Source organism: Nelumbo nucifera, chromosome 2 (assembly GCF_055504915.1).
Source record: "Nelumbo nucifera cultivar China Antique chromosome 2, China Antique-T2T, whole genome shotgun sequence".
NCBI lineage: Eukaryota > Viridiplantae > Streptophyta > Magnoliopsida > Proteales > Nelumbonaceae > Nelumbo > Nelumbo nucifera.
The window spans coordinates 47,014,275-47,076,707 of NC_142650.1; the positions used below are offsets into that span (position 1 = coordinate 47,014,275).

The 62,433-nt window shown below is 39.1% G+C and overlaps 2 protein-coding genes and 1 pseudogene across 3 annotated transcripts; 1 reads left to right on the plus strand and 2 right to left on the minus strand.

The window, feature by feature from the left end:
* The first annotated feature begins 4,270 nt into the window (after positions 1-4,270).
* On the plus strand, positions 4,271-5,994 carry LOC104602537 (uncharacterized). Its single transcript, XM_010266264.3, has 5 exons — positions 4,271-4,728; positions 4,818-4,894; positions 5,004-5,040; positions 5,160-5,271; positions 5,371-5,994. The coding sequence occupies exons 1-5, from the start codon at positions 4,416-4,418 to the stop codon at positions 5,975-5,977; spliced, it is 1,146 nt and encodes a 381-aa protein (XP_010264566.1). The 5' UTR covers positions 4,271-4,415; the 3' UTR covers positions 5,978-5,994.
* A 9,214-nt stretch (positions 5,995-15,208) lies between these two features.
* On the minus strand, positions 15,209-30,748 carry LOC104602536 (uncharacterized; annotated as a pseudogene). Its single transcript, XR_016082446.1, has 5 exons — positions 30,734-30,748; positions 22,467-22,523; positions 22,086-22,202; positions 16,040-16,530; positions 15,209-15,643 (listed from the first exon to the last, which is right to left on the minus strand). The product of XR_016082446.1 is annotated as an uncharacterized LOC104602536 (transcript).
* A 3,806-nt stretch (positions 30,749-34,554) lies between these two features.
* LOC104602535 (inactive receptor-like serine/threonine-protein kinase At2g40270) lies at positions 34,555-41,320 on the minus strand. The gene is made up of 9 exons (XM_010266263.3): positions 41,023-41,320; positions 40,803-40,941; positions 38,281-38,352; positions 38,015-38,158; positions 37,786-37,923; positions 36,912-37,321; positions 36,238-36,428; positions 36,015-36,147; positions 34,555-35,334 (listed from the first exon to the last, which is right to left on the minus strand). The coding sequence occupies exons 1-9, from the start codon at positions 41,129-41,131 to the stop codon at positions 34,736-34,738; spliced, it is 1,935 nt and encodes a 644-aa protein (XP_010264565.1). The 5' UTR covers positions 41,132-41,320; the 3' UTR covers positions 34,555-34,735.
* Between the last annotated feature and the right edge of the window lie 21,113 nt (positions 41,321-62,433).

The following is a 62,433-nucleotide window of genomic DNA, read 5'->3' on the forward strand; positions in this document are numbered from 1 at the left end:
TTTTTTCATTGGTTTTTAGAATTGCTACATCAGCAAAAAGATAAAACATAAATATGTTTCTGAACTTTTTTTTATTAAATAAGTTATTTTTTTTTTCAAAAAACATTATATATTTTTGAGTTCAACAAAATATTAGTTTTTAAAATAAAAATAAATTTTTTAGTATAAAAATTATATGATTTATGGAACATGAGATTGAATAATCAGATGAAAACAAATGCTTGAAACCAGGTTTAAGAATATGTTTTTTGTTTCAATTTTGAAAACAATATATATATACACATAATCAAAAGCATGTTATTTGTGTTTTTTTATTTTAAAAAACAATTTATTTTTAAACAAGATGATTTTGATTTATTTTTGAAATCAGCAACGAAAAACCATTTACATGATAGAACACCCCTAAATAAATTCACGAAATTTATTATATGCTTTTATTACGGTCATAGTGGTTTTATATGCTAGAAGTTCACATCTCCGCCCCACAAGGGGCCACCCCACAACGCCCTACAGCACATCTGCACTATGTATTGGGAATATCTCCCGATGATAATACCAGTCCCAATAATATCATCATCGGGAGATGTGGGCGGCCCATTGTGGGGCGGAGATGTGGCCTTGAACAACACGAAATGTGGAGTCCTTTACACCTGCATGTCTGTCATGTGCCTAAACCATTATAATAATGTCTATAAGTTGCATCCGGTTCAACCATTGGCTGAGCCTGAGCCCAAAAAGGGAAGAAAAATGGGCCTAAGGGTATCCTTTTTAGAATTAATTAATAGGACCGTACGTACTATGACCTGGACGATCGAGGGTCGACCAGCTTCTTAATTGAATTGTGTCTCACCATCTCCCACGACAATTTTAAGAAAAACCTGGAGGGCCAAGGCCCAAGGGGGAGGGGGGTCCATTTCTGTAGCCACCCGGTCCCACTGTCTAATCCCAGTCAGTCCATCAGCTGATGAGTCCGGTTACTTCATTGTATTATTGGCGTACGTACACTTCCATAAATTATTAAAACAGAAATATATATATATATATTAGCATCGCCTTCACCGATGAGCTTAAGGGGTCAAAATTAATGACCAGCCGTGGCATGTATGAATCATGTAGGAGATGGCATGCCATGGGCATATATATATATATATTGATTGTGAGATCATGGTAGATTCACATTAATAGTTTCACGTATTCTGATTTGATGCAACAAAAGAAAACTTACCCAAAAACAATGGGGATTACTGTTGTTGGGAGTTTGACATTACAGGTTGGGGTCTGCTCGGCAGAGTTGGATCAGAAAACCTGGGCTTTTAATTATATTCTTTACATGCAAGACCAGCTCATCATTATAAAAGAGTCTACCTTTATCCACTTAGGACAATTTATTACTAAATTTGGTATTGTTATTAATGTTATTCTCTCCTTTATTACTCTCAACTAAATCATACATAAAACCTAAATTCCTTGCAACTGTTTTTTGATCGCCCAGCGGATCAGAAATAAACTTTACTTTTCTTTAAGGCTGTGTTTAATTTGAAGGAAAAAGGTAAAGAAACATTGTATAAATTTTCTTACCCTTCTTTTCCTTCAAACCAAGCATAGCCTAAGGGATTTATTTATAGCAAAATCAATGACGCACCGGCTGCAGCGTACAGCAAATTAAATTTGGATTTATAAAACATTAAAAGTATATTTTGTAAAACTTGAATCAATGAAAACGTAATGGATTTAAATTTGGATTCAACATAAATATATATATATATATATATATAATCAATATTATTGAATATACCATAATGAAGCTCTTAATAAGAAGCTTAGATTATCAGATTTCTGTTCTTCCAACGATGGTTTTATCGGATTTGATCTTTGTTTCAACCCTCGTCTCATTTTCAATTTCAACAGAAAAATAATACCTCGCTGTGTAGCTGAATAGACTAATGGAAAAAACCCAAATCATGGGCCTAGATGTCGCACTACCAGTGGGATATATTGTCAGTTAGATCCAGAGAGACGGATGGTTTGTAATATCTTTATATTTGGAGAATGGGCCAAGTAGTGGACCGGTTCCAGCCCATCCTCATAAAACCATTAAGTTAGTTGACTTTGGAAGAACAAACCACCTGTATCAAACTTCAATAGGGTGGTTGGTTGGGTTGGGGCCAGCTCCCTACTGATTAAAGTTATAAAATGGCAGTATTGATTTGGGATCAATGAAGATTTTAGATTAGATTACAAAATTAAAAGTACTAATTGTCGGGCCTGGAAAAAGCTATGCATTGTTGGACTTGAGGCAAGGCCAAAAGCCAAAACCTGCCAAACTTGACTGACAATATTGTCTTGGGTAACAAACAACTAAAATTAAGGATGGTACTGTGAATACTGATGGCTCCCAACTCTCAATTCTGGATAGTGTGTAAAACCCGTCAATTGAAAAGGATCAAACGGGTCTAAGCATTCGGCTAGCACGGTAAAATAAAAATACATGCTTACCGTCTTGTCTTGTTCAAGCAAGAAAATACCACACAAAACGACAAAATAATATATTCGTCCCTTTCCATACATGGACCCTACCAAACATCTACCCCATTGCTCCTTAATTGACTTATATTTAACGGATCTTTTTCTTTTACAACAAAAAATTAATATAAAATAGCTCCAACGAAACCTTTCACTAAGCATATGTTTGGTACAGTCGCGTTGTGTTTTCGGTTGATTATTAATAGATATTTTTATAATTTAAAATGTTTTAAAAACTGAATTAATTAATACAAATTATTATTTCTAATCAACATCAAATTTGATATTTTTTTCTTTATACATACATTTTTCTAGTTGAATTTACAATACATACTTCTCACAAACTTGTATTTAATAACACAAAACACAATAACAATGCAACACCACTATACCAAACACCCCTTAAGTTTACATTTTTATGTTAATTAGTATTTTATTTCTTTCTATTTATTTATTCCTTAAATTAATTAAATATGATTAATCATTAACATTAATTACGAGCTACTAAAATTCGACAGAAATTAGTTATTATTATTTATTTTTATTGACAAGAAAAAGAAAGCTGCATGATTGGACCCATAATTTATGTGTAAGTATTAAAGAGTTTGTATGTCAAAGCACCAAGAAAAAGAGTTAAAGATATAGAAAATTTTGGTTTTGATAATTGTTAAATTGCAAGTTCAACAATTCAGGCCTAACTCTAAAGTAATTAGGTTAGAGACTTGGATGGCAAATTGACATATTGATTGACATCAGTATCTACTGACTTCCAAAGCAGTACTGATCTAAGTTAATAGAGTGGTGACCCACTAAAAAAGTTGATAAGAAGCCTTCAATTGATGCCATATAATTGTCTTCTGATGATCGAGGTTCATGCATGGGCCAAAAGGCATGGGAGCATGGAAGCCGTTGATCTTCCAACGCGTGGCCCACCTATTGGAGTTGAGGCGGCCTTTCTCAGGACGCCTATCGGCTGGGGGGTTGTAAGTGACTTCAGATCTGTGCCCCACAGTCTCTCACAGCACATTTTCGTTGTGTATTGGGAATATCTCCCGATGATGATATCATCGAGACTGATACTATCATCAGAAGATGTTTTTAATGCACGGCCGGATGTGTTGTGGGACACCCCCTTGTGGGGTACAGATGTGAACTCATTCTAAGTATTGATCATAGAGGGGTTCCGGATGTAATAGGCATGTTAGATAAGCACAATGAGTGAACATGTAATAGTTGTGTGATGCATATCCCAATTAATGTGTTTTTTATTCAAACATTTTTGTTCTGTTAGACAGAAATTATTTATTATTTTATTATCTTTGTCAAAATAATTAAAAATAAAAATAATGAAAAATGAAAACTTAAACATGTGGAGAGTTAGGATTCATTTATATTTTTCTTTTTAATTATTTTGACAAAGATAATAAAATAATGGATATTTTTTCTCTAACGGAATAAAAACATTTGGATAAAAGGCACATTAACGGAACATATATCACACACCTATTATGTGTTCACTCATTTTGCTTACCTAACGTGCCAATTACATTTGCATCCGTCACAAGGAGGGTCAAATCCGTGATTCTCGATAGGAAGGGAGTGGTCTTTTTCTGAGTTTTGGGTCCTTTTGGAGGCAGCAAGCATCAATCCATCAGCGACTCGAACCCTCCACACACATGCACCAGGCGTTCTCTATATATTTAATTAATTAATAATTTTCTCTATCTATATTTCATTTCAATTAATCCCCAACTTGTAGCTGGCGCCGATCGAGGTCGGTCGTTTTATGTCCAATTTCGAAAGATTGAAGATTCAATTGTTCCCATCTACTGTTGAGTGTATCCATTGTAGTATGCTGCTTGAAGAAAGAAGAAGAGAGGATACAGAATAGGATGATGAATTCGGTCATCCTTTCAGAAGGTAAGAGAGAAGAAAGAGAGATGAAGGAAAGTGGTGACACCGAAGGTTCTGAGACTAATAAATATCCTTCTGACAAGAACGAGGACGAGGAGGTAAATTGTGAGAGCAAGCCTAAAAATGGAGGGAGCTCCAGCAACAGTACAGTAGAGCAGAATGATCAGAGGAGCTCGGCAACTGCTGGGTCCGTCAGACAGTATAACCGTTCGAAGTTGCCCAGACTCCGTTGGACACCAGATCTCCACCTTTGTTTTGTTCACGCCGTTGAAAGACTTGGGGGACAAGATCGTGAGTGTTCATCTTTACATCCCTCCTGTACAAACCCTCATAATAAGCTACTCCTAAGCTAATTAACGGGCTTTCATCATTTGGTGCAGGAGCTACTCCTAAGCTACTTCTCAACCTGATGAACATCAAAGGCCTTACCATTGCTCATGTCAAAAGCCATCTACAAGTAATTTGATCAGTAAACCTCATAAAACACCGAACACAATGTACTCATTTAACTGATTTAGTTCATCAATCAAATAACCATATATCTCCTTTTCTTTTCCATTAATTAGATGTACAGGAGCAAAAAGATTGATGAAGCCGGTCAAGGTAAGAAATTTCTTCAATGGATCTCTCTCTCTCTCTCTGACTAGGGTTTTTGGTTTGGTTTCCAATGCATCTCCTCTCAAAAGGTTTCGTAGCCTATGTAAATGATTGTTATTTTACAGTGATACCCGAGCATAGGCACTTTGTGGAAGTTGGGGATCGCCACATGTACAACCTTACTCAACTCCCCATGTTGCAGAGGTTTAATCAAAGAACTAGTTCCTGCAGTTTCAGGTTTGGAATTTGACACCCTGAACACACTTCTGTTCATGTTGGTATAAATTTTGTGACGAGCTTAGCCTCATAGAACATACTTCATCTTAATTATCAAAGATATGAAGAGACTTCTTGGAGAGGAAATGGAAATTGGATATCTTGCGCCCCTTACATGGTGGAAGCTACAACCAGATCTGGATATCACGGTTCGCTGTCCCGAAGCAACTTCAGCCTCAACAGCGGCAAGCTGACTCCCACTCCTGATTTCAATTTGGACATTTCTCCATTTGAACATGCCACTAAGATAACCCATGAATCCCGGGCGCGGTTGTCCCCGTTTCACCATCCTAAATCCTGGCAAACCCCAATCAATCCAAATCCAACTGAGACCAACCCCACAACACAATTATGGGACAACGGACGGGAGCAAATGGGTTGTCTGAACAATAGCATTATTCCAGAGGCGAGCTGGAATATCACTGTTGAAGAGAAAAACACAGAAAAAAGGAAGGCTTCAGATTGTAACCTCGACTTGAATCTCTCTCTAGAGCTAACACCGAGACGTGATAAATGCACAAGAAATTCAGAGGATGTCGAAGTTGGTAGTAGTTTCTCTCTTTCTTTGTTCTCATCTTCATCCTCAAAGCAGTTTAGCAGGTTAAAAGGAGGAGATGATAGTAGGAAGCTTGCAAGAAGCGCAAGTACTCTTGATCTGACTATATGAATGGTGTTCATTCTCAGTGAGATGTTGAGGTACTTGTCAATGAGAAATGGTAGATCGTTATCGATCCTGTACCAATATTATACCAGGTAATTGACACCACTTATTCCCCTTTGTTTGTTTCTTATCGTTTTGCTATGCTTTATCTAGATATATCAAACCCAATTTGTGAAAAAAGCTGCAGAGATTAAGTTTAAAAAAAAAGGCCTTGATGGAACTAGAGTACTTTCGTTATCGATCTTTAGTCTAGAAGCAGATTGACAAAGGCTATTTTTAAGGGCTAATTATATTTAGGTTATATATGAAAAAAGAAAAAGAAAAAAAAAATGAGCCTGCTAGTCACACTAGACATTCATAAACAAACTTAGTGTTGATCATATATAAACTTCTTGTATACACAGATTGGTTACAAACTTTTGGCAATCAAATCTGAAAAAGAATATATATCTTAGACTAGACATTCATGAGAAACCATGTCCAAGAGAAACCATATCTTAGACTAATATCTTCCTTTCCCTTTGGATCTAGGAATTCATATTGCTAGACCTCCCAAGACTAATATGATGGACTTTGTACATTGATCAGTAAAGATTTATGTTCTCTATATAGTACATGGTCAAAATTCTCCTAAGGCAATAGCAAATTGCACCAGAAACTCTTACATTCAACCTAGCAAACATCTCGTTACACTTTCACATCCATTGGAGCTTCAAATTTTGATTCCAAAGGTTTTTAAATTTCTTTTTTTGGATTTGGAGGGGGAGGGGATTGGAATAAGAGGTGCTTATTATTTGATCATAAGCTTTCGGGGGTTGTTATGGAAGAAGCACACAAACCCTCCACTATATCAACAATGAAGTACAAGCATAAACAGTCTCTCGCAAGCCCTAACACCCTTCCTTTACACCCAAACCCTCTCTCTCAATCTATTTTCTTATGCTGAACCCTAAAAACAAGTACAATGTATATATGAGACCCAAATAAAACAAAATGCTTCAGGTGACTAGGGGTGCCAATGATATTTAAAAATCCGATTTCGAATTCGAGATTTGACATAATCAAATCGAATTCGAATATCTAGTCGGTCGAATTCAGATATCCTATTCATACCGAATAGCTAATCATATTCAAATTTGGATACGATCTGATTCAATTCGATAAATATCTAAATTCAACTGATTATTATAATATATAAAATAATTAAATGTCTAATATAATTTATATATAATAATTAAATTATATGAATAATTTATATATTTATATATTTTATATAAATAAAATATTTATTTTGTATATTTATTAATTACCTAAAATAATTAATTAATCAAATTCGAATCGAATCAAATATTTGAATATTTAGAATACATGAAAAGAAAACAATGTATATGAAATACAATATATCTATGCTATTACGGGGTAATTAAATATAGTGTCCAGTATTGTATCTAGATCGGGATCAATTACTTAGGCTGTGTTTGGAAATGATGCAAATAAGTGCGAATGTAAATATGAACAATGTAAAGCAGTCCATATAAATTGCAAAGTTATGTTACTTTCGTACTTACAAATTTACCTTCTTACCAAACAGACTTTTAGGTATAATGGATGCAAACACAAATTCCAATAAAGCATGTCTTTTTTTATCAAAAGCCGACTTGAATGCAAATTTACTTCTTTTTTATTGATGTACTTTTACATCTTATTATCTATATAAATATGCATTGAAAAATATATTTTCTGTCATTTATCAATGCATAAATGTAATATTATCAAACACAGACAAAAATAAACCAAGGTGCAAATTTACTCTAAACCAAGATTTATACTCCATTTGCATCGTTTCCAAATGTAACCTTAGAAAAAAATAGCATGAACAAAGATGTTGACTGCCTTATGTTTAGGTATTTAATCCGTATTGATTTCTCTTTATTTTATCTAGGGGGGAAGGGGGTGTTAGTTTAAATTAGGTACATCAGAACCCGCTATTGACTGGGTCTCATCTAAGGTATTATCTAGCCGGCAAAAAAGTCAGCATGATAATTAAGATGAATAGAATAATTTATTGGTTAATGGTTATATATCCTGGCAAGTTTTCAAAACTTACCATATATGCCCCAAAATAGTACTAAAATATCCTTATATTCTGTGGTCTAAATTTGAACTCAGAGACACTCTCGTTAAAGATCGAAATTCTGAATGAAGATCATTAGAGACAGAATTCGATCAATAGAAATATCTTTCCTATATGTCAATCACGAGCATAAAATATAAATAAATACGAACAAATTTGCTGGTTAGAAAGATAACGACCAACTTAGAAGCTATGGATGTGGGTCCTAGTACGTAACAAATTAAATACCACTATACATATATCTAATTGACAAGACGAGGAAGAAGAGAGGCTGTAAAGATGTTGGCAAGGATCTGATAAGTGGTTTGAGTTGGATGAACGGCGTCTCAAAAACGAATTTGGAGGGATCAGGGCACATAGGCGTAGCAATTAGCAAAGTTATGGTCGTGGTGAAGTCATCCATCCCGGTACCGGCCGATGCAAAGCTAACGCCAGTAAGCAAGTGTTGATTGGTCGTCACCCGTGGATCTAAGTAGCTAGGCCGGCAGGAGTTCCTTGATGCCCAAGGAAGAGACGTACGGTGAAATCGGTCACGAGCTTCCCTTTAGTGAACCTATGTGACCAGGGGAGTCGCGCTCATAGGCAGGATGATCACCTCGGAAGAGTGTACTGAGGTGGTTGTTATTGCCGGGGTTCAGGGTTGAGACTCCGGATCTCCTGCCTAAGTCTACTCATAACACATTTTTCCGTGAATTGAAAACATCTTCATACGAGGATGAGATGCTCTTCATTATGTAAGTAGACGTAAGCAAAATTTGTATGTACAGGAGATTCAAACTCGAGGATTGAATGGCCAAAAGCAAAAACGGCCGATAACGCAGAACCTCATTGCGAGAGAGAGAAAGAAGATAGAAATTGTCTTAATGAAAGCCATGGTTTGGTCATTGGTGAATGGTAACCGTCGTCGTTGCAAACTCGTTACTACGCTGTTGTTTGGGGCTTGTGGTTAGTGTGGTGACGCACCGCACGCTTATATAAATTCTTTTTCCAGACTGCGGCAAGCGGCATTGTCATTACTAGCTAGTTCATGTCGGACTGAAACAAGGGCATGTTAAAGTTTCCTAGTCCCGAGGATTCCAATTTTAATCAACATACACTCAACTATGAAAGACGCTGTATGCTGAAAACAAGGGCCGTTGTTTTCAGCGATGTGCAGTTTGCCTCCCAATGAGAAATCTTTTCCATTCATTATGCTAAAATACGCTCACAGATTTGCGCTACAAACAACGAGTGCTTTGGCAGATTATTACACCTGCAGGATGCTGGATTAAACACGAGTACTCCGTAATTAGCCGGAGACAAAATCCATACACAGGGAGCTAGCTAGCGGTTTGGGCAAGCTATGAGGACTGAACTAGCCGATTGTCCAGTCCGCTGTGTATGATTTTGTTTTCAACCCATCCTGTTTCTTTAAGTGCCGATGATCATTCGAGATATTGGGGTTTCACTGCACTGTAGGGGTGTCAATTGGATTGGATTTAGTCCAATCTGATACAATCCAATGCGAGTCTATTATAAATGGATCAGGTCTAATTCAATTGAATGAATGTTTTGGACCAATTTAGACCGACCCAATTCAATGTCTGGACCATCCAATCTATTTAAATTCATTTTGATTTAGATTGGTTTCAATTCAAACCTAATCCATTGACAGATATATTCTTATCTTATATCAATAAACCAGATATTATTTTAATCTAACCCAATCTAATAAATATTTTAGACGGGATTAGTCCAATCCAAAATGTCTTATTAATCCATCTAAATTGTTTTTGAACTGGGCGGAGTCCAATCCAAAACCGATCCATCCTGCACTGCATTTGATAGGGTACATTACAAAACAGCATTTATGACGGTAAAATCATAAATACTGAGATGAGAAAGTCATACACTAAAGCCATGACAATGCAGCTAAGCAGCCAAACCCCAACACCCGGTAACTAGAGGATGAGTGGGAATAGCCAAGGCATAAATTCATTAATTCAATCCAATTAGATATAAGTGTGGGATTAACGCATTGGGATATATAGAGCAAGTCCCTTAATTAAATTCAAAGAAACAAAATTTTGACGAGTGGGTCAATATGGGTCAAAGGAATGGGGTCAGGGTGAAGGCTGGAAGCATTAGGAAAAATTATGATTGAGCTATCAATGGAAAACAATACTCGGAAGTGGCACATTCTAGCTCCCAAGCAGGACCGTTCCAATATTTCTTTCATGGCGTTTAATTTGGAGAGGAGTGAACCAGAGTTAGCGGTGAGATGAGGCAAAGACGGACCTCTGCACAAGTTTAGCGATGATAGTGGTGAAGTGGAATGGAAAATGGAGGTTGGAGGAGAGGGAAAAGGACGGATCTCTGCACAAGTTCCTCCAAGTCGTATGAAGAAAACGATGAGCATCTCTAATTAAATTAAATTTGAAACCTTATGGATTTATAAAATAAGAGCAGTTTTTTTAAATATTTAAAAGTTTGGCTGATCATATGAATGGGTTAGGGTGGGTTGTGAGTGACCCATCAACATCCTTAAACATGCGAGGCAAATGGGTTAGTGGGTCAATATGAATGAATTGATATATACTCAACCACAACCCACGACCAAATAGGGGTGTCAACAGACCGGTTTTAGGTTGGACTCTGTCTAAATCAAAGCAATTTGGATGGATTGCATGGACCAAAAGATATATTGAATTAGATCAATCCAAGTTTGATGGTCCAAAGTATTTATTGGATTGGATTGGACCTGATCTATCCATAATGGATTTATAATGGGATGGGTAGGGTTGAACAGATATCTGGTCCATTGATAGAAGATAAGAATTCTAAGTGCAAATAGACCAATTTGGGTTGAAACCAATCTAAATTAAAACCAATTTGAATAGATTGGATAGTCTGGACATTAAATTGAACTGGTCCAAAATGGTCCAAAGTATTGATCAAATTGGATTGAACCTGGTCCATCTATAATAGACTTATGTTGTATGGGATCGGATTGGACCAAACCTGGTTCAATTGACACCCATACACCCAACCCACCCATTTGTCACCCCTAACTAAATTATTGGATTATATATAATAAAGATCCATAGACTAACCACCAGATGTTCTACTCTATTGATTCTCTGTTGCTCCGGTGGCTACAATGTATTTGTCATGGGAAATTATTTAGGCTGCATTTGTTTGCGGAGTAAAACCTTATTGATGTAAAAGTCCATGGATGGAGTTTCACATTGAATGGTACAAGATCGCTGAACCATTGAGTTTTGAAAAATGTCGATGTAAAACTCTACTATAAGTGAGGTTTTACATTGATTTATGATGTAAAACTCCACTCCATTCAAACCCTAACAAATCTGAACCAAGAGTGGAATTTTACATCAATCTTGATTTACACTACAAACAAACACCAACAAAAGCGAACTGGTAGTGGACTTTTACATCGACGAGGTTTTACACCGCAAACAAACACAATTGTTCGTTTCTTTTTATCTCTTACCTCTTAAAGATGTAGCCATACAACCTTTTGTTTTCCAATGGTACCTCTAAAAAGACAAACAAAAATTCTCATATATGGGATTAAAATGGATATTTGATCATTTTCAAAATTCAGAACAACATTCTCTGCATTCAGAGTTCAGAGGAAAGAAAAATTCACCAATACCAATATACCTCTTAATGTAATTATCAGATTTCAAAGCAAACAAATAGGCCCTTAATCGGAAAAGGAATTTACATGTGCCGTTGTGATTTCCTTTTGGGTACATGTGGGCATATTAGTCAATGGTCATGCGAGCACCTTGTCTTTTCCTTGCAAGCCTTCTTTCTTCATCTTTCTCCCCCTCTTCTCAACTACTCTAAACCTGAGACGGGATTCCCTCTAAGAAATCTCTGCACATTGTGAACGTATAGGAATCTATACTGCATATTGGAAACATTTTTTCATGAATTTAACATAAATGTATGAGAGATATTTCCAATGTGAGGTTCGATATTATGTGAGCAAAATTTTTGCTTGTAGGAGATTTCCACTCTCTAAACCCTACCCATTCTCTCTCTCTCTCTCTCAACACCCAACCATCTCCCTATCATTGGGCACCTCTATTTTTAATGTATGAATCAGGAGTGGCAAAGGTCTCTGTAATGCAATGTAAAACAACACTGCTATACATAGGCATTCTTCTAGTAAGGATAGAAGGGTTGTTTTTAATTTTTAACCTTCAGTTTACTTCGGATGGAGGGCTGGCCATAATCATTGTCAAAAGGAAAAAATAACCACATAGGAGGACGTAACCCTCCTCCTTGCCCCTAGACCCAAGCATACTCACCAATTCAACCCAACTCAATACAAAGTCTTTCACAAGAACAGAAAAAACAATTAAAATTACAAGCAAAATCCATCAACCAGTTCGAAGAACAGGATCAAGTCTTAAATAGTCTTCGCGAAGTTGTTTAAGCGCACTTGAATACTTGATATGCTCTGCAAATAAGTGAACACTACTTGAAACCTCCATCAATGATTAAGTAAACTGAACACCAAGAGTGTCATTTAGCAGGACCTCTGCTCAAACCCAGATTATCACAACATTTTCCACCCATATTCAATTTGTAAAAGGAAATTACTGGGAAAGCGCTAAACAAAAGACATAGTTTGCGATTCCTCAACACATGTTATTCAAAAGACCATACCTCCATCTAATAAGCAACGATTCCTCAGTCCCAATCACGGACATAGTGCAAATTTGCCGTTGCTTTTGAATGGGGGATACGGGAAGGTAGGGATATTATCACAGGAGATATCGTATTTGATGAACAATAAAAAAAAATTTAAGTTTTTTATAGATAAATTGGCAAGTTAGAAATCTTCCTAAAACGGAATCTACATAAAACAAAGTAGAGATGCAGAAATAACCTAATCAAGGGTGAACACGAGCAACACCCAAGACCAACTTTGAATCTAAACATTTTAGCCTATCCATGAAACTGGCAAAGCTTCAAACTTCTTATACTGCAATCGTTATGCCCAAACCAATTAGAGAGAAACAGAAAGTTGAGGGAAAGTACTTAAAAAATTTTATGAAATTCCTTAAGAACATTCCCTCAACTTTCTGTTTGAATCTCTTATTTTGTGTTTCAATCTCATATTTTATGCTTCTTCACAGTAAACAAAATTAAGTGCGGCAAATAAGGATTAGTGTTATTAATGATGTAATGGCTAAAAATACAAAAAATAAAGAAAATAAATGTCTTAATCCAAGACAAACTAATAATGTCAAATAGTTCAGCAGTTCAACGTATCAGGTCACTAGATCATTAAGGTGGTGTTTTTCCATTGCGTTTTCTCAAAAAATGGCAAGTAAATTGTGAAATGTTTTCCTCCAAAACGGCAATAATTTTTATTTTGATTCCATTGCTGCCACCTAAGTTGTTTTCTCAAAAAGAAAAAAAACAGCAATGGTTATTTGTTTGATAGTGTTTCTTGACGGTGCTTTTTGCGATACAAATGATTATCCAGTGTAATCTAAAACAACTACACTCCCATATTTTAGATATCATCTAACGGTTCAAATACTTAATATGCATCAACGGTTCAAATTGCAAAAAAAAAAAAAAAACAAAACAAAAACTGTAGAAAATTGCTGAAATTTTGCAAAAATTAGCAAAATATTTATATAAATTGTAGAAACATTGCAGGAAATGCATGAAAGTATCAGGAAAAATGCAGGAAAATGGAGGAAATTGCTGAATTTGTTGAAATTACAAAAAAAATGCAGAATATGCATGAAAATTACAGAATTTTCATGTAAATTGCAGGACATTGAAGAGAAAGTGTCAAAAATTGCAGAAATTGTAGAAAAAATGCAAAAAACATAGATAGCTTTTTTGGGGGGTGGGGGTAGCCTTTAGATAGTGGGTTATTAACTACAAATCAAACCTAATTTAATCATTTACCAAAAATGTCTAATTTAATCTCTAAATGAAATAAAAAAGAAAAAAGAAAACCAACCTAAATGGGCTGCAAAAAATGTAGGCATAGTTGCCCCATATTTAGTATGGGTTGGTCATTGACTAATTATCAGTAAAAAAATGTTGATTTGCTGGGACTGATTATTGGTGAATGGAATATATCCAGGACTCATTCATCAGTAGGGTACCATGGAGCAAAGTATCAAGCCCCTAGGAATATTTGTGTCACATGGCCATAGAGCCAAGATATGATGAAGTTATTGTATAAATGTATATTGTGGAAAAGCTGTTTATGGTTAGGTGATTTGATTGGAAATCTCAATTTACTGCACTGTTGTTTGGAGGTCAGCTTACTTTTTTCTGTAGAAATTGTTTATTGTTTGTTCGTTGGTTAGTTAGGATCCTCGATTTCTACTGTCCTGTTTCACTGTTTATTCCCCTCCTGAATCCGAGATATGGAAAAACATTACGGCATGTTTCTCACCGGGGCTGATGGGTGACCATAAAGAAGCTGATGCAATAGCAGAACTTTCGAAAGCCATAGCTTTTACTTTAAGACAGACCTGCAGTACTTCATCTTCGAGCAGCATTCCATGACTCAATAGGTAACTCTGCATCCACTCTTCGGGACTGTGAGGCAGCTCTCTGCCTGGATCCCAGGTCCCAACCACAGACACCTTGACTTGTATAATAGAGCACGATGGTGAACAGAAATAAGTTCAGATTTATGTTGCTCAGGAAAAATGGTATCTCTATTGGCATCCAATCGCTCCCAAAGTTTTTATTGCCACAGGCGAAGGCAAAATTCATAACCTCACACACTTAGTCATGGGATTTCGAAGTTCCAACTTTTGCTTGAGAAAGCATTTGAGTGCTAACCGGTGACAGCAATGAGAAGAGAGGAATACAATGAGAGAGTACGGTAGTATGTATATAGATTATAGACGTATACCTGGGCTTTGAAATTATTGGTTAGTACCAAGTAGTGCAGAGTATTGCTGGCTTGCTGCTGCCCGTTGGACCACTCTGGTGCAGATGGTGCTGTAAACGAAAAGGCCAAGGAAGGAAAAGAGATTTTGTACATGATAAAAAACGGCAAACTGGTGATGAAGTCTGTGGAAAGATCTGGATACACATTAAAATATTAAGAAAACCCTTGTAAATCCGATATACAAATTAATTATACTTAAGGTTGAGAATACAAATACATAAGAACATATGTAACTTCTGTGTTTTGTCTCTGCCTCTTAGAAATGCATCTTTCTGGGAACTTAAAATTTCCCATGTCTCAAGAAAAAATTGCTGTCAGCTAGTGGAAATCCCAATAATGCGATCACAATATGGTATACAATCCCAAGTTGGGTGAATAAGTGATTAAATAACAAATATATACTGGAGAATAAGAAGCTAAACTTATCAAGAATAACATATTCGATGTGCCAATTCAAGAAAGAATGATTTGCACCAAGCACGGAATCTTAAAAGTCCAGCTTGTAGAATGGAGAAGAAAGATTAAATTGTACTCCCGTCTTCCCGCAGTCATGTTCAAATTGTTTCAGTATGTAACAGTAGTTTATCTGAAAAGAAAATCAGGTGTGTCAGAACATTTGAAGGGGGGTGAGTGATTAACAGAAATATATTTTTAAAAAATTGGAAGAAATCCATCTTCCTGCTTATCATAAGGTGGTACACATCCAGGGAATATCATCTTCATGATCCAAAGATGCCGATCGGTCAAAATTGATCCAATCTCCTTTTTCCTTTCTTCTTTCTTTTTTTGGGAAAACCCAGAATATAACAAATTCCCAAGAGTGGTTCAAGCCCAAGATATTGTAGGCGAAAGGAAGGCCATGAATGACATGAGCCCATACTTCAATAGCAGCACATGTGCAGTATATGTACACGAGGACAGTTCCCGACTTCAGCTGTGCTAAATTGGATATAAGGATCTAAATGTAGATTACAATATATACCTCCATGCGGAACAGCTTGGTGGGGACAACACCACCAACTCCTACAGTGCTACAGAAAGACTCTCCAAAACTTTGAAATGAGAAATCTCGAAATGCATTTTCTGTTAATTTAGTGAGATTTCCAGCACACATGAATAGGTGTCCATGGATTCCAGCTTCTCTGAACATCCACAGTGGAAGATTGAAAGATAGGTCAGCAAAGGCAGTAACAGCAAGATCTTGGGGATGAACCTGAACTTTCATTGTCAGATTCGTCAACAATCAGCTTTTTTGGTTCAGTCCAGTCCTCTACACTTGAACCCCGACAATGTTGTTGGCCCCCCTAAGGCGCAGATAGGAGAAGAATGACCACCTAAGAAGAATCTCTCAGGTATAGGGGAAGGCATGTTCATGAATCCGCATCCCCATGGGAAAATAACACTCGCAGAGATTCCAAAGTTAAGCGCTACATTGTAAAAGCCCAATGGGAAAGCATAATGAAGGTCAAACTCCTATCAGATATGAAAGGAAAGCAAGTTCATCAAGTAATACTATATGTTGGAAAGAAAAGGTATGCCTAAAAGTCACGGATCATAGAAAAGGGTAAATTCATCAATACCAATATTAAATTTCAAAACATTTATGTTGTCAGCTCATTTAGCCTAAAGGAACAAATTAGCGATAGAAACATATGTAAAATAAAACCTTAAGAGAAGTTCCCAAGAAATGGTACATTGTAAATGGACAAGGTAAGCCAAAAGACAACTAATCCAGTACAATAAACACTTAAGCATCCAAAATAACTCATTAAGAGCAACCTAAAAGCATTCTTTTTTTTTTTTTTTGGTAATAAACCTAAAAGCCATTCATGTGATCCAAGAAGCATCTCATTCTTCATCTAATCTTTATTTTTATTAGCGGAGTTGCTAACCAATTTTCTTCCAGGGTTGTTAAGCATTCGATCTAACAGTTTCCATGCATCTCCATTGCCCATGATTATACATCCAGAAAAGCCATCACAAAGTCAGATTCCCTTCAGAAGATCATCAGCAGCAGCAGCATCCAAGCCTTATCCCAACTAAGGCTTGGATGATGATGATGATCTACTAAAGGGAATCTGACTTTGATGATGATGATCTTCTGAAGGGAATCTGACTTTGTTATGGCTTTTCTGCATCTTATTCTTCCATTAATAAGATATAGACCTGAATTCTTAAGGCAATATCTTCTTCAATGCCTCCCTCGTTGGCAGACAAACTTAGGTATTGAAATAGATGCTAAAGGATATCCATCATCCACCAATACTTCTGATCATGCCTTTTTTTCAATGAAAACATTTTTATGGAATCATACACATTTACATCTCCTCTTTTTTATGTATCCTTTTAGCACCAAAACCTCCCTCTTTCTCATGGAAATATGACAAGTGTAGGTTGTTGATCATCTTTCAAGTTGGCAATTAACCTGTCTCTCCCCCTCTACCACCCCCGTGTCTATCAACTTTCTTGTTTCTAAATACCAACTATATCATCTCTCCTAATAAAGCAGGATGGGAAAAATGGAGAGGTGCATCCAGAGTTCTATGTGATAGGAAAATATCACTTAGATTAAAAGGAAAGTTCTATAAAATAGTTGCAAGGCCAGCTATGCTATATGGAGCAGAGTGTTAGGCAATCAAGAAACAACATGTCCAAAAAATGAGTATGGAAGAAATGTGTATGCTGGGATGGATGAGTTGAAAAACTAGAAAGCATAGGATCAGTAGGAACTTAGGAGTAGCTCCAATAGGTTATAAAATGAGGTAAGTGTGCAGTGTTCTCAATTATGTGTAGCAAATTAGCAATGACTTGGCCAAAGTCACATGTTTCATTAGATGACCACTCCATCAGAGCAGTTCAATCTGGTTTCTAATTTAGACTGTCAATTGCTAAATTGGTTGGCAGTGTGCAGTGTTCTGGTCAACCAGTCTGACAATCTTAATAGATCTAGATTTTTGAGAATTGTCTAATATGGAACTAAATACTCATAAAATCAGTTATCTTTGGGCCTTTTCTTGAAATTGAAGAAAATGGCGTAGTCAAACCCACAGCCCCAAAGGTTTAGGCTGAAAAGTTGGCCTTCCAGATTGAACCACAAAGAAATATGCTCTAGGAGACCCAATTTTAACCAAGTTTAGGACTGCTATAGGATTCTCACAAGAACCTAACACATATTTTTCCTTTAACTGAAGATATGACCATAGAATATAATGGAGGAATTGGAGATCTACGATCAAGTCCACTTAGGTGGAATGGCACAGATCTTGATGATTTTCTAACAAGGAAAAAGAATTGTGTATATTTGAGATAGGCACTGCAATCTATCATCCCCTCTTTAATGAAGTCTATAAATTACCTGTTCAAATTATTATAAAAGAAAAAGAAAATGAAGGTTTACAAATCCTGTGCAGCTTTCTTCCCTTTTTTGAGTGAGGCTATTATATTTATTTATGAAACTTCACCATACCTACCTTGGATTTATCAGATTCCAAATCCAATGGGTTAGGGTTAGAAAAATGATCCGATTCCAATTCATTTTCCCTTGTTTTATTTCTTTTTCTGATTAGTAAATTGAAAACTTTATTGATGAGATATAAATCAGAAATAACATACAACAATATATTATACATAATCCACAGCATATATTGTTGAAGCTAGCCCAATGCTACTCCACCATAATCCCCTGATAGGACAAGAAATTACATATTAATCTAAAGGATATCCATCCCACTTCACATTTTCTCTATTTGCTCCACAGGCCAATGAATCCACAATGTAGCTGCCGGACTTTGGGATCCATAAGACCTCAACCTGCAAACAAATAGCGAGGAACCTAACCTCCCTTACTTGGTGTCTGAGACTCCACGGTCCCATTCTTCACACATCCACCATCCGATAATAGTTCTGGAATCCTTTTTGCTAATCAAGTTACAGAGACCAGGTACAATTGCAATTCTCATACCATGAAGGGCAGAAAATAGCTCTGCTTTTATAGAGTTTCCTGCAGCTGGTGGATCTGAGAATGGAAAGACAATATTGCTTCTGTGCTCCCAAAAAACACCCCAAATTTTCCCATGCTTTCTTTCTTCTTATTTATTCTTTTAGAAAAAACCATGAGTTAAGGATTTCACATCAAGCTCAAACTAAATACAGATGAAATTAGAAAACTCTCAAGATTGTATGCAGCACTAAGACTGCAAAACTTTTGTTCTCTATCATACAGCAACTTTTTGACTATGAATCCTATCATTATAAAAGTGCATTTTTTTCAAAGCTCTCCACTGACAACCATAAGTGATGTTTTCTTAAAAGTAATCAATTCAAAGTTTTGGTAATTAAAAGAAATGCCTGAAATACTCTTAAGAACTTGAAATACAAAGACACTTCATATCCTGCAGTGACTATTAGTCTATTAAGATGTATTTAGAAATGAAACTTCTCTTCCTATTTAGTTCAATGAAACTGCAGAAGACTTGTGGTAAATCTCTAACAAGAAGAATAGTAATGAAAAGGAATTGAAGCAAACAATAATGGTTGTTTAGACGAATTCATTCTAATATTAAAATTCCAATAAACAATTTACCAAAAAATGATGGGGGAAATTTTAAGCATGTATATGAGATGGTAACAAATATTGAAGTTTTAAGAAATATAAAATAACTTTCTAACCCAAAGTTATATGATCTAAATAAACTATTATAACAAGACAATGCTAAAATTTAGCAAACACAAATAAACTAGGGTGATTTTAAAATTCAGAAAATTTACTATGATGAGCAAACAAAATTTTATGTGAAATATTTATGGCAAATTACCAATATAGCACTATGATAGAAAAGAAAATGATCAAATTATTCTCCAGGAATCAGTTAAGCAATAAAAAATTTGCAGTTTTTAAGTAATATGATAAGCATATGGTTACATCTTTACATAAGTCTGTGGAAATCTAGATTGCATGCACTCATTGATGTTCTGATTATCATCCCATCTAAATTATCCCTTTAAAGTTTATCTGACTACAAAATCTGAAGAAGAAGATTCTTCTATAAGATGATACTCTTAATAATATGCACAATCACCAACTTAACTGAACTTTCAATTAGCCTGATCAACAATTTAAAACTTGTAGAAACTAAAGTTCTACTGAATCCCACTTCACTAAATGAATTTTACCAAACAACATCAAGAACTGCCCCCATCAGACCCAAGAAACAGTTCAGGACTACAGATAATTAGATGTAGATCACTTTGATCCATCAAATAAACAGATGCATTCAAAGTGTTAATATCAGTTACCAGAGGCAAGCATTTACAGTGTACACTACAGTTGTGCACATTTACAAGGCCTATCTGAAAAACAAAGGTTGTCCTTGTTAAGCTATTGGGTCTTGGCCTTAGTCCTTCTATTTATAGTTTGCTTTTTATATTTATGGACCCAAGTTATTATGGGCCTTAATTGTTGTTTGAAGTACCTTTAGTGCAGCTGCCCTATTATGGGCATCATTGTAATTATTCCCTAATTATGATTAGAATTAATAAAGGAAGTTTAGAGGGGGCTGATAGAAGGTTCAATTATCTCCCAAAACCCTATTCTCTTCCTTTATCTCTTATCTATTGATCTGAACTCGTCTTTCCAACTTTCTTTTTGCTTTTTCTTTGATTGAACACTAGTTTATTGCTGTTCTGATTTCCATCTATCCTTAAAAAAAAAAAAAGAGAGAGATAAAGAACAGATTTTACAACAGAAGCCTGCCATGCATAGTATCAAGTATGGAAGAAAAGTTCCAGTAATGAAGAACTAGACAGTAGTTATTTGCGCATACCCTAATTTTGATTAGCAGGGATCTGTCCTACTTAAGTAAGGGCACCAAAAAAGAATAACAGTAAAAAAAAACATACTACCAAAGTAGAAACCAAGGCATATCCTCTCGTTGGCCTCAATGGCCAATCCCTCATTTCAAGTTTAAAAGTGTATTTCAGGGATGAGAGTAGACTATGTCGAAGGTGATTCCTTAAGGTATGCCATGTAAGATTGTAAACCAGGTCATGATGCCTAGAAGAAATTAAACCAACAGATAAGCCCAATGATGGATCTTTGTAAAAGGAGGACTTCAACCAATCCTGGGAAAGTAGAGATATGCAAGCCACAAGAGGGATTATTAATCCTTTGAATCTGGGCAAGGACAAGCCAGAACTTAACTTCTGATGTTTGGTCCCACCCATATGCCCAGGAACCATCCCAAATGTCCCCATACCCAAACAAGTTTTTCAATTTGAGTGATCCTTCAAGTGACCAAGACCTAGCCTACAAAAGCATGTTTGCAACTTCAAAAACCATATGAAGATAATTTGATAATATATTTATAACCATTTTAAGTATAAAATCCAAAGAATGTAATAGAAAGAGAAATCTACAAGAAAATTCGCCATGTTCTTAAACATAAAAAAATTGAATGGTCCATTTCTACCCATATGAATTAATGTATGTTTTAATAAATTTGTATAATATGGTTATCTATGCATTCACAAATATGTACATCTGCATACATATCCACATGTTTGCTCATGTATGCTGAAATGCATATCTATATCTTGTATATGACTGCAAGGCGAGATTTCGCTGTAGCATTTTAATCGAATATAAGTATTAGTATGTAAACTAGATGTTCACATCTAGAATTAAACAACAATGACTCTATATCAGATTCTCAGTTATTCAAACATGCACACTTGGGCAATTAGCAGAGAATGACTATGCACATTTCACGTAGGTTTACACATCTCCCAAGAACTACAGAAATAGAGGAGCACAAAATGTACATTACCTGCTTTCCTTGGTTTAACAAGTGAAAGAAAAATATGTCCCTTAGAAGAAGAAAATATTGTGAAGGAAGATCAATCAACATCAGTGGCCCAATGATTTACAGACTGAGATATAATTCAAATCAAGCAAACAGTAGAGTCCATTCAAAAGTTTGCAAGATTGTTTTCTACTATGTTCATATGAGATCTCTGTGTAAGAAAAAAACCTGCAGAAAGCAAATCTCCTCTTCTTTTCTTGGTATTTGGCAAAAGGCAGTTTTCCCTTTTTTGTTGGGGGACGTGTGGCACCATGATAAGCTTTTCTTCCTTCTATAAGATGCAACCTAACTAGCATTTTCATCATGCAAGACAAAATTCAGTGAACAAACAACGGTTACAACATCATAATCCCCCGCCCAAACATACAACAATCTAATTTCCATAGCGATCGGCCACACATTCATAGAAAACTGGACAACCGACTCCAAGTTGTAACAGCAAATTCTTGCGACACCAAAGACGAAAACCCCAGCACGAAGCAACAGTTTAGCCCCCCAAAAAAATGAAAATTCAGAAATGGGGGAATAAGAAAACAATAATAGCAGTACCTCAGGCTTGGAAAAGATTCCGATATATCCAATGAGGGGATTTTTGGCCTCCACGACCTCGACAATGATATTAGCAGTATGGGGTAGCTCGGGGGTTCCAAGTCAAGAGAAATGGTGACGGAATCGAATATTTCAAGCCTCTGAAGGCCTGTATTGACAATGCCAGCAGCTTGGAGGAGCTCTTGCATGGAGGTTGCATTCTTGAGTACCTCAACTTCAGCTTCGATAAGAAAATCCTTGGCCTTGGCATTGCCCTTGATCACGACGTCATGAACTCGAAGGGTCACTCGTTCTCTTGACAAGCGATGGAGCAGCTTGTTTAATTTCTTTCTTTCTGAATGTAACCTTCATTCAGTGCTTGATTCTTCTTCCTCCTCTTCTTCGAATACGCTTCATGCGCATCGAAAAAAATTAAGCATAAATACATTATAAATAGTTTAATAAATCATAAAAATACATCAATATAAAACCGTATATATATATATATGAAATTAATATATTTTAATATTTTTAAAAAAATATATATATATACTATAGTGAATTATAACTTTATTAAAAATCATATACTTAACTATATATTATAAATTATAATTATTAAGTTTTAATATTTTATGGGATGGAAAAACCCATATCTCCTATTCAACCATAAAATATGCATTGGCACAACTACTATATGAAAATATAATTAATAATTATTTATTATTTTAAAAATTATAAAAAATAAATAAACATTTATAATATATTCAAAAATAGTTATTAAAGAAGAAATTTCAATTGCTTTGTGGATATGATAGATCATCCATAGAATTATAATATATTCAACCATTGTGATCAAATAATAAAATATAATTATTTATTTATTTTTTAATTCTAAAAACATAAAAATAAAAATAAATAATTATTAAAGAAGAAGTTTCAATAGTTCTGTGGATATGATAGATCATCCATGGAATTATAATATATTCAATTGTTGTGATCAAATGATAAAATATAATTAATTATTATTTAATTTTTAATTCTAAAAATATAAAAAATCAAAAAAAATATTAAGGAAGAAATTTCAATTGCTCTATTCATATGATAGATAAATCCATAGATCTAAAACATATTGAGTCTTTATAGGGACAGAAAAAATTATATTTTTCAAATTTTTTGTTAATTTATATTTTTCCCAAATATCTTTATGAAATTTTCATAAATCTACTGATAACACAAAAAAAGGGAAAATTCACCTATTGTTAATAGATGTTAATCAGTCGTTAAGTAACACTTTAAAAAAAGACACAAATGTCATTCGAGTGTCATCTAATTTTCTTTATCAACTATCCAAACATTGACAAAAAAGATTAATAGTCTCAAATCCTTGCCTCTTCCATTCAAGAAAGTTGGGGTTACCAAAATACCCACTCAAGTGTAACCCCAACTTTCTTGAATGAAAAAAGCAAGGATTTGGGATTATTAATTTTTTTTGTCAATGTTTAGATGATTGATAAAGAAAATTAAATGACACTAGAAGGGCATTTGTGTCCTTTTCAAATGTCACCTAATGGCATATTAACTGCTACAGTTACTGGATTGTCACGCTTTGAAAGTTTAGGTACTGAATTGTCGCATTTTAAAGTTCGGGGACCAAAGTGGTATTAGACACAAAGTACAAGGTACTAATCGGGAATTTTCGATCCTTGCTATTAATGGGGTTGTATTATTGTTTTTGAAAATAGGTTTGTTAATGGGGTTTCCAATCCTTGTCGTTCACCATTACAGTTTGCCAGCATTTCAGTCCAACACCAGAGTGGCCATTTGAATAGACGAACATGGCAAGTAAATTTTGAAAATAAAGAAACCTAATATCGTGTTTTCTTTTTGCAAAAAAAAAAATAGTATCTTTTTGCAATCACATTCTCTCCCAGTTGACTGTAATCTTACCTGACACGCTTTGTTGACATGTTAGCATTTGAATGGAATCGAAGGGTGTTAGGATTAGAGTCTTGGGCCCACGTGCAATTTAGCCCCATTGCCTACTTGCAGTTTGGTTGGTTAACTAGGTTGTTACACCGCAACCGACCATTTTTGTAATTATAAATAGGGAAAATTCCCAACCAGTACCCTGTACTTTGGCTCGAATGACAATTTGGTCACCGATCATTAAAATGCGACAATCCAGTATCCAAACTTTCAAAATTTGACAATCCAGTACTTGTAGTTAACCAGTCCGTTAATCGATTGTTAAGTGACATTTGAAAAGTCAAAAATACCCTTCGAATGTCATCTAATTCTCTTTATCAATCATCCAAACGTTGACAAAAAACTGAACAATCCCAAATCCTAGCCTCTTCTATTAAAAAAAGTTGGTGACTATTTAGAAGAATTTAGAATTTGGGATTGTTCATTTTATTGTCAATGTTTAGATGGTTGATAAAGAGAATTAGATGACATTCTTAGGGCACTTTTGACTTTTCAAATGTCACTTAACAATTGATTAACGAACTGATTAACTACAAGTACTGGATTATCACATTTTGAAAGTTCAAATACTGGATTGTCAGAAAGTTCATGTACTGAATTGTTGCATTTTAAAATTTGAGGACCAAATTATCACTCGAACCAAAATACAAGGTTATTGATCAAGAAGTTTCCCTATTTATAATTATAAAGATGGTCGATTGCAGTGTAACAACCCACCTAACCGACCAGACTGCAAGTGGGTCACGGGGCTAAACTGCACGTGGGCCCAAGACTTTAATCCTGACGGGTTCGCATCCTCTGTCCAGGAGTATCCACGACACCACTTCATTCCAAACTCAAAACTAACGGAGTCAAGGACTTAACGACAATCGGAACTCATAACTTATCAAATTTTGTTAACCCGCTCAAATCTCAAAAAGTACATCTCCTTCCTCTTCCGCCCCCCCCCCAACCACGGTACATTTGTAGCCGGCTTTCAAGTCTGAATTGCCGTTCCATCTCAAGCCCCCACTCTCTCTGTTCCTCCTTTTCCTTCCCCCCCCTCTCTCTCCAGAAACTTTGCTTCTTTATTCTTCCCTCTCGTCTCTCATCCCTGACATTTCAAACATGCTTTAGTCGTAGGGCTGCTTCCTTGGAGTTGAGTCGTAATTGAACAAAGCAGTTTGAGGTCCCACGAGCTTTTTCTAGAAGTTTATTCTCAGAACAAATGAATTGTCTACTCTGACCAAAGTCTTTGGCGGTGGTTCTGTTTTTTGGTTTTCTTATGTCCCTCACTCGGCCTTATACCCTGCGCAAGCTCTCTCCTACAATGAACCACCTAATCTAGAGCACAACTAAGTCCTGTTGGCGATGCGTGTGAAAACAAATTACAAAACAAGTGGTATTTGATGAGGGCGGATTTGACCCTCCAATGATATTGTAACACATGACATTTCGGAATAACTAGGTGATACCCGGAACTACTTTGGCAATAACTTGCCTTAGCCAAGTTGATGGTGTCTCACCTGGTGGCCTGGCTCTAGCGTGAATTGGCAGCCTGGCACAAGCATGAGCTGGCAGCTTGGCCTTGGCGCGACTTGACATTGGCGCAAACTAGCAGCCTGGCACAGGGACGAGCTGGCAGCCTGGCACTGGCACGACCTGGTAGCCTGGTCCTGACGTGACCTGGCGGCTTGGCCCTGGCATGACCTGGCGGCCTGGCCCTGGCGCGACCTGGCAGCCTTGCCCTGGCGCGACCTGGCGGACTGGCCCAGGTGCTAACCTGGCGACATGCGAGACGTGCTCGACGACAAATTCGGCATGCATATCCGAACACTCCCACGATCCTTGGAAGTTGGCCCACGTGCCGAACAATCCGGAGGGTGGTCAACATGCATGGCGGTTGCCTTAGGGAATCTCGGACCACTTAGACGACTTCTCGGAAATTTCGGATATGGTGCATGAAACCCACGCCAAACAATGCCTATATAAAGGCACCAACCCCAATGACATGAGGGGGGCAAGTAAGCAAATTCTAACTCTCATACTTTGTGATTTTTAGCTCGCAGTCTACTATGATAGTACTGACTTAAGCATCGGAGCGACCTCGCCGGGTAAGCCACCCCAGGTCCTCTGACATTTGGTTCCTTGCAGGTCTGTAAAGAGCAACGAAGCTCATCAATCCAGTTCACCACTTGGTCAGCCCGACACTTCACAGGCAGCTCGCCACCTGGTCAGCTCGGCATTATAGTCAGCTTGCCACCTAACCTGCCCAGTTCGACTCAGCTCGGCAGCTAAAGCTCTCCACTTCGGCCTGAGTCATCGACCACTTAGAAGCAGACCAAATGACGAGGTACTTAGCCAAAAAATCGATGCATCAATAAAAATCAATTCATCAGTATCTACCCCAAAATCAGTCATGAATGGCAGCCTTTCTCTGTAGAAAAACGACATGGCAGGATGTAGGAAACCAGCAAAATTGATCCAGTTGAGTGGGAATCAAGTTCACTTATCAGAGTAAAGGGATGAATTCGAAACAGTCAATTACTCGGCAAGTTCTAACCAGTTTTCTTCCAAGTTTTTTCACTGGAGTCAACAACATCTTAACTATCTTTAATTAACTCGTTTTAAGCAATAATTAGGAGTTGACACTTGATGACAAGCAATTTATCTATGCGGTTGGTGAATGTCTGGGCATGACACGGCCAGTCAAGTAGCCGATGAGGCTCATCAGTCATCACAAGGAAAATAAAATACCCATTTGGAAAATTTTATTTATCCAAACAGGTGGTGGAAGACTGAAACCCAGAAGGAGAAGCCACTCAGTCACGACCATCTTCAGTGAGCTAGTGCATAACACCTGCTTTGTTTGTCACTTAGAGAAAGTAGCAGAGATCACCAAAGTGTCAAGTTCGACTGTGACTTTTACTTTGCACAATTGATTGTGACCAGGAAAAATGAAAAGAAAAAAGAGAATGGGAAAAGGAGAGCAGGCCGGCCTCTCAGGGTTTCCGTTTTCAAGTGGGAAATGTAGGCAATCCCTTAAAAAAATTCAAAGATGAAGAGTTGTTCTGATCTCTTCCGATGGTTGTAGCTGGGAAGAAGAAAGAAGCTTGAGAGAGAGGGTCAAGCAGTTGAAAAAAGCCTCCATCGACCAGTTGGTAGTAGTGGTCTCTAGTGGCGGAACCAGAGGAGAGAGAGAGAGAGGTTTGAGATGGAATGAATATGTTTGGAGAACCTGGGCGGGCAAGGCAAGATATTAGAAGTTTAGAACAACTAAACAAACGAGATTTATTTATTTATTTATTTATTTTTGTTGACGCTAAAGCCTGACTCCGTGAGTCCAGATTTAGTGGACCCTTAGGTTTACGGGAAGGGTGAACCCACCAATTAGAAATGAACATGTCAGCAACACTTAGTTAACAGGAGTTTGCATGTTAACCGAAGGAATCCGGTTGAACTGGACACAAAAAGGACAAAGACCCCTTTTTGTTTGCCTTTCGTTGAAGTCTACCGTTATAATATTTTTTAATCCCCATATTACCCTTATAATAATTATTTGAACAATTGGAAGAAAACACTGTTCATCTTTACTGATGGCACCCTCCTCCTTGACATAAGTGACAATCCGATGTCAACCCATATTACCCTTGTAATAATTACTGGTCGAACTAGAGAAAAAGAAAAAACATAACACAATAGAAATACAGGTAGAAGTTAGCCAAATCCCATATAATCTCACATACATCCCTCCCGAGATGAGAGAACATCATCTAAGAATACATCTAGAAGCATACTCACTCATTGCCATTGCCGCACCATAACCCCACCGATGATATCGTTACCTCTACCGTTGTTGTTGCCAAATCTAGGTATCTCGGAACCACTACCAGGACCGAAGAAATCGTCCATCCCATTGTTGTTGCTTCCACTGTTGGTAAATTGGATCATTGTAATTTTGGAGGAAAAGCTCTGAAGCGTGTCTAAAAATACTGTCTTTAGAACGTTATTTGCCCCCACTTAGTTTTATTGAGTTTGAGGTTGGGTTACAAGCAAATCCGTTCACAGGATACAACAGAGCCTTGGGCGAGAATATGCAACCAACAAAGTTGAAGAAACCTTCTGTGAGACAGACTCAGAGAGAGAGAGAGAGAGAAAGTAGATTTTGAAAATGTGTGTTTTTGAAGTATGATTCATGCTCCTTAAATAGTTTATGAAGAGGTATGAAGAAAACACACAACGATCGAATTGTGCCTCTTGATCACACCCGATCGAATTGTGACCATTAATCTCATCAACGGTAATCAACAGTCAACATTGCACCAAAACCAAAGCCGCCCTTTGCGAGCCACACGGGTGCGAGCAAAGTGCGCCTCTCATTGCGCCGTTGCACGGTATCAAACCCCATACTCTCTACTATTTCTAAGAAGTGTAAATCAATTCCTATTAAAATACTGAAAAAAAAAAAGTTTATAATTTTCCAATGTGGGACAAGTTCAAAACTGAATTTTCTAAGAAAAAAGCTAATTTTCAATCTAATGTGCAGGTGCAATTTCTTGTGTAATAGACTAATCAAACCCATTGGATTTAATCTCTTATGAGATTAAAATCCAAAATCCACCACCCTTGTGATTGTTGGTGTAGCCCTTTCCTCTGGCGTTCGTTAGCTCAGCATGGAGAGTCCCACCGGATTCAGGGTGAACAACGGCGGAGAGGGTGGCGGTGGCCAGCAAAACCGCTAGGAAAAAAGCGGGTATGGTTTTCATGTCTGGTATGTGATGTGATGAAGAGACGAGAGGGAGAGGGAGAGAGAGAGAGAGTGTGTGAAAGTGAAGAGGAAAAGAGAAGGGACGGAGGGACCTCACTGCAAATTGGCGTCCGTGAATGTAAAATTTACCGGCGGCCGCAAGAAATCAACCGCTGTCCCGGTCAAGTTCATGGTTCATACAGAGTACAGATTCGCTCTGATGGGTCCGCGCTCTCACAATGTCGCTTCCTCGTCTTTAGAGGAGATATGAAGGAATGAAGTGCTTTACCTCCACAATTTAAAACCCCTAACATCTTCGGATGTGGCGTGACCGGTCGAACCTCATTCGGAGCCTTCCCCGGAGATGTGGCATGGCCGGTCGAACCTCATTCGGAGCCTTCCCCGGAGACGGGCTGGCCTGACACATCCGTGATAGTCTGATGAGTGACGCCACCACCATCAAGATGCAGTGGTAGATGCCCTCAATTTTCTGGCTACTATGCTCATCATCGTTGCCGTAACCGATAAAAGAAGAAAAAAAGAAGTAGAAGCGATATCTGCACTAATAACTTTGAGAGAAAGTTCCTCTGCTCGCTTCAGAACATTTTTCTTGAGTTTCTTTAGACTCTTCCTTAAGGACAGTAAATCATCGCAGTGTTCAATATCGCATCTGATGTCGTTTGCGCAAGTAAGTTGCCGATGATCTTCTCACTGGCCAGGGTTAGGCTCGTAGGCTTGGATATGGGAGAATGGGAGGGAGAGTTCAAATCGTTCAAAACAAAGTTTTCCATTTTTTGCCTTTTAACGTCGGGACGGATAGAAGTTAAGTCCGTTATATTAAAGGAGTTGACGTGCACGCCTCCTATTGGAGGGTTCACGGGCTCCGTGAATCTAAGGGTCCACTGAATCTGAACTTGGACTCCGTTGACTCTAAGCTCCAAGTGAAGGGATATGTTCAAATTCTCTTGGGTGGAACAGAAAATTTTCGGTCCCTTCGGGACAGACAATCCGGACTCAATCCTAACACCCTTCGATTCCATTCAAATGCCGACACGTCAATAAGATTACATTCAAATGCAGCGTCTTGACAAATAGATAGCTCGAGCTCGCCTCAGGCAGTTCGCTAGAGGCATTTCGCCACAAGCAGCTCGCCATAGGTAGTTCGCCACATGCAGTTCGTCACAAGCAGCTCGCCACCATGCAACACACAGGCAGCTCACCATCTTGTAGCCTGGCACCTCAGAACAACTAGGTGACATCCGGGACCACTTTGGCAACTACTTGCCTTTGCTAAGTTGATGGTGTTCCACCAAGCGTGGCCTGGCACAGGCGCGACCTAGTGGCCTAGCCCTGGTGCAACCTGGTCCTGGCACGAGCTGGCAGCCTAGCCCTGGCGCGAGTTGGCAGCCTGGCCCTGGCGCAACCTGGCCCTAGCACGAGCTGGCAGCCTGGCCCTGGCGCAACCTGGCCCTGGCACGAGCTGGCGGCCTGGCCCAGGTGTGACTTGGCAGCCTGGCCCAGGCACCGACCTGGTGGCTTGACATAGGCGCCAACCTGACAACCTCGAGGAACATACCTTTGTACCCCACATTTTGCGGGATTGTGACTTGTAACGGCTATATTAGCTCACCCACTGCCCGAGTCAGGCGAAAATGGGCAACCTTACCAGTTGGTGGCTTTATCCCCACCTAACACGAAATCATGTCCCATCACAGCGGAAACCTAGGAACTGTTCCACCTAACCCACGAGGACTCCAGTATATAAAGACCTCACCCCCCAGGGGCAAAGGGATGCGAAAAAAAGGAGATGGTAAGCCCTGCTCTCTAGCTCTCTCATTCTCTTATATTATTTTCATCTTGCTACTAGGTGCTGACTTAGCCATCGGAGCGACCTCGCCGGGTAAACACCCCCGGGTTCTCTGATTCAATTCTCGCAGGTCCCTCAGCTCCCGCCGTCTACATGGATGAGCAGATCATCTCCAGCAAGAAGTAGCCGGTTTAGTTCCCATCGCTACTAGTAGCCAGATCACCTCCTGCAGGGAACAGCTGGGTTGCGCCACGCTAGGGAGCTCCACTTCAGCCCCTGAGTCACAGGCCACTTGGGAGCAGACGAGCTGATGAGGTACTTAGCCAAAAAATGATACGTGACTGGAAATCGTCACATCATTTGGCACCGTCTGTGGGAACACGCTACAAAAAGCTCAGTTCTCATCCTACAAAAAGCTAAGTTCTTATCTTACAAAAAGCTAAGTCCTCTTCTCCCAAAAAGCCAAGTCCTCACCTTTTTAGAAATTGAAGCTCTCGCTTCATAGCTCTAAGGCGCCCACCCGGCGGCCTGGCGCGCCTGCGCATGGCCTGGCGGCCTAGCACATGCGCCGACCTGGCGGCCTAGCCCAAGCGCAAATTGACGAACTGATAAAAGACTTCCTCACCCTCAGAAGGCCAAAGGCCAAGCTAACAATTGACCTCGGCACCTGCATAAGACCCATTTGCCTCTTCGGCATGGGAAAAGTTCAGGAGTAGACTATGAGTCGCTCCCAAAGCCTAAAGGGTTGTACTACTGCATAAGACCCATTCGCCTTTTCAGCATGGGCAAAGTTCAGGAGTATACTACGAGTCGCTCCCCGAAGCCTAAGGGCCACACTGTTGCTTAAGACCCAATCACCACTACGGCATGGGCAACACTACTGCTTAAGACCTAGTTGTCTCTACGGCATGGGCAACACTACTGCTTAAGACCCAATCGCCTCTACGGCATGGGTAAAGTTCAGGAGTAGACTACGAGTCTCTCCCCAAAGCCTATGGGCCACACTACTACTTAAGACCCAGTCGCCTCTACGGCATGGGCAAAGTTCAAGAGTAGACGACGAGTCGCTCCCCGAAGCTTAAGGGCCACACTACTGCTTAAGACCTAGTCGCCTCTACAGCATGGGCAACACTACTGCATAAGACCTAGTCACTTCTACGGTATGGGCAAAGTTCAAGAGTAGACTACGAGTCGCTCCCCGAAGCCTAAGGGCCACACTACTGCTTAAGACCCAGTCGCCTCTACGACATGGGCAACACTACTGCATAAGACCCAGTCGCCTCTACAGCATGGGGAAAGTTCAGGAGTAGACTACGAGTCGCTCCTCGAAGCCTAAGGGCCACACTACTGCTTAAGACACAGTCGCCTCTACGACATAGGCAAAGTTCAGGAGTAGACTATGAGTCACTCTCCGAAGCCTAAGGGCCACACTATTGCTTAAGACTCAATCACCTCTACAGCATGGGCAAAGTTCAGGAGTAGACTACGAGTCGCTCCCCGAAGCCTAAGGGCCACACTACTACTTAAGACCCAGTCGCCTCTACGGCATGGGCAACACTGCTGCTTAAGACACGGTCGCCTCTACGGCATGGGCAACACTACTGCTTAAGACCCAGTCGCCTCTACGGCATGGGCATAATCAAAGAGTGGACTACAAGTCGCTCCCAGAATCTAAGGGCTAAAGTACTGAACTGGCAGAGACCTCGACGCCTCATGGGCAACTCCCAAAGCCTAAGAAATTGGATCAGCGCCTACGAGCTCGTCGAATTACGAGCCAAAAGGAGAAATCTACACCCTTCACTGAGTTACTTTCAGCTCGACAGTGGGGGGCAAATGATGAGGGCGAATTTGGCCCTCTAATGACATTGTGACACCTGGCACATCATGCCAACTAAGTGCAGCCTCTTGACAGCTAGACAGCTCGAGCTCGCCTCAGGCAGTTCGCCACTAGGCAGCTCGCCATCATGCAGCTCGCCACAGGCAGCTCACCACAGGCAACTCGCCAATAGGCAGCTCGCCACCATGCAACACACAGGCAGCTCGCCATTTTGTAGCCTGGCACCTCAGAACAACTAGATGACACCCGGGACCACTTTGGCAACTACTTGCCTTTGCTAAGTTGATGGTGTCCCACCAGGCGTAGCCTGGCACAGGCGCGGCCTGGCACAGGCACGACCTGGTGGCCTGGCCCTGGTGCGACTTGGCCCTGGCGCAACCTGGTCCTGGCACGAGCTGGCAGCCTGGCCCTGGCACGAGCTAGTAGCCTGGCCCTGGCATGAGCTGGCAGCCTGGCCCTGGCGCAACCTGGCCCTGGCACGAGCTGGCGGCCTGGCCCATGCGCGACTTGGCGGCCTGGCCCAAGCACCGACCTGGCGGCCTAACACAGGCGCCAACCTGACAACCTCGAGGAACATACTTCCGTACCCCGCATTTTACGGGATTGTGACTTGTAACAGCTATATTAGCTCACCCACTCCCCGAGTCAGGCGGAAATGGGCAACCTTACCAATTGGTGGCTTTATCCCCACCTAAGACGAAAGCAGGTCCCATCACAGTGGGAATCTAAGAACTGGTCCACCTAACCCACAAGGACTCCAGTATATAAAGACCTCACCCCCCCATGGGCAAAGGGATGCAAAAAATAGGAGATGGTAACCCCCTGCTCTCTAGCTCTCTCATTATCTTATATTATTTTCATCTCACTACTATATGTTGACTTAGCCATCGGAACGACCTCGTCGGGTAAACACCCCCGAGTTCTTTGATTTAGTTCTCACAGGTCCCTCAACTCCCGCTGTCTACATGGATGAGCAGATCATCTCCGACAGGAAGTAGCCGGTTTAATTCCATGACTACTGGTAGCCAAATCACCTCCTACAAGGAACAATTGGATTGCACCACGCCAGGGAGCTCCACTTGCGAGCAGACGAGCAGCCAAAAAATGATACCTTACCGGAAACCGTCACATCAAAACCTATTTTCAAAAACAATGATAAAAGGCAATGCGGACTCCTCACGAGTATCTCTATCTTCATTACTGTACCCAATCTTTAAGCCAGTCGAACCTCAAATGTTGGACATCAACAATACACGAAATTTTCCTTTTCAGTAAAGTTCAAGTTCCTGTACGCATGCCATCCGTTGGAAGACAAGATCTTTACAAATATCTGTGGAAGTCAGTTTCAATCGGTCTCTATGTGTTAAATGGGTCCATCCCCGTGTATAGGACTGTTTCAGAGTCCTTCCATAAGCCAAAAACCCTAGAGCACAACAATGAGGGCTTTAATGCACCAGAGCTATGGAGGATGAAACAATCCGATTCACGAATTCAATGAGGTTTTTGCAGAGGGTCAGGTGCAGGGAGTAGCACCAGCACCCTTAAATCGTCCGAGTAATGCGGCCTACACGGCATAAGAAGATTTGCCGGTTAGATTACAAGGCTAAACAGAGCTAGATACAAAGAACCCACTGCCGGAAGGTTTTATACATCATCTACTTCCTTTGCATCATCTTTTTTATAATCTCATAAAAGGTAATTTTTATAGAGTATTCTATCATTACTATCATTGTGAATTTTCATTCCAACTTCATAAACAAAAACATTTTTTTTTAAGAAAAAACACAGGCATTCTCCTGTTATATACAAAAGACCATTCTATCATCTGACACTGGATACAAGTACCGATCTATACACAACTGATTATGTGTGCCAAAGAAAAAACAAAAGGTTAATGCAGGGTTTCACTACATTCTCAATTCATTTACGACCTATTAGCTTGCTTCAGTAGATTGAATCTCAAGCTCCGCCCACCAAAGAGGAGATAGTTTAGGCGTTGCCCTATCAGGTCCCATTGCTGTAATTTCTCTTAATTGAGCTGTAACCTCTCTCATTGTCGGTCTCTGCTTGGGGTCAAGATGGACACAACATCTTATCACGTCCAATAATTTCTTGAGCTCCTCCTCTTGGAAGGATTTCAGAGTCGGATCCACCATTCCTTTAAGGGGCTGCTCCCCTCTGAAGTAAACTGATGCCCAGTCTATAAGTGAAATGTTGTCCACCGAGTATGGGAGTCTACCTGTTATCATCTCCAACAAAGTCAAACCAAATGTGTAAATATTATTCTCTAGATTGGAAGATAAAGTTTCAGGGATATCCATGGTGGTCGATCCCATATTAGAAGCAGCTATATCATTCCATAGACCAAAATCTGAGATTTTGGCTGCATAATCTTCAGTCAGATAAACAACAGATGAGTTCAGATTCTTAAGGATCAAAGGCGGGGTGAGTTGGTGCATGTATTCAAGGCAGTATGCCATTCCCATTGCGATCCTCAGCCTTGTCCCCCAGTCCAAATGTTCTGATTCTTTTACTGCAAGATACCAACAAAATTCATATCAGGAAAAGTAATAGGAACCATAAATAGGCTCCACTAAGTCATGACCTAATTAATGATTAATAAAAGGGTCGGAGTTGGATATAGGATTATCTGCATAATTTATTTTTTAAGATAGAAACTTGCTTATCTTGCCCATATCTCTTGATTCATGCCAAGATGGTCTGCGATACTTCATATATTTTCTAAAAAGAGAAAAAGGTTAGTTTGAGTTGTATGGTTGGTGGATCTGTAACTGGTTGAACTTCGATATCTAGATCTGAATCATGACACCATAATTCTTTACGATAGGATCTAGTCATTTTACTTTATTTAATATATACATATACATATTTCTGGCAGGTTCGATGGTGAGACTATAGTATCAGATCTCCTCACCCACAAATTAATAATATTCTAATACTGCAAAGCGGATGCATAATCTTTTTTCTGAAAACTACACATGCTATTCTGGTAGATTGAATTGATCAGCTCAGTTTGGAAAGGTATGCTTATAGAATCCTAATATTCTCAATGATACTCATTATTTCTTCTCAAAAGTCAAAATATAGGCTGATCCAGAAATTAACTAAAGTATGATCAAGGTACTGGATGGTTTCTTCATTAAGTTTAAGATGTTGCTACAGAAATCCTGGGTCTAAGAGTAGGTTACTTACTGTGTAGATGCTCAAAAAGTGTTCCATTTGGTGCATACTCAAAAACCATCATTCTTGTAAAAGGTTCCTCTTCCTCACAATACCCAAGAAGGTTCACAAAATTCTTATGGTTCACTTTTGACATTGTGTCTATCTGGAATCATAATACAAGAAAATAGTTGGGAACTGTTGGAATAAATAATGGGCACATAAAAATGTTCATTGAAGTTTGTTTCATAATTACCTTCTTCCTGAACTGACATTCAAAATTCTTTGACCAATCCTTGGCAGATGTCAAGGAAATACTAATCACTGCTATTTCAACTCCACTGGACAGCGTTCCTTTGTACATTGTGCCTTCTGATGAAGAATCTATTATATTACTAAAATCTTCACAAGCTGTTTCAAGCTCTGACCTCTTAAGCTTTGGCACACCTGAAATATGGAAACATCAGGAATATAGAACTACAAGCTAATTACAGCATACAAGGAATATTTGCAGCAGCCTAAGAGGATCTGAAAAACATATCTCTTTCTTCTACTTTCCATTACTATTAAGGGAGGTTTAGATTCATTGTTCCATTGTTCTTGTCAAGGAATATAAATAGACCAAAATCATGTTGTCACAACCATCCAATCTATTAAGGTAAAATGGGCCATTAGAAACATAAATAGCTTTCCTTCAAAAATACCAAGGAATAGAAGGTTGTCACTGGTTGACTGGGTTCTTTCCTACCCAAGAATATTGCATGGTTGGGACCAATTAAATGATGGGTCTGACTACATAGCTTGTCTGTTATGCATCCAGGCATGCCTATTCTACTTTGCCCTTTGTTTAAACTGTGTCATTATATTGCTAAAATTATAAAACACACACAATAATTCATTTACAAGGAAAAAATGAAGAATGACCTTCACCTGTTATAAATGCTTTCTGAAGCTGCCCGCTTAACCCTGTCGACCAAGGTTTGACTGTAACCACCTTATTTCTTCGACAATATAGAATTCCAATGACTGAAAGACAAAGGAAAAAGGCAGCAACTGAAGCTCCAAACCAAATAAGAAATTTAGGATTTCCTGATGAAGACTGCAGTTGCACATTATTGACTGGTGGTGGTGCAGATGGAGATGGAGCTATGACTTTAGGAGAGGGCGATGGCAAAAGTGATGGAGAAGGTGGTGGAGAAGGTGATGGAGAAGGTAGTGGAGAAGGTGATGGAGAAAGTGATCCCTTATTATCAACAGGTGGTGTTTTTGCACCTTTCGCGTTTAGCCCTGAACCTGTCAGCAGCCTCCTTTGAGCATAATGTCTAGCTTGGACAGAATTCCTACAAGACATAACAGTAGTTTGTATGATACCATGTTCTATTTCAGTTCCAGTGCAGAAGAGATCTTTTGAAAGAATACAAGATATGAAATGTTCTCATTTAATACATCTGGTACATGTGCAGGTCTTCTGAACCTACCACCCAATGGAAGCCAACAAAGAGAACTTGATCAAAATCTTATTGATCTAATGATCATACCATCAAAATCATAGAATTTTTTGTTGGGCTATAATGTTCTTTATGATGAGTCAAAAGAGTGGTATGCTGATGTTACACTCATTCAATGGTTTCTCTCTAACTATTTTCCTTATAAAATGATTTCCAATGTATGACTCATGGGATTATGGTCTCAAACACCCAAAGTGCGGATAACACTAATTAGTAGTGAACTATCTACATAGCCCACTTCAAATGTATTAAGTGGAAGATCATACAGATTGATGGCACTCAAAATATAATCTTACCATGGAATAGTTCTTCTGTTGCAGGATATTCCTTGTGCAGCATTGCTTAGCAGGTTCTCATCTATTTGAAGTTCAGAAAGCATATTAAGCTCATGAAGTTCAGGAGTGGCACCTAGGAACTTGTTATTATCAAGGAGTCTGCAATATAAATAATAAGATTATATCAGCAAAAACACATCATAAAAGAGGAGATTAACAGAAAGTCAGCTCGTCAACAGCTGCAACTCACAGGATAGACAGGGAAAGGTTATTGCCAAGGTTGGTTGGAAGTGGCCCGCTGAAGTTGTTATATCCCAAGTCCAACAACTCCAGCTCCTTCAATTCTCCAATCTCTTTAGGAACGATGCCAAAGAATGAATTGTTGCGCAAAACACTGCAAAGAGCAAGAAGAATTAAAACAATTTATAGTATGGAAGACAAGGTTCTCAGATAATATAAAAGACACAGATTTATAAAGTACTTTGAGGACCAGGTCTTTGACAAACATGTCCTTACATAGACTTTATGTGAATAAGGTTCCTGATTTCAGGTGACAACGTTCCTCTGAGGCAAAGATCTCTTAAATTCCTGCAAATAAAATAATTCTGACTTCAGCAACTGTAAAAACACATAAACATGAGAAATAAATGTGTTGTTATTAAAGTTAGTACTAATTTTTAATTAATTGTTACTACTAGAACTTCTGTGGTTGTTTCTTTACTATTTTACTACCATCTCTTAGTTTGCATGGACACAGGCACGGGATCTGACATGTTTTTAGGAGTGCAACTTGGTGAATCCCAAAAATGTAGGATTCATGGGCATGTCTCACATAAATAATGTTTTACTTGTATTAAGCATTTTGATTTCTAACATTATTTTTATAATTCGTAGAATTATATAAGTATAAGACACAAAAATGTAGGATCAAAAAACCGTTATGTATCATTCCGGGACCTCTCCGATATGCCCTTACAGTGGGGTGGAGGAGCCCCAAACTGACCCCCCTGAACTGATTTTGAAAAAAATAAAAAAAGTTAAAAAAAAATAAGCTATTGATATCGCTTGATATGCCCCTACCGGCGTATCGAGTATATTGATATTATGAACCTTAAGTATAATAACTTAAGTTAACCTCGCAGCCTTTGCCTATTTACCCACATGGTCACACTACTTGTTTTTCATTAATTTCCTAATTTCAATGTTAACCGGAAAAGATCCAATAAACCGGTTGTTTATTCATCAACTGCTCAACCGTCCATTACTAATACAGACTCAAAAATTGAAGAACAATGGACCACGTATTGAACCAGGATAGATTAAATGCAAATTTTGCAATTTTATGAGCGACCCTATTACACATAATTGGGATTCCTGATGCATTATAGGCTGGTAAAATGGCATCTTAAGTCATAAATATGGATTTGCAATGGCAATATGGACTGTTGGTTAGGAGTTAGGACACGTCCTTATTCCTTACTGCCATTGATACTACATGACTGCAAAATGCCTCATTAAACAATTAGAAAGTATGAACGTATAATTTATAAGTAATCGCTGCAAGGGTATGATAACAAAGAACTTTGACCAATCAGAATGCACCAGCCCCCCTCCCCATGAATTTTGATGAATACCTTTTTCATACCTGTTTTTTGCATTGGGTGACCATCGCAAGCATGGTCACTGATGCGACTCTGACATGGTTCTGAAACCAAATATTGCTGTTTTATGCAAGGTTTTCGAATTGCCGTTGATTCGGATGGTCGGACAGTTTGGCCTGAAAATCATTCAGACAATCGATTCTGTTTTATTTTAAATCTGATTTTTGGTCAAAACCGTCAAAAAAATTAATAATCCGTTGATTCGGACAGTCAAACTCGTTCAACAGTTTTGACTGTTTTTTATTTTTAATTTATTTGTGAGAGTGAATGATCCGTTCGAACCAGATGATCGGACCATCAACCCAGAAAGCGGTGGCAAGAACAATTCTATTTCTGAATTGTTTTTTAAAACGTTGATTTTATGAGAAAACACCAGACCATTGCATTTTCAGGATTAGCAATGAAGAAATGGAAATAGAACCAAACACCACCAAAATGTCCCATTGCTTTTCAGGATTAGCAACTGTACTCCTTCCAAATTGAGCTTAAATAAATTTTTAATGGGGAAATCTCAAATAAATTCCTGGAGGTCTGGCAATTTGTTCACGACTCTGTATTTTTCTCGACACCCCCCACCACCAAAGAAGGGAAAAAACGAAGAAATGAAACATTGAAGAATGAAGAAGGAGACTTTAGATTGCATGACCAAATTATATTTATTTATGCCAACTAATCAAATAATAACAGCAACTCCACCGAGTTTCTGCATTAATTTTCTGAAGCACTAGGCTCTATGTTACCATCATCAGTTACTGCGCAAACATGACTAGAGACCACCTAACAAAGTAACAATCTAGCGATTATTTTTTCAGGTTTCAACTCATGCGCTATGGACCTATGGTTTAATGGATCTTAAAGCTAAAGCTAGCAGAACATATACTTCGACTCTCTATCGTATTCCCAAATGTTGAAGAATAATTTACACTCTGTATGCAGCTGCTGTGTTTGGTTCGATAGAACACGAGAGCAACAGAATAAAGTTGAGGGGAAGTTCTTTAAAGGAATTTCACCAAAAAAATAAAATCATTCTGTTTCTGTTTCTCTCATATTACAGCTTCAAGTTGTACGAGGAAAAAGTCAAGCTAGAAAATTAAGGAAATAAGTGGAACAATATTCAGAATCCATTTATATCGTATGAGTTAATGAAGATGTATGAATTTCCGACGCAAAACTCATGACCAGAGTCGAAAGAAACTGATTAGTGGTTACCTGATTGCTACTAAGCTCAAATACCTACAACCCAAACTTGAGATTTAAAAGAAAAAAGAAAATCATTCGAGCAGTATGCAGAACAATTAATAAGCACCATGGAGAAGATGCGCAAAACGAAATCTTCCAGTAAGTACAGGATCCCAATTTAGAGGCAGAATCACTTACAGGGCCACAACATTTCCCTCCGAGCACTCGACGCCGAACCACAAACACGGGTCGTCGAGTCCGTCATCGTCGTTCCAATTCGACAGCGCTCCAAAAGGATCGCTCACCACATCTTCCCGAAATCGCAAAAGTGCCCACCCTGCATGCAAATTAATTGAGTAAAGCTCAGTCTTTCCAACCCCGCAACTGCAAAATCAAAAAGAATTGCTAAACCACATGCCTTCTGCGTTGAGACACCAACAGAAATCCGAATGTTGATACAACAATAGCATCGCTAAAGTCAACGCCATGCGAATCCTTAACTGATTGAATCTGCATTTTCCGTCCATCGGAATAAAAATTTGAACAAGGAAAGAAGCCTGAAATCCAACTAAATATTGATCAAACAATAGCTCAATTGCGAATAAGCTAAGTTTCGGATTTTGGAGGAAAATGGAGGGGAGGGGTGGAAGAATCTCTTTCGCGTGTCTGCAAATTTTGCTGAACCAGTAGCGTTGAAATTTTGAAAACGCGTTTTGTTGGCCTTTTTTTTTATATATTACCGAAATGTACAACTAAAAAGAAAGAAAGTAAGGTCTTGTTTGTATAAATAAAGATAGAGAGGTTAAAAAAACAGTAGCGACATTCTGGTTTCTACCGCCGCCCCACCCCCACACAAAAAAATAAAATAAAATAAAAAAATAAGTGTAGTTAGTGAATTAGTGATTACTGACTGTGACTGAGTACACTGCTCAAAATTCAAAAACATAGACCCAGGTTACAAGTTAGGGGAGCGTCCCGTGAACGTAACGCCGATTTACGAAGCGTTTCGGTTCTGGCATAAGTGATACGTTGAGTTTCGGGTGCGAGCAGTGAGCAGATATCCGATCCATGAGTATTTTGGGTAGAAAACTAGAAACCCAATCCATGATTGTATTTGCTCAAACCAGTCTACAAACTGGGATAAGCTTTGATAGACTATAGATAAAAGAATGGTTTGACCCGCTAATTGGATTTTCCTCTTTTAAAAACATTCTTCTTTCGGTATACGTGTCTATTGCCCAAAAAAGAGAAAGATGATGAAACCTCACCTCACCTCACCTCCTATGCGTTTTGATTTAGCGTGATCTGGTTGCTTCCAGCTGGAGGTGATCTGGCTTTCAGATGAACGGCGGATTGAACCTGCAAGGATATCAAAGAACCCGAAGGTGCTAATCCGGTGAGGTCGCTCCGATGCTTAAGTTAGTAGGCTAATAGTGAGCTAAAATTGCTTGAAAGTAGAGAGCTTGAGAGCAAGAAAATCACGCATACCTTGCACCCCTGGGGGGTGGAGCCTTTATATAATGGAGTCCTCACGGGTTTTGCGGAGTAGTTCTGGGATCCTCGTCATGATGAGATCCGTTTCTGCGATAATGGGAGATAGTGTCACCAACTGGTAGGGTTTATCGAGTCTGCCCGAATCGGTCGAGGGAGATAACACTGGCTGTTACGCGGTGTGATCCCGTGAAGTCTGGGAACCGTCAGAGGGATTTTTGGGACCCTCACAGTGGCATGTCGATATCCCCGAGCTGACGCCTTTAAGTCCTGAACTGGTGTGAATGTCGAAGTGTTCTTGTTGCGATATGGTACCGAGGCGATCTCATTTCGGGGTGACCTTGTCTCGAGGTCACTTTAGCCCGGGGTAGATGGGTACCCGAGACTGTTGTGCTGTGGGCTGGTCATGCTGAGCTGTCATCTGTTAGTCAGGCCGTGTCCACGTGTCCCCCTGTTACGAGGTCAGGTTAAATCACCCTTCATCAATTGCCCCCCACTCCCCGAGCTAGGGGTCCAGACTTGGTGCGGGAGTTCATGATGTGACAAGTGGAATTGGCTCGAGGTCCAAGCCGCTTCGTCGGATGAATCATTGGTCGGACCAGTTCGGCTACTTGGCTCAACCAAGAATAACCCGGGTCGCATCTGGTTTACGCACGGACGTCACATGATCTACAAACTCCGCGGACGTCAAAAAATGCACTAAACCGATTTCAACCTCGGGGGTCGCGCAACCGGTTTTCTTAGGAGCCGTCGGATCTCTTTGATCTTGACCGTTGATTCTCTGGTACAATGGCTATAAATAGGGGGACCCGACTCATTCTCTTCGCCATAAGTTCACTAGCCTTCGGTCTGAGGTCGCGTTCAAGCTCCTTAACTCGAGTCTTTCTGTGCGGTGTTCCTTTCTCGGTTCGGTCTTCCTCCTTGGTAAGTCTTCCCTAGCTCTCCTCTTCAATTCAGTTTCTTTTTCATGTCTAGTTTTAGTTTCAATAGTCTTCTAGATGAGGCTGAGGTGGGTGCCTTGGCCCAGGTCGATAGTCATACCGAAGTTACTTTGGGTCTGGAAATGGTTCGTTGCCCTCTTGAGGCGCGAGAGGCCTTTGGTAATCTGGCATCCCCCTCGCACCGAGGTCGGGTGTCGAACACTTCGGCCCATCGACAATGACAGCAGACAGGCTCCAAGCCTTGATAGCTCGGTACAACCTCCCGAACGACCTCATTTATAGTCTTCCGCTAGGCAACTTCCCTTGGGAACATGATCACAATGAGATCGTGATCTTCGAGGAGCAACTCGTAGCTGGTCTTCGTCTTCCGTTGCACCCCTTGATCGTAGAAGTCTTGAAGCTCTTTAACATTACTATAAACCAACTGCACCCGAACTCAATCCACAACGTAGTAGGGACCATCTCGCTTTTTTGTGACTATAACCTGCCCCTTGACCTTGATATCTTCTCTTCGATCCTGTCCATCAAGAAGAATGCCTCTTGTGTCCTTCTTGACCATAGGTGGACCTATTACCTGTCTCCTCGTTCGGGCTACAAGCTTTTGTACGGACTCCCAAATAGGGTCCCGGCCTGGAAGAGAGGTTACTTTGTGGTCCATAATACTGAGGGATGGCCCTTCCCAACCCATTGGAGGGCGGCCATTCAAGATCCCGGTGTCAGACTGGACCTGAAAACAAGGGAAATGCTCCAACCTTGGGCGGAGCTTGACCTCAACTTCGCGAACTACGTGGTTGAAGACAAGCTCGTGCAGGCTGGCCTGAGTCCTGTTAGGTCATCTCTATTTGTGTTTCTACTTAATTTCTGATAATGTTGTTGACGTTCTGCTTTCGTTGCAGCTCCCATGAAGCTCGCTGCAGATCAACTCTTTAGCCGGATGAAGGGGAAGAAGAACCGAGCTGCCAAAAGAGCTCGCGTCGAGTCATCGCAGGCTACCGTGCCTGAGTCCGAACCGTCCCCCCAATGTGTAACCTCCGGTGATTGATCTGATCGAGGAGGAACCAGGGAAGGCCTCCCCACCTCGCATGCCCGAGGAGGCATCTTCGAAGCCTGTTCCTGCAACCGCCATGTCTTCGGGCAGCGAGGAAGCAGTTCGGAGCATCTTGACTCCGAAATATAGCCTTCTCAAGAGAAAAAGCGCAATGTATGCTGAGGAGGTCGCTTGCTAGGCCAAACTATTGGTCGCTCAGCTCGGAGCTCGAGCGGCTACTCACTGCATGGTGGTAAGTTTTGTCTTGACTTCTTCAATTTCGTGCTTAAGACTTTTCTGATACTAACTGTGGTTCTCTTGGCAGGTGAACTCCGTTGTGCATGCTCTAACGTACCAGTCCGAGTTACAATTGAAGCAGGCTCTTGCGGTTGAGTCCTCGTCTCATGAAGCTCTCATTGAGCTGAATCTGGCCCATAACGATATCAACCAGCTGAAGAACGATGCCCGGGCTCAGAAGGAGCTCATTTCATTGCTAATGTCCGAGAAGGCAGCGCTGGATCGGGAGGTGGAAAACCTCGAGGCCCATGTCAAGGAACGAACCGAGGTACTCTTTCAGGCGGTGGAAGAATCCAAAGCAAAGGCCGTCGAAGAGTACAAGAGCTCGGAGGAGTTCCAAGGAGAGCTGATGGAAGCCGGGATGGAAGGTTACCGTAAGGGCTTTAAGCTTAGCAGGTGGCTGACCAAGCGCGAGTTTCCATAGCTCGATCTGAGCGCTATCACCACCTCGAGGGTTACAAATGAAATGGGCATCAAAGTCACCGAAGACCCAGACTTTGAGGCAAAAATTGACGACGAGCCGCTTGACATCGGAGAAGCCGGTGCTGACGAAAGGGTTGATCCTCCTGTCGAGGCATCGGACGAGGGCGAAGAGCATTAAGTCTTCCTTGTAAATCCCGGGCCTGCGAGCTCGACTTAGAGTAGAGAATTTTCTCTCTCTCTCTCTTTTTTTTTTGTAACGAGCTCTTCACATCAATGAAATACACTTTTTTGCCAAATGTTGTGCAAATAATTCTCTAACTGGTCGAACTAACCAAATAAGTATAGGTTACCCCGAACTGTCGAGCTTCCGAGCTGGACTACAAATAGGGGTAACTTCGCACGATGTACCCGAGGTGCGTGGACATCGTAGGATATCTACCCGACCTATCTGCGCGCGGATTACTTGGTGAGGTTAGTTGTCCCTTTGCTGGGATTCAACTTTTTCATTGTATACCGAGGTGGGTTAGACATCGTAGGGTTTATACTCGAGTTGTCTATACCTTAGGCATGAAATGAGTTGCCAATGCCGAAGAGGCAATTAGGTTGTGTCTGCCCATGCTGAAGAGGCAACTGGGACTTATGAGGTGCCGAGGTCTTTTGTCAGCTCGGCACCTTAACCCTTAGGCTTTGAGAGCGACTCACAATCCGCTCTTGGTTTTGCCCATGCCGAAGAGGTGACTGGGACTTATCGTAGCGCCGAGGTCTTTTATCAGCTCGACACTTTAGTCATTGGACTTCTGGGAGTGACTCGTAGTCCTCTCTTCAGTTCGGCAATCATAGGTAGTATCACCTTAGGTTGCTGATGTTCCACGCTCGAGGTACCTGTTTTCCTTCTAAGGTTTCAAGCTCATACGTACCTTCCCCGAGTACCCGCCTCACTCGATAGGGGCCTTTCCAGTTCGGTCCAAGCTTACCAACACCGGGCTCAGGTACCATGACTTTCTTAAGGACCAGGTCGCCGACACGGAAGTGTCGTTTCTTGACCCGGGTGTTATAGTACCGAGCCACCCTTTGTTGGTAGGCTGTAGTCCGAATGAACGCTAGGTCCCGTACTTCTTCCACCATGTCGAGGTTGGTACGAAGCTCGTCATCGTTTGCGTCTTCGTTGTATGCCTCTAGGCGTAATGTAGGCACCTTGATCTCAGTTGGGATTACCGCTTCCATGCCATAGGTGAGGTTGAAGGGGGTTTCACCCGTGGCGGTCTTAATAGTGGTTTGGTAAGCCCATAGTACAATGGGTAACTCGTCTACCCATAGTCCCTTAGCTCGGGCTAAGCGGACCTTTAGTCCGTGGAGTATAGCTCTGTTCGTGACTTCTGCCTACTCGTTTGCCTGAGGGTGTGCCACCGAAGTGAAGTTCTATTGTATCCTCATCTCGGCGCACCAACTCTAGAAATTGATATCTTCGAACTGCTTACCATTGTCGGAAATAAGCACCCGAGGTAGCCTGAAACGACATACTATATTCCTCCAAAAGAAGTTTTGTATACTGTGGGTTGTGATTGTTGCTAGGGGTTCCGCTTCCACCCACTTCGTGAAGTAATCTACTGCTACTACTAGGAATATCCTTTGTCTTGTCGCTGGCGGGAATGGGCCAAGAATGTCGACTCCCCACTATGCGAAGGGCCACAGGTTGGTGAGATACTTCAGGTCGGCGATGGATGTTGGCGTGCCTTTGGCATTTATCGCACTTCTTGACAAGCTCGAGTGCATCTGCTTTCATTGTGGGCCAGTAGTACCCCTACCGGAGCGCTTTCTGGTAGAGAGCCCTGCCGCCCAAGTGTCCGCCACGCAAGCCTTCATGAGTGTCACGGAGAACGAGCTCGGCCTCTTAAGGGTTGCAAGTAGCACAAGTAGAGGAGCGTGAAGGATCTCCAGTACAGTCGTCCGTCTATCATGACGTACTTGGCTGCCTGGCGCTCTACCCTTCTGGCCGCGTTGCGATTTGCAGGGAGGGTCCCGTGAAGCAGGTAGCTCATGAGTGGGTCAATCCAGCTCGGCTCTGCTTGTGCAATAGGAGCGACCTCTTCTGCCCCCCCGAGAATGCTGAGCCGAGGTAGGTTCTCTATATACACGGTCTTCATGGTGTTGTTGCTCGTGCTGGCTAACCGGGACAAGGCATCGGCCTCAACGTTCTCGGACCGTGGCTAGATAAGCAGCCATGGTGGGGTCGCGAGCTTCATAATCGCCGATGACCTGGTTGACCACGAGCTGGGAATCACTATAGATGACGATGTGTTTTGCTTGTACTTCGTTCGCTAGAGTGAGCCCGACTATCAGTGCTTCGTACTCCACTTCGTTATTAGATGCTACGAAGTTGAACCGAAGTGCATACTCCAGCTTCACCCCGTTTGGACCGTACAGAATATTGTCGGCTCCGCTTCCTTGTTGATTAGATGAGTCGTCTACGTGGAGGATCCAGGGCTCCTCGTCCCAAGTCGGCCTTGCTCTAACCGGAACTGGTGCCGCACTGGTTAAAGCTTCTTCTCTGTGCTCGAGCTCGATCAATTCAGGGACTGCGGTGCTAAAGGTACATTCTATAACAAAATCGGCCAAGGCTTGGGCCTTAATCGCCGTCTGAGGCTCGTACCGGACGTCGTACTCACTGAGTTCGATGGCCCACTTCGTCAGTCTGCCAGATACCTCAAGCTTGAGTAGGATTTTCCTTAGAAGTTTGTTGGTGAGGACGACGACAGTGTGGGCTTGGAAGTACAGATGAAGCTTCCGAGCTGCTATGACCAACGCGTACGCCAGTTTCTCGATCTCCGGGTACCTTGTTTTGGCGTCCTACAAAACTTTGCTGACATAGTAGATAGGTCGTTGGACCCGATCTACTTCCTTTATCAGTACTGAGCTAACTACCTCATCACTCGCGGAGAGGTACAGCTTTAAAACATCTCCCTCCTTGGTCGGGTCAGCACCGGGATGCTAGCTAGGTAATTTTTCAGCTCATCGAAGGTGAGCTGACACTCTTCGGTCCACTCAAAGTTTTTACTTTTCTTAATTTCCTTGAAAAAAGGCAGGCAATGATCTGCCGATTTAGACATGAAGCGGCTCAGAGCGGTATACGACCGTTCAGCCTCTGAACCTCTTTCAATTTACGAGGTGGCATCATATCTAGGATGGCCTTTATTTTCTCAGGGTTGGCTTCAATGCCACGTCGGTTGACTATGTAACCTAGGAATTTACCGAGGTGACACCGAAGACACACTTGTTAGGGTTTAGTTTCATATTATACTCGAGTATCTCACAGGTAGTAAGGTGAAACTCGAAGAGACAGATCCTGAATTTGAAAAATGGATGCAAGAGAACTATACTGTTATAGGATGGTTAGTCAACTCTATGCAACCCCATATAAGCCAGCACTATCCTCTTCCCATCCCTTATGAGTCCGATCATGGGGTGTCCACCTCTTCCACTGGACCTACCTCTGATATTCCTGCTTCTCCTCCTCCTTCTGCTCCTGCTCTCCAAAGGTGGTACCAAAGGCAGAGATTTAGACATGTGCAGGTTGTTTCCACTCCTTCAGAAGAGCATTTTGCCACTCCCATCATTCCTGAGGAAACAGGTCAGCCCTCTATTGACCCATCTCTGACTGTCCCAAACCTTGACCTTCCTATTGCTCTTCGCAAGGGCAAGCGGAAGTGTACAGCCCACTATATCTTCAAACACTTATCTTACAGCCTTCTCTCCCTTTCCTACTACTCCTTTCTTGCATCTGTTTCTTCCCAAGTGATACCTAGGTCTGTACCGAAAGCATTATCTCAAGCTGAATGGAGGGATGCCATGATGACTGAACTTAATGCATTGCATAAGAACCATACCTGAGATATTGTGGACTTGCCGGAAGGGAAGGAACCAGTGGGTTGTAAATGGGTGTTTACCATTAAGTATCACTTTGATGGCTCTGTTCAGAGGTTCAAGGCTCGGTTGGTTGCTAAGGGTTACACCCAAATGTATGTCATTGACTATTTTTAGACATTTGCTCCTATAGCTAAGATGACTTCAGTCAGGGTTTTACTTTCTCTAGCAGCTACTTTTGATTGGCCCCTACACCAGTTTGACGTTAAAAATGCATTCTTGAATGGAGACCTGCATGAAGAAGTCTATATGTCTCTACCTCCAGGAGTGTATGGGAAGGAAATGAAAGGCAAGGTGTGTAAACTACACAAATCTATTTATGGTTTCAAACAATCTCCTCGGGCTTGGTTTGAGAGATTTTGGGCTGCTCTTATCTCCTTTGGCTACATTCAAACACAATCTGATCATGCACTGTTCTTGAAGAGAAATGACTCTCTGGTGACCTTCTTGATTGTTTATGTTGATGACATTGTGGTCACGGGTAATGACATTGAAAAGGCCAGTAAACTAAAAGGATTTCTCAACTCTGAATTTGAAATCATAGACTTGGGAGATCTTCGGTATTTCTTGGGCATTGAAGTTGCTCGGTCTAAGGATGGTATCTTCATATCTCAACGCAAATATGTCATTGATCTTCTTGCTGAAACTGATAAACTTGGAGCTAAACCTATCTCCACTCCCATTGATCCTAATCATAAGCTTTCTGCCACAGATGGTGAACCTTTGTCTGATACGGGAGTGTTTCAGAAACTGCTTGGGAAGTTATTATACCTTTGCATGATTCGGCCAGATATTTCCTATGCAGTAAGTGTTATTAGCCACTTTATGCATTCTCCTAGAGATACTCATCTAGTTGTTGTAGAAAGGGTTCTGTGCTACTTGAAAGGTACTCCAAGGAAAGGTATTCTATTTGCTAAGCATGGTCACATGAAGCTGGAAGCCTTTATTGATGCAAATTGGGCAGGATGTATTGATGACAGAAAGTCCACCTCTGGTTATTGTGCTCTGGTTGCTGGGAATATTGTGTCTTTGAGGAGTAAGAAACAATCAGTAGTTGCTAGATCCTCAACTGAAGCAGAATACATGGCAATGGCTCATGGTGTGTCAGAATTACTATGGCTATGATCCCTTCTAGAGGAATTGGGGGTGGACTACAAGAAACCAATGATGATCTATTGTGACAACCAAGTTGCTATCAACATTGCACATAATCCTGTTCAACATGACACAACTAAGCACATTGAGATTGATAGGCATTTCATAAGGGAAAGAGTCTCTTCAAGAGAAGTTTGTTTACCATTCATCACATCAGAAGAACAACTTGCTGATATCTTAACCAAGGGAGTTCTAAGGGGGAAATTGACACACTATATAAGCAAGCTGGGCATGATTGACATCTATGCTCAACTTGAGGGGGAGTGTAAAGAGACTGGGCCGAATGGGCCCTAACAGCCTCTCTTGTAATATCTTTTATTTTATGTTGATGGGCCACACTTAATGGGCCTGTTATTTATTCTTGTTTTATTTTTCTTTATGTAACCGCCAAGCTGGCCACCCACTTAAGGGCATTCTTGTCATCATCAAAGTTTTAGATCTTAATAAAATAGGGTTAGAGGAGAATGGAGAATTATTTGACTCTTTCTTCTCTTACCTCTTCTCTTCGCCATCTTCTTCTCTTGTAAAGTTATTCATACCTGTTTTATTCTACTAATCACTAAGTTTAATTTTGATATTAAAGGATTGATTTACATCTGCATCGAAGTGTTCTTGTTGCGATCTGGTACCGAGCCGATCTCATTTCGGGGTGACCTTGTGTCGAGGTCACTTTAGCCCGGGGTAGATGGATACCCGAGACTGTTGTGCTGCGGGCTGGTCACGCTGAGCTATCATCTGTTAGTCAAGCCGTGTCCACGTGTCCCCCTGTTATGAGGTCGGGCCAAATCACCCTTCATCACATTTCTATACCAGTTTCCAGTCTCTACTTTCTAGTTTCTTCTACCTTGGAAGTTGGAAGCTCAAAGAGTCGATACCCTCTCTGGCTTCCCTTACATGGTCAGATCCCCAAAATCCGCAAGGGAATTCAAATACCTTTATTCATCATTCTCTTCCCACCCCCTCCTGAATCCTTACCATTTCAACAATGGAGGATTGGGTTTATTTGGGAGGACTGAGTTGAAGATTCAATTAAGTTGGTTTAGCTGTTTGAAACTGCTGAGATTGTATTTATTTTAAATTAAGGTTTTTAAAACCAGACTGGATAGGGAATCGTTCTAGTTTGGTTTCCGGGTTGAATGGTACAATTATTCGGTCCAAATAAATGACCTGCTCTAACAAAAAAATAAAAAAAATTAAAAAGCAAAAAAGGCCAAAATCCGTTGTCTGGATTGATGGTTCAACAATGTAACCACCTAGATCAACAGTTCACTGACTAAATCAACAATTTTTGTTCAAAAAGCGATTTTGAAGATAAAAAGGAATCGATGATATGACCAGTTCTTGATTTTTCCAGTCTGACCGTCTGGTCCAATCTAGTTTTGTAAACGTTGTTTTAAACTGCTGAGTTTGTATTTCTTGTGATTATGGTGATAGAACAAGTTGGATACCCCTCAATAAAATATAGGTACATCAACATTTGTAATCAATCCAAGTTATCACATCAATTGATTTCTTTTTATTTCAAGTGTTGATATGTTTACAATATTGAAGTTATACAATATAGATTTTTTTCTATGTCTGGGAGGGTTGAAATGCAGCGGCTTCTGTATATATTACATATTCACACTCTTTTCAAATGAAGCCTTAAGACACAGTTTGGAAACAGTATAAAATAATATATATATATATATATATATATATATATATATATATATATAGAATGTAAAACCTTGTATTATATATTATTTTATATATATATTTGTATTTATATTTTTATTAAATTGAGCCTAAATTACATGATTGATGAAAAGTCCAAACAGCCAAAATTGGCTGCCCATCCGTAGAGGAGGGTGGTCCATTTCAACCTGTTTAAATAAATTATTTTAGAATGCTTCAAAGTGCTGAAGCAGTTTAGTTACGTTGAATCTTCAGCTCAGCCTCCCAAATGGGCCCTTGTTCGAAAAGATTGAAGTAGACAAGTTGGAATGTGCTGATAAGTGATAACAAGATTGTGTGCAAGCACTGTCACGATTGAATATTGAATGAATAAACTATTATTATACACAGCCAGCCTTGTTAACAGTAGACGTCCGATTTGACCCATTCAAATGACTGACGATTTGATCTCTAATAATTTTTATTTTTTCACCAAACATGTATAGCTTTTAAGCTATCGATATCGAAAAGCCAAAGGGGGAATAAAACTCGTAACTTGTTACAATGATCGTTTACCACAAGCCTTCGGAGTTTTGGACTGCATATGTATTCTCTCAAGGCGAAACACTGCATATGCATAATATTTGATAGATTATCAAATTATTAATAAAAAATAACAAGTGGGGCCAGCATTTAAGATTATCAAATTCCACGAAAACAAAGCTTGGCGTAACGAAGAAGCATTTAATTATTTACCAAAAAATAAAGAATAATGGTAACGAGTAATGACAAATACGAATCGTAATGAAGGTGAGTGTGCTCATTTCAATTCATTTTAAGGGCGGCAATGGTACTTGGTAGGATGGATGGTACCTGGCTACCTAGCCAAGCCAAGCCAAGCCAAGGCAGGTCACAGGTGGCCCGGAAAACTGAAAATCCCAAAACACGGCGGAACCCAGTTTCCTGTTTATTATTGCTTGTTTGGATTATGGTTATGATGGACGATTGATTGTTGATGTTTAAAAAACTATATATTACTACATTTTCAATTGTTTCTTTTTTCTTTTCTTTATTATATTATATATTTGGTTTGGGTAGGTGGAGAAAATTTCGTTTTGCTTACTAGGGTTGGGTGATCAGATCAGATTAATGTGGTTGTCCAGGTCCAGAGGTGAATAGGTCCATTGCTGCGCGGCTGAATTAGCTTACATTACCAGCCATATTTGATTATTTTCCCTGCTGAAAAAGCAAAAGAGGTTGCACACCAATGACTAGCGACCCATGACCAATAACCCGGTTTACCTCTATTTGTAACTAACCATTATCACTATCATCATTTCTTAAACAACCACTATCGGTTAGACCAAAATATGGTTCGCGGTTTGAGTCTGGATCCGCCGCTCTTAACTTGCATTTCCTTCCCTTTCTGATCCGCTACAATAAATAAATAAATAAATAAATAATCCATTTCTGACATTTTAGTTTCAGAATTTTCCTCATTATTATTTATATGTGAAATGTAGTTGGGATATCAAATTCAAATGTCAAGAAACTAATTCTTACATTTAGATTGCTTTCCTTTGTTTTCATTTATTTTTAAATTCCCATATCAACAAATATATATATATATATATATATATATATATATATATATATATATATATATATATACGAATGGTGCTTTTCTTTTGAAAAGTAAAGATAATTTTATTTTGATTCTTTTCAAAAACATCAAAATAGAATTTCAAAATTGCAATATAAACACAGTTTGAAAAGAATATAAATACAAATTTATCGAGTACAAAATCTTGTATTTGCAGTATAAGCACAGTTTTGTACAAAAACCTTAGCTATGGTAGCATGAATTCATTGGAATGCAAGAGCATACTCATCCAACACGTTAAGGACAATTATAGAGCTTCAGAATCACCTTCGACCACAATATTTCCAGACTGGGCCAATTGAATACCCTTGAGACAAGCCATCGTTTTAAGCTTTTAACAAAGGATTGTTAAGACAATTAGAACGGGTTACATAACCAATCACAAGTGATCACATCTTAAGGAGGTGTTTGGAATCAATGCTATTTTTTAAGCGACATTTTAAGCATGTTGTCTTCTCAGATTTTTTATATGGTACCATTGTTGTTGCTGTCAAATAGACATTTTTCAATGTCATCTGAGCTTAATGTTGCTATCAATAGTAGAAAAAATGGTATTTTCTCAAACTACACCTTTCTTGATTTCCATTTTTCAAAGCATGGTCTGAGAAAACATTTTTCAGAAAAATAACTAACCAAACAGTAGATGTTTTTTCAAAAAAAACAGATTTCTGATGTGACATTAATGTGACTACCTTTTATGAGGAAACAGCATTGATGCCAAACACCTATTAAATGTATAGAAAGCTGGCGCATTCAGTTGATGAGATCCCTAGTCTTTTAATTCTTTAGCCCATTTTACACGTCTTTTGAAAATAGAGGTGCAAATAAGGTCAATCTTGATCTGATCCGAATCCAGATTCAATCTTGTTTTATTGAATTTGAATATCCTTCGTCTTTGGAACAGATCAAACAATAGGATTTGATTGAACATTGGATTGGATTTGGATCGCCCCTTATCCAAATCAAAAGAATCTGATCCGAATCATATGATATATATAATTGTGCATTTTTTATAAAAAAAGATATATATATATATATATATATGATAAAAATAATTTGCATTTTTTGTTTTTCTTTATATAGATTATTATATTTTTCTTTTTAATAATTTATTAACTTTTATAGAAATTAAATTGTATTGAATTAGATTTTGATATCCAATACCATGGTTTTTAAAACCGAATCGGTTTGGGGTCCGGTTATCAGGTCGAACGGTCCAACTGTTCGAACCAAATGCTTAACCTGTTCTGACAAAAAAATTAAAAGAATTTTAAAAATAAAAAACGGTCAAAACCATTCGAACGATTAACCACCCAATTCAGTGGTTCACTGACCAAAATCAACAATTTTGAAGAAAAATCCGGTTTTTGGGGGAAAGCGGAACCAATCATTTAACCGATTCCCAAATTTTCTGATCCGACCATCCAATCTGGTCTGATTTTGAAAACCATGTCCAACAACCTTAACAAATTCAAATTTGAATTGACCTTTGAGAATGATTGAGTATAAAATTTATATCATCAGATCACATTTGAATAAGAGAAAAATGCACGGAAAAAGAAGTATATTCATGTATAAGATAGCGCTTTTTGTACGATGTGCAAACTCGACCTGAAAATGTTTTCTTTTCTTCTTTTTTTTTATGTGAAAAAAATGTTCTCTTTTCTTTTATCATGTTTTTGATAACTGACGAATAGTACCCCTAAAATTTTGTGATATTCTTTTATTTTTAACTTGTCGAAGACGTTAGGTGGGATTAATCACCGGGTTGGCTTGGACTTGGATTTTCATCAATTCGGACATATAAGAAATGGGCTCGGCTATGATGCCAAAAAACATGATACAAAAAAAATATATAACTAATTAATCGGTATCATAAAAAAAAAAGTGTTTGATTACCATTTTTAATGATACCGGAAAATATATGTACGTATGCATGTTAGGCAAATAAGAAATTGCATCAATTAAAACTGAATCGTAATTCAAAGAATCTAACAACCAGAAACCGATTATCATTCCACTTAACACCACAATTTAAGTTTTAACCGTATGAGCAACCATTGGGTATCTTAGGGATGGCAGTATTATCATCCCCTCGGGTGGGATGGAGATTGTTTTGGCGGGGTTGGGATGGGAACGAGGTTAGTAGGAATCCCCGGTCAGTGTCGGGGTCAGGGATGGGGATTGAGGTCCCCGCCCCACCCTGACCTCGATTACATGTACATATATATTATATATATTATTATATGATTTATATTATATATATTAAAATATATTTAAAAATTATTTATAACTTAAAATTTTTATTTATTTTTCAAAAAAATACTGTTATTTAAAACAATTTCAGGGATTCGAGTCCTTGCGAGAAATCCATTTCCATCGGGAATTGGGGATGGAGGACAAATTTTATCTCTGATGGAGATCAAGAACGAAAACAGAATTACTTTTGGAAACAAAAAATATTATCCCCGCCCCATTGCCATTCCTGCCGCATCTCTACTCTTCGGATTCAAATCAATACATGACTAAAATTTACGGACTCTAGCTAATTAAGCCCCATTCGTTTGTAGGTATCTCGTGAGTAAGTTGATTAAACAGATAATTGACCAGTTTCTCCGCATTCTCACGCCAGTCTAACAAGTCCCACGAAAAAAAATGAAAGTTTTTAGAGAATATTGGTCTGAAACCATCCGTTAAAAATGTTAATCCTCTCCTACCTTTTTCTTTATCTTCATCTAAATAAGTGAAATTATGATCAAACACAGGCACCAAAAATTATTCGAACAACTTTTGGTCAGAAATCATTCGTCCAATTAAACGCATTACCCCAAAGTACTGATAAATGAACTACGCCTTAATAGGATGTAGAATTAATCCACCAATAGTTTGCACGGAATGGCCTCCGCAATCAATCGTTTTCATATTATATTTTCTATAGGACGTTGGTAGAAGTAAAGAAGCAATCTTAATTTGTTTTGATCCGAAAATGTCTAAAGCGTTTTAATACTGTTTTTTTCTTTTTTTTGGTTAATTTGGAACCTCGGAAAACATTTATCATCGAAGAAAAAGGAAAACCTACGGACGAAATTTAGCTAATGCTGGGGAATTGTGCTTGGCGTCCACTGAAGGTAATGTGTATGTAGACTGCAGATTAGAGTCAACGGAGCAATGAAAGGGAAAGTGCAATAGACAAATAATTTTGGTGGATGTGTTTGGATCGTTTACAAGCTCAACTTAATTTTCTGGTTGCATTATCTATTTAATCAATTGGGATCTGCACCTCACAGAGCGCTTCTCACCTCGATCTCATAGCCACATTTCCACCGTGTATTAAGAATATCCTGCTGCTATGAATGATAAATATAATTAAAGGAAATGTTTCCCATGTGCAGCCAAAACATGCTTTAAGTTCGGTATGAGGAACGCTTTATATATCCGGACTCCCATTTAATTGTGTCATTGAATTGGATGGAACCGAACCCAGGACCATGAGAGCAGACCACCACCACCACGTTGAGGGTGGAACCTCACGAAGTGAATGCAGTGTCTTTTCCAAATATTTGTTTTTACTTCGATTCAGACCAGATCAGTGATATGATGGCAGGGTTGTAGAGTCTAATTAGAAAAAGACCCCCCAGCGACTTTCAAGTAAAAGACAAATGCCGTGGCACCCACAATCTACTTAACCTGTGAATTTGTCTCCTTGACAATGAGAGGACGACATCATATCGTTAGTCATCATCGGCCAATTTGCACCACTAGAGGGCAGTGATCAATAAGCTTCTTTCAAGTACACTTACAAAGGTTGAGTCTCTCAGAAGTGGATCCTTCTCAAATCTCAGCTTGCCTTTGGTATTTTTGTAGACATCCATCTTGACAAAACTGCATTGAAAGCTGAGTAAGCCCATGGGCCTGTCCATGATTGGTTTTGTTAAGGCTGTGTTTGGTTTGAAAAAAAATAAGGGCCAGGGAGAGAATAGAAAGTTAAGGTAAAATTTTTAATAAATTTCACAAATCAAATGTAGCCCTTTTTTTAACTAATTAAGACCCCCTAAGTTTTATTGAATAATTATTATCAAAAGTAAAGAAAAGATAACAGTTTTGCCACGGAAACCCTCACCATGTGACGAAGAATTAAATAAGAGAAATCCATTAATCCACCCTCCTTGTATTATGGTCTTGAGATTTGCGAGGCTTGCGTCAAATCATCCAAATCTTAATTCTATTTTTCAGATGAAATGTTCAACGGATACAATGCACAACCAAGGCCTGATAAGGAATTGATTGAAAAGGAGAATACTTCTAAACAATTAAAGCTTAAATAAAAACATATATCACAGAATAAAGATCTGCGCCAAAGATATATCACAGAGTATATATAGAGTGCAAAATCTTATATTTTGTATGTATTTACACTGTATATATTTACATTTGTACTCCTTTCAAACTGAGCTTTAAAGAAAATGTTAGGTCTCCTTAAGTATTATGTAAGAAATAAGGGAATTTAAAATTGTATTTTGACTTTTATGCCACTAAGAAAAATTGTTGGAACACATATGATTAAAAGAAGGGCAAATTTTTTATACCCTTAAGATTTAGGAAATTGACTAATTCTACACCCACTGTTTTAGTATTGTCTTAAAGAACCCTTACCATTTCTGACAATTGACTAAATCCTCCTTGCAATGAGAAAATGAAAAAGACTATTTTACCCCTACAAGGATGGAGATAGGAAAGACCCTCAGGATAAGCCAGGTCATGGTGTCTAATAGCTAGGACTTAAGTGCTGATGATGCTGAGAGATTACGGATAGTGCTGAAATGGGTGAGAAGAGACCTATGGAGCTATGGAGCTGAGGAGAAATCAGATGACGTCCTCATGAGTGAGCTAGCATAACTCACAGCTCTTGTGGAGTGAGCGGCAATCCAAAGCCAAACACTCACTTGAAGGAGCCCTCCTTCATTGAAAATTGTCAGCTCAAAATGCAAATAGGGAAGTAGGAAACACGAACAAGTCATATTTATGTTTCGTTGAAGTCACTTATGTGTTCCTCTTTCATGGATATCGCAAGAGTCAAAGAAAACCCATCCTCATTTACCTCTGGTTTGAGCTCGCTCCTCTCCCTCTCTCCACTCTCCCCCCTTCTTACCAGTCTCTTGGCTCGTTTTGCACAGTGTCTAAGGGAGTAGGAAAGAAAACAGAGATGCCACTATGAGTTGTGAGAACAACGCTGGTGGAAAATTGGAGGGGAGAAGGATCATTAGTGGTGAATATTTTGAGAGAGATTTTTAAGGATATTTTTAGAATTAAAAAAAAAAAACGGTCATGTAATATTATATATGATTGAGTGTGATGGAAAATTAACAATAGGGGAGGATTTAATCAATTATCAGAAATAATAGGAATATTTTAAGACAATACTGAAACAATAGGGATAATATTAATCAATTTTCTAAACCTTAAAAGCAGTTTAAGAAAATTGCCCTTAAAAGAACATTTCCCCTTCGGCTGGATTGAGGCTGAGCCTTAGAGATAAAAGAAAAATAACAATTTATTTCAATATATCCTGTGAACTCACTAATCTATTTAAATATACCTTATTGTTTCCAAAATTAATAAAATATACCCTGTCACGTGTACTCCACTTGACACAAATAGGCCTTTGTTTCACTAACGTTTTAAGGCTATTTGCATAGTTTATCTCAAGAAACGGTGGATGGATGATGGATAATAAATTGAATAGAAGATAATTTACTTACTCGGTAGTTAATCTTTAATTAATTCTTTTTCAACACAGATATCCAAATTCAATTCAATATCCGATATATATTGAAAATTAATATTCAAATTCGAATTCGAATCCGACTAAATATTTGAATATTCGATTCAATTTGATTCGAATTCGATTAATTAATTATTTTAGATACTCAAAAAATATATAAAATAAATAATTTACTGATATAAAGTATATAAATATATAAATTATTTATATAACTTAATTATTATATATAAATTATATAAAATACTTTATATATTATATATAAGAATTAAATAATCGATCGAATTTGAATATTTAAATCAAATCAGGTCATATCTAAATTCGACTGGTTAGATATTCAAATTATCCAAATTCAATTTGATTATGTCGAATATCGAATTCAAAATCGAATTTTCAAATACCATTGACACCCTTATTTCAATTTTTGTTTTCTATAAATTAAATTTGCTTTAAGGATATTAAAATCAACACTAGCATTTTTCCACTTCCATTTAATGGAAGGTCGATTTTTAATTGGTTACAAATTGTAGGGGGTGTTTAGTAAAACACAAACTATAGGTTAGGTTTTATTAAATCCATAAAACTAAGGGAGTGCTTTTAGCAAATAACACTAAAAAATGCTAACCATCCATAGAATAACCAATCTGGGTTTTTAGAGTTTGCCATCATCTCATTTGGACATAGTGAAATGGACCTTACAAGTTAGGGCTTCAGTCTTTTATGTTCCTGATGTTGGATTATGTAATTTACATCATATATAGCTACTAGCTAGTTGCCCTCCATATGAAAATATGGAGGGCATTGTCACGCTCTAACTTGCTTTTGATGCCATCAAATTTTCTTCTCTCCTCTCTATGAAAATATGGTTTAGTGTCTTTTTTTTCCTCCTGAGAGAGAGAGAGCCTGATATGCCCACCGGCCACTACCCATTAACATATTGAACAGTCAATAAGTATGAATTTGTCTTCAATTTGATTCTTTCAAATTCTGAAAGAAAATTGGGAATAAAAGAGTCACAAGGTATGTTTAAATCTATTTTAAAACCTTTGATATGATTAACTAAATAGCTTCATAGAGGATGGTAGAAGAATGCCCAAAAGTATACATTTAAGTCCAACTCTATTAAATTAACTTTACGGGGTAAAGTGACAATAATGCCTATGCTCTGATTCTCTTTCTTTATTATTCATCTTCTTCTACATTTTGACTTCGGACACAAACCAATGGTAACAAAGTAGAGTTGGGATCTTCTTCTCATGGAGTGCTCCTCACACCAACCTCACAACATGTCCTAGCCACATATCACACCACCTCCCATACTTGTATGTTCAAATTTATGGGGAAATGTTCTTAATGCACAATGGGATGCATTGTGAGGTTGGTTTTAGGAGTGTCTTGTGAGGAGCAAATCCCGATTTGACAATGTAAGTTCACCCCAATTTGTTCACTAGTGATAAGCTCACTTTCGGATGCTTACTTTGTTACTATTGGTTTGTTTTCAATGTCCAAATTAAGGTGAACGATGAATAATGAGGAAAAGATCAAGAGTTAAAATATGGGCCTTGTTGTAAGTTTACTCTTCAGCATAAGGTTAGTTTAATGAAGTTGGACATAAATGTAATTTTTTGGAAGTTCTAAGTACTAAAGTGGCACGTTTGAAAGTTCAGGCCTAAAGTGATGCTACCCCTAAGGGTGGACACCAATTTAACTTTTCATGAGCTATTTAAGCTTAGTTTGTGAAAAGCTCAATTCGACTTAGTCTGTATTGAACTTTGAGTTGAGTTCGATCCAATAAGTTTGTTTGCTAATCAAACTAAGCTTGAGCCTAATGAAGCTTGACTCGTGATGCTCGCAAGTTTAATTGACTCGAGTCGAGCTCAAGTCAAGTTTAAACTCCAACTTATGAGCTTTTGACTCGAGTCAACCTCAAGTCTCTAGCTTGAACTTAAGCCTCAAGTTGTTTGGTGAGCCAAGCTTGAATAACTAGATATTTAGCTCAACTTAGCTCCAATCCATCCCTAACCACCCCCAAAGTACAAGGGACTCATCTTCAAATTTACCCTTTTCTTTAATATTATCTAGCCATTATTGTGTTCTAAAATCTTAAGGCTTTTCTAGAAGAACGGTCAAGTGCATATTTTGAAATCCAGGCGTGAGTTTTCATAATAAGCAACCACTTGGTAGTAGAGACTGCATTTCCTGCGGCCACGGTTGTATGACAATCCAGCGACCCTTCTCAATAAAATGCAAACTCGCCATCACATCAACTGGGGTTTGGTCGCATGTTCACATTTTATTAGGGTCTATGATTTTGAAAACTGGATCAGATGGTTCGACCAGTTGACTTGAGAACCGTTCAGACAATTGGTTCTATTTCACCCTAAAATCGCTTTTGGGTCAAAAAATGTTGACTTAATCAGTGATCTGCTGGTTCAGGTAATCGAAATATTGATCTGTTGTTCCGGATAATAGTTTTTTGCCGTTTTTTATTTTAATTCTTTTTTGAAATCAGAAAGGATTATCCATTCAAACCGAACAGTTGGACCATTTCACCTAGAAACTGATGGCCAAAATGGTTGTTTCTGGTCTGATTTTTAAAACCTTGTTAGAGTCATGCCGAATACCACCACTATTATCGGCAATCTTTTTTTTTTATTTATTTCTTTTGAAGGACTACACAATGGAAGTAGCTCATCCTCTAACCCGTAACCCCCTCAACCCAGGTGTAGGTGGGATTTGACCCCAAGTCTCTGCTATGACCAATTGGAGACCAACCAGCTGGTTGACACCTTACAATTGCAGGCAATCTTTTCTCTTAGTAGTTGGTATCATAATGTTTGTTGACCCATTTTATATATATACCAAGGTTTTTAAAAACGACGTGGAAACAGAACCGGTCAGGGGACCGGTTTCCAGATAAGCGGTTCAACCATCTGGATCAAACGATTTGACCTGTGGCGTCATAAATATATTAAAAATGAAAAAATATAGCATAAAATTAAATAAAATACAGAAAAAAACTATCTAAATACAAAAATAATATTATACAAAATATATAGAAAATATAAAAATAAAATACAGAAAAAAACTATCTAAATACAAAAATAATATTGTACAAAACATATAGAAAATATAAAAATAAAATACAGAAAAAAAAACAGAAAAATTCTACAGCTATGGTGCATGGTGATGATGCTAGGTAGATGGTGTTGGATTATGGGTGCAATTCAGCCAGCACAAGAACTTAATATGGAAACACGTTACCCTGCTCGAGCCAATATTCCTTGATTCAGTTTATTGTATTATTATGAAGGAATAAAATATTAAAAAATAACAAAACTTGAAATAAAAAGGATTTGTCGAGTGGTAGTTACTTAGGACAAATAAAAAGAATCCAAAACAACACAGGGTATGTTAATTAATTAACACAACCAATAGCTAATAATCCACTCCCACAATTAAGCAAGGTTAATTAA

Bases quoted from the DNA above. Each gene is read 5' to 3' on its own strand.
- LOC104602535 (XM_010266263.3), bottom strand. From the start codon at position 41,131: ATGGACGGAAAATGCAGATTCAATCAGTTAAGGATTCGCATGGCGTTG. The intron at 38,159-38,280 runs GTAAGGACATGT...TGCTCTTTGCAG, and splicing joins CTTATTCACATAAAGTCTAT to TGTTTTGCGCAACAATTCAT. The intron at 37,322-37,785 runs GTAAGATTATAT...TATGTCTTGTAG, and splicing joins AACAGAAGAACTATTCCATG to GAATTCTGTCCAAGCTAGAC.
- LOC104602537 (XM_010266264.3), top strand. From the start codon at position 4,416: ATGATGAATTCGGTCATCCTTTCAGAAGGTAAGAGAGAAGAAAGAGAG. The intron at 5,041-5,159 runs GTAAGAAATTTC...GTTATTTTACAG, and splicing joins GATTGATGAAGCCGGTCAAG to TGATACCCGAGCATAGGCAC. The intron at 5,272-5,370 runs GTTTGGAATTTG...TAATTATCAAAG, and splicing joins ACTAGTTCCTGCAGTTTCAG to ATATGAAGAGACTTCTTGGA.